This window comes from Saccopteryx bilineata, chromosome 1 (genome assembly GCF_036850765.1).
Source record: "Saccopteryx bilineata isolate mSacBil1 chromosome 1, mSacBil1_pri_phased_curated, whole genome shotgun sequence".
NCBI classification, from domain to species: Eukaryota; Metazoa; Chordata; class Mammalia; order Chiroptera; family Emballonuridae; genus Saccopteryx; species Saccopteryx bilineata.
In genome coordinates, this window is record NC_089490.1 from 231,077,639 (window position 1) to 231,149,727 (window position 72,089).

Sequence of the window (72,089 nt, forward strand, 5' to 3'; positions counted from 1 at the left end):
TAAAAAAGAAAATCCAACTATATGCTGCCTACAAGAAACACATCTAAGCAACAAGGATAAAAACAAATTCAAAGTGAAAGGCTGGAAAACAATACTCCAAGCAAACAACACCCAAAAAAAAGCAGGTGTAGCAATACTCATATCTAATAATGCTGACTACAAGACAGAAAAAGTACTCAGAGACAAAAATGGTCATTTCATAATGATTAAGGGGAAGTTGAATCAAGAAGACATAACAATCCTTAATATATATGCACCAAACCAAGGAGCACCAAAATATATAAGACAGCTACTTATTGACCTTAAAACAAAAACTAACAAAAATACAATCATACTTGGAGACCTCAATACACCGCTGACGGCTCTAGATCGGTCATCCAAACAGAGAATCAATAAAGATATAGTGGCCTTAAACGAAATACTAGAACACCTGGATATGATAGACATCTACAGGACACTTCATCCCAAAGCGACAGAGTATACATTTTTCTCTAGTGTACATGGAACATTCTCAAGAATTGACCATATGTTGGGCCACAAAGACAATATCAGCAAATTTAGAAAAATTGAAATTGTACCAAGCATATTTTCTGATCATAAAGCCTTGAAACTAGAATTCAACTGCAAAAAAGAGGGGGGAAAACCCACAAAAATGTGGAAACTGAACAACATACTTCTAAAAAATGAATGGGTCAAAGAAGAAATAAGTGCAGAAATCAAAAGATATATACAGACAAATGAAAATGAAAATACGACATATCAGAATCTCTGGGATGCAGCAAAAGCAGTAATAAGAGGAAAGTTCATATCACTTCAGGCCTATATGAACAAACAAGAGAGAGCCGAAGTAAACCACTTAACTTCACACCTTAAGGAACTAGAAAAAGAAGAACAAAGACAACCCAAAACCAGCCAAAGAAAGGAGATAATAAAAATCAGAGCAGAAATAAATGAAATAGAGAACAGAAAAACTATAGAAAAAATCAATAAAACAAGGAGCTGGTTCTTTGAAAAGATCAACAAAATTGACAAACCCTTAGCAAGACTCACCAAGGAAAAAAGACACAGGACTCAAATAAATAAAATCCAAAATGAAAGAGGAGAGATCACCACAGACATCATAGAAATACAAAGAATTATTGTAGAATACTATGAAAAATTATATGCCACCAAATACAACAATCTAGAAGAAATGGATAAATTCCTAGAACAATACAACCTTCCTAGACTGAGTCATGAAGAAGCAGAAAGCCTAAACAGACCAATCAGTAGGGAGGAAATAGAAAAAACTATTAAAAACCTCCCCAAAAATAAAAGTCCAGGCCCAGACAGTTATACTAGTGAATTCTATCAAACATTCAAAGAAGACTTGGTTCCTATTCTACTCAAAGTCTTCCAAAAAATTGAAGAAGAAGCAATACTTCCAAACACATTTTATGAGGCCAACATAACCCTCATACCAAAACCTGGCAAGGATGGCACAAAGAAAGAAAACTACAGACCAATATCTCTAATGAATACAGATGCTAAAATACTAAACAAAATACTGGCAAACCGAATACAACAACATATTAAAAAAATAATACATCATGATCAAGTGGGATTCATCCCAGAATCTCAAGGATGGTTCAACATACGCAAAACGGTTAATGTAATACACCATATCAACAAAACAAAGAACAAAAACCACATGATCTTATCAATAGATGCAGAAAAGGCTTTTGATAAAATACAACACAATTTTATGTTTAAGACTCTCAACAAAATGGGTATAGAAGGAAAATATCTCAACATGATAAAGGCCATATATGATAAGCCATCAGCCAACATCCTATTAAACGGCATAAAACTGAGGACTTTCTACCTTAAATCAGGAACAAGACAGGGTTGTCCACTCTCTCCACTCTTATTCAACGTGGTGCTAGAAGTTCTGGCCAGAGCAATCAGACAAGACAAAGAAATAAAAGGCATCCATATCGGAAAAGAAGAAGTAAAGCTATCACTTTTTGCTGATGATATGATCCTATACATCGAAAACCCGAAGGACTCCACAAAAAGATTATTAGAAACAATAAACCAATACAGTAAGGTCGGAGGATACAAAATTAACATACAAAAGTCCATAGCCTTTCTATATGCCAACAATGAAATATTAGAAAACGAACTCAAAAAAATAATCCCCTTCACGATTGCAACAAAAAAAAATAAAATACCTAGGAATAAACATAACAAAGAACGTAAAGGACCTATATAATGAAAATTACAAAGCATTGTTAAGGGAAATCGAAAAAGATACAATGAGATGGAAAAATATTCCTTGTTCCTGGATAGGAAGAATAAATATAATCAAAATGGCCATATTACCCAAAGCAATATACAAATTTAATGCAATTCCCATAAAAATCCCTATGAGATTTTTTAAAGAAATGGAACAAAAAATCATCAGATTTATATGGAACTATAAAAAACCCCGAATAGCCAAAACAATCCTAAGGAAAAAGAATGAAGCTGGGGGCATTACAATACCTGACTTTAAACTATATTATAGGGCCACGATAATCAAAACAGCATGGTATTGGCAAAAAAATAGACACTCAGACCAATGGAACAGAATAGAAAGCCCAGAAATAAAACCACATATATATGGTCAAATAATCTTTGATAAAGGGGCCAACAACACACAATGGAGAAAAGAAAGCCTCTTCAACAAATGGTGTTGGGAAAACTGGAAAGCCACATGCAAAAGAATGAAACTCGACTACAGCCTGTCCCCGTGTACTAAAATTAATTCAAAATGGATCAAAGACCTAAATATAAGACCTGAAACAATAAAGTACATAGAAGAAGACATAGGTACTAAAATCATGGACCTGGGTTTTAAAGAACATTTTATGAATTTGACTCCAATGGCAAGAGAAGTGAAGGCAAAGATAAATGAATGGGACTACATCAGAATTAAAAGTTTTTGCTCAGCAAGAGAAACTGATATAAAAATAAACAGACAGCCAACTATATGGGAACTGATATTTTCAAACGACAGCTCAGATAAGGGCCTAATATCCAAAATTTACAAAGAACTCATAAAACTCAACAACAAACAAACAAACAATCCAATAAAAAAATGGGAAGAGGACATGAACAGACACTTCTCCCAGGAAGAGATACAAATGGCCAACAGATATATGAAAAGATGCTCAGCTTCATTAGTTATTAGAGAAATGCAAATCAAAACTACAATGAGATACCACCTCACTCCTGTTAGATTAGCTATTATCAACAAGACGGGTAATAGCAAATGTTGGAGAGGCTGTGGAGAAAAAGGAACCCTCATTCACTGTTGGTGGGACTGTAAAGTAGTACAACCATTATGGAGGAAAGTATGGTGGTTCCTCAAAAAACTGAAAATAGAACTACCTTATGACCCAGCAATCCCTCTACTGGGTATATACCCCAAAACCTCAGAGACATTGATACGTGAAGACACATGTAGCCCCATGTTCATTGCAGCACTGTTCACAGTGGCCAAGACATGGAAACAACCAAAAAGCCCTTCAATAGAAGACTGGATAAAGAAGATGTGGCACATATACACTATGGAATACTACTCAGCCATAAGAAATGATGACATCAGATCATTTACAGCAAAATGGTGGGATCTTGATAACATTATAAGGAGTGAAATAAGCAAATCAGAAAAAAACAAGAACTACATGATTCCATACATTGGTGGAACATAAAAATGAGACTAAGAGACATGGACAAGAGTGTGGTGGTTACCAAGTGTGGGGGGGGAGGGAGGACATGGGAGGGAGGGAGGGAGAGAGTTAGGGGGAGGGGGAGGGGCACAGAGAACTAGATAGAGGGTGGCGGAGGACAATCTGACTTTGGGCGAGGGGTTTGCAACATAATTTGATGACAAAATAACCTAGACATGTTTTCTTTGAATATATGTACCCTGATTTATTAATGTCATCCCATTACCATTAATAAAAATTTATTAAAAAAAAAAAAAAAAAAAAAAAAAAGCGCTTAGCTAAATAAAAAAAAAAATAAATAAAAAAAAAAAAGAAAACTATGGTGGCCTTTCTACAATCTTCAAGTGACTTGTAAATAAGTGGGAATCATTTAATGAGATCTTTACTTAGTTCTGAAGAAAAGCACACACCCATCATATTTTTAGCAAGTCGTAGTGTTTTAAATATTCTTCAAGCGAAAGCTTTTGTAGGAGCAGATTTTATTTACATTCAACATGCAGCAAATACTGAAAGTCTTCCTGTCTTTGTGTTGGCCCCACTACTGCAAAATGGTGGACTTCTACCAGAGAGGAAGTAGATACTAAGAATTGGTTCTGTTTGGGCAGAATAATGCACACACCTCTGGAAATGTATTTCACTCATGGCCCTTCAGAAATTGTTTTGTCTGTTCAGGGATATCTTTAGTTCCAGAGTCAAGGTCATCGTGTTTAGAATAACTAGTTATTGCTTAGCCATGGGCCAGCCATTTTTTTTTCCTGGAAAAGACCAGCTAGTAAATATTTTAGGCTTTGGGGAGTATACGGTTTATGTGGTAACTACTCAATTTTGCCCTTATATTGAAGATGTAGTCAATACATGGACATGCCAGCTTTTCAATAACACATTATAAAAATAGGCAGAAAGCCAGATCCAGGGTCACAGATTGCCAATCCCTGAATTACACTAACTATTTCCTAATGTTCTATGAATCTATATGGAAGCAATATTCCTCTCTAGATTCTGAGCTAGGTTCAATAATTACTTCAGCTTTCCTTGTTGAATAGACTGGTTTAAGTGGTTGCCTATCCTAAAGTCATCAAAATAAATTGCTCTCTGATTATCACTCCTGGAAATTATAAAATGTTCCTAGAGGTGAATGGCTGCTTTTTCCTTTGCCTTTTAAACAAATGTCAAAGTTTCCCTACAATGTCTTAACATTGAATAGGATCCAATCTGAGGCAGGCTGATCTTGGACATCATTCAAAGCAAGTTAGGAAGCAGAGAGCCAACAAAACCTCATTATAAGGTGGTGTTACTTATCAGGCATGGATTGCAAGGGTGTCTTTTGAACAACAATGTGCCTAATGTAAAGGGCTATATTCTCAGAGGGATAAACCTTGAGGAACACATAACTATTTCCCTTCCAATGTCATTGAGTAGAAAAAGCCATGGACTATATTGGATTTCTGGATCTGGTTCCCACGTGCTTGGATTCTACCCTCACAGGTAATAGAGCGCTTTCTTCTGCACCCTGTAGCTGGGTGGTCACCTCATTTTTATTCTGCCCTTAGGATGGGACTCACCCTGCCCATTAACCTTCTCAACTCCCTCCAGATGCTTCTAGGAGATCAGTAGCTCACCTGGCATCCCTAGTGTGATCCCTGAAGCAGGTGCCTTTACCTTGACTGCCTGCTACCCCTAAAGTCTCATTTACTGTTAGAGGCAGGCTTCCCGAGGGAGGAGCATAGCTCTGTTGAAAGCAATGGAAAAAGGCAGGTGGTTTTTTCTCTCTCTCTTTCTTTCCCCTTCTCTTCTCATGACTCTCAAGGGCCTGATAATGTAGGGTCATTCCACACCATGAATCACTTTTTCATTTCCAATGGAGAAACTATTACGTGAAATAGACACAGAGCACAGCCCCAGATTCTTTGTTGAGCTGTAAGTCTTTATTAGGATTTCAGTTTGGAACTTGAACTCCAGAGGCTTTCTCAGTTCCTTTGAAGTGAACATCATGAGATGGAGGCCACTTGGAATCCCTATTTTAGAAGGCAGAACGAGCTGCTGGCTGAGGCTCGCTCAGGGTTTCCCAAGCGGATGGCGTTGGCTGTCTTGCTGCCAATGGCTGCCATCTTTGTTGGGAAAGGTGCCTCATGTCTTTATACAAAGAGAATTCACTGTATTTCTCATATCTTCCCTCAAGGCCATGTGCCAAAAGCATCAAGGATTTGTTTTTGCCCCAGATGAGGACCTTCTAATAACGCTCATATTTTCCCATTTGCTCTCTCTGTTTCAAACCTAATGAAGACACCACATTTCCTGTTGAGAAAAGAAAAGGAGTCACTTGGAGAAATAAGATCAGATCTGGGGGTGCTGGAGGGTTGGATTATATATATATTTTTGACAGAGACAGAGAGAGAGAGAGAGTCAGAGAAAGGCAAGCTAGGGACAGACAGACAGGAAGGGAGAGAGATGAGAGGCATCAATTCTTCATTGTGGGATCTTAGTTGTTGATTGCTTGTTCACTGATTGCTTTCTCATATGTGCCTTGACCAAGGGACTACAGCAGAGTGAGTGATCCCTTGCTCAAGCCAGCAACTTTGGGCTCAAGCCAGCGACCATGGGGTCATGTCTATGATCCCACACTCAAGCCAGTGACCTCATACTCATGCTGGTGAGCCTGTACTCAAGCTGGTGACCTTGGGGTATAAAACCTGGGTTCTCCATGTCCCAGTCCAATGCTCTATCCACTGAGCCACTGCCTGGTCAGGTGAGCACTGGAACATTTTAAGATGTGCTGGGTTGGGACAGTAAAAAGTGCAAGTGATTATTGGTTAACAAGTGTTTATTATGGGCTTGCCATGTACAGAGAGCTCATGAAAATGGGTATCATTTTTATGGAATGCCAAAGGCTGAAAGGAACACAGAAAATTACTTGAGTTCTTTTTTAAAAAAATATTTATTATTATTTTAAAAATTTCCCCATTGATTTGAGAGAAAGAGAGAGGGGAAGGGGAAGAAAGAGAGAAAGAGAGAGAGAGGCATCAACTCATTGTTCCATTTAGTTCCATTTCATTATGCGCTCATTGATTGCTTCTCCTGCGTGCCCTGACCAGGGATCAAACCTGCGACCTAGGTTTGCTGGAATGATGCTTTATCCACTTTTATGGAATTGAAAACTGGGGCCAGGGAAGGAATGGTCTTGCCCAAGTTCCAATGGAGAGTAAAAGCTAGAATACATTTCTTTACCCTCTGGTCTAGTGCTTCTTATGTCTCTTGGCAAGAAGAGTCTTGTGATCCATTGTTATGGGAAAAGTAGTTGACATGTTAATTAAGACATTTAAAGTAGAGAAATATTAAAAATGATAGTATATATATTTCAACATCAATATTTTGTTTTATCTTAAAAACACATAAGTGAACACATAATGAATGACTGAAAAACCAATTTATGGCCAAGGCTGTTATATTTTTCTGAGTATGAGTCCAGGGATTAGGGCTCATGTTGTCTTTTTTACATAACCATGCTTTCCAGTTGGATGTCTATGTAGAGACACTAAAGGTAAACAGTAGAACACTAAAATTAAAATGTGAAAATTCTATAAAAACATGCAGCTGCTATAAAGTGTTCCCATTTAGAAACAAGACAAGCCACCTAAACTAATGTGGTCAGCTGCTTGTGGGTATTGGTCAGCGTGCTTTGCAGGACGCAGGAGAGTGTGGGCCAATCTGGGAAGTCACTTCAGGGGAATATTAGCTCAGAAATGTATTCAGGTTTCCACACGTTGCCCCATCACCTGCATGAAGCCTTTCCCAGTTCATAGGTGTGTCCTTATCATCTCTGATTTCTTTAGCACTTATTCATTCCGTCACATTGTCATTTGACAAAAGCTCTCTCACTCTACTTCTTTAATATGAACATGCCTCATTTTTACCTAACACATTTTAGTGACTTGAGGCAGGTAACAGGACTTACATTTTTATTGTGCACCTGCCCAGCACTAAGCTTAGAGCTGGGCAAGGAGGAGTTGCTGAAAAGGTACCTATCTGAGAGCAGTTGAATTTGATGCTGATCCCCTTGAGATCCTCCCAAAGAGTATGAGTCTTTCTCCCACTGACAGGAGAGTCATGGAGGTTCCTTTGAAAGGCCATCTTATTCATGGCCCTATGACGGACCCATGAGAGAACCACTTGGATGGAACACCACTATACCAGGGTGCAAGCTGGCACCTCCTCAGCAAGGGAATCAAGGACCACTCCAGGGCATCGCATGTCCTCACTCATGTGCAGGTAGATCTGAACTTTACTTATGGACTCTGAGCCTGCAAAGAGGAACACTGACAGGGAGGGTTGCTAAGTGTTAGGACTGAACCACAGGAGGTCTGGGCATACGTTCCCATGGGGTGGGTTCATCTCTGCCTGGCGTTTATTCGGCCACAAACCCCAAATTCTGCATTTTAGCCACAGTTCTTTGTTTAAACCATCTAAGACCAAGGGCCAGCTTTTCTCTTATGGATACTCTGCAGGGAGATAGGCTCTGTAACCTCCCAGATGAGATCATTTTGATACTTTATCATGTAAACCCTACAAAGACCTTCTTCTGTCCAAGGACAAACTTTCTGCGTATAACTGAAGTGTTTTTACTTCTGTTGGTTCTCTGTGGACATGGAGGAGTTTGTTTGTTTATTTATGTATTCCCTTTATAAAACAAATCTTTTTTTTATAATAATTTTATTTTTTTAATGAGGTGACATCAATAAATCAGGATACATATATTCAAAGATAACAAGTCCAGGTTATCTTGTCGTTCAATTATGTTGCATACCCATCACCCAAAGTCAGATTGTCCTCTGTCACCTTCTATCTTGTTTTCTTTGTGCCCCTCCCCCTCCCCCTTTCCCTCTCCCTTTCCCCCCTCCCCCCGTAACCACCACACTCTTATCAATGTCTCTTAGTTTCACTTTTATGTCCCACCTACGTATGGAATAATGCAGTTCCTGGTTTTTTCTGATTTACTTATTTCGCTTCATATCATGTTATCAAGATCCCACCATTTTGCTGTAAATGTTTCGATGTCATCATTTCTTATGGCTGAGTAGTATTCCATATGGTATATGTGCCACATCTTCCTTTTTTTTTTTTTTTTTTTTTAAATAATTTTATTTTTTTAATGGGGTGACATCAATAAATCAGGATACATATATTCAAAGATAACAAGACCAGGGTATCTTGCCGTTCAATTATGATGCATACCCGTCACCCAAAGTCAGATTGTCCTCTGTCACCTTCTATCTTGTTTTCTTTGTGCCCCTCCTCCTCCCCCTTTCCCTCTCCCATTCCCCCCTCCCCCCCGTAACCACCACACTCTTATCAATGTCTCTTAGTTTCACTTTTATGTCCCACCTACGTATGGAATAATGCAGTTCCTGGTTTTTTCTGATTTACTTATTTCGCTTCATATCATGTTATCTAGATCCCACCATTTTGCTGTAAATGTTCCGATGTCATCATTTCTTATGGTTGAGTAGTATTCCATAGTGTATATGTGCCACATCTTCTTTATCCAGTCATCTATTGACGGGCTTTTTGGTTGTTTCCATGTCCTAGCCACTGTGAACAATGCTGCAATAAACATGGGGCTGCATGTGTCTTTACGTATCAATGTTTCTGAGGTTTTGGGGTATATACCCAGTAGAGGGATTGCTGGGTCATAAGGTAGTTCTATTTTCAGTTTTTTGAGGAACCACCATACTTTCTTCCATAATGGTTGTACTACTTTACATTTCCACCAACAGTGGATGAGGGTTCCTTTTTCTCCACAGCCTCTCCAACATTTGCTATTACCTGTCTTGCTAATAATAGCTAATCGAACAGGTGTGAGGTGGTATCTCATTGCCATTTTGATTTGCATTTCTCTAATAGCTAAAGAAGATGAGCATCTTTTCATATATCTGTTGGCCATTTGTATTTCTTCCTGGGAGAAGTGTCTGTTCATATCCTCTTCCCATTTTTTTTATTGGATTGTTTGTTTGTTTGTTGTTGAGTTTTATGAGTTCTTTGTATATTTTGGATATTAGGCCCTTATCTGAGCTGTTGTTTGAAAATATCATTTCCCATTTAGTTGGCTTTCTGTTTATTTTGTTATCAGTTTCTCTTGCTGAGCAAAAACTTCTTAGTCTGATGTAGTCCCATTCATTAATTTTTGCCTTCACTTCTCTTGCCTGTGGAGTCAAATTCATAAAATGCTCTTTAAAACCCAGGTCCATGAGTTGAGTACCTATGTCTTCTTCTATGTACTTGTTTCAGGTCTTATGTTTAGATCTTTGATCCATTTTGAGTTAATTTATAAAACAAATCTTAATGAACTAAAGAACTATGCTCAAGCCACTGTTTCTCTTCTATAGTAGAACACATCTGATTCTTTTAACCTTGCCTGGCAAGAACTCTTTCTCATCCTTTAATCACATGGACTGCTCTTCTCTTTCCAGAAGGGGGTGTGGGAGGCAACAGATTAATTCCTGCTGGGGCCTGAGGAGTCCCTCTTGGTAGGTGTGTTGTGCACGTGACACTGAGCAATCTGAATTCGCAGACAGCAGGCACTCTCAGAACATGCAGAGTGCAGCGGGAGGTGAGACAGAGGAGAGACACAGCAGGGCATGACACTTAGGAGATGCCCCACAAAAGATGATTTCAAAGGCTTTAGAAGACATCATCCTGGCAGCTTAAACACGGCGTTTTTAAAAAATAGATCAAATGGTTTAAATGATACTGTTTCTCTACTTTGTGAATGCTCAGCCTTTCCTCTTGAGTCTAAAGGTTTCCAGCACTGACCACGGTATCATAAAAATGTAGTTTGTGAGAAAGCATGCTGCCACTGTAAAAATGAATGGTTTTCTTGAGAGTGGAGTCTTTTCGGTTCTCACAGTGATAAAGTGCAGAGAAAAATGGAATTCTTTTTTCCTTTCTTTTGTAAAGTTAATTGACTTGCTTGTCTTAGTTTTCCCCAAATGAAATGTTTTGGATGGGTCCACAATGATTGCTCACCACCAGGCACTCTCTGAGCTTGTCATTCAAATGCCCTGTCTTGTGTTCTGGAACTCTTCAGGTCACAACTGCTAATGGTTATGTGAGGGGAAAAAAGTGGTGGCCAAAGACTCACCCTTTAGAATAGTTCCACAGAGTTTATCCCATTTTCCCGTTTTCTTAAATGTCCCAAGAATTAATAACTGTTTCGTCCTTCCATCGTTGAATACGTTTTGCCACTTCTCGCTTTACAATTCAGTAACTAAGAGTCCTAAAAGGGGAGAGGGGATTGGTTCTTGGACATTTCTTAAAAAGAATTGGGGAATGTACCCCTATCAAAGGGAGCTGATGGCAATCTGATGAAATACCTCGAGTTCGGGCATGGATTTTATTACATCTTTTCATTTTAGAGAGGGTCTCTTTTTTTTAAAAAAAATAATTTTATTTTTTTAATGGGGCAACATCAATAAATCAGGATACATATATTCAAAGATAACAAGTCCAGGTTATCTTGTCGTTCAGTTATGTTGCATACCCATCACCCAAAGTCAGATTGTCCTCTGTCACCTTCTATCTAGTTTTCTTTGTGCCCCTCCCCCTCCCCCTCCCCCTTTCAAGAGGGTCTCTTTTTAGATAAGCTCAAGAAAACACAAAACAAGTGAAAAGTTAATTGTGAAATCCAGTGTTGTTGTGGAAGTTGGAGACTTGACATTGGAGCTCTCCAAACCAGTTGTTAGTATTTTTCAGTGTTTAAGCTAACTGAGGCCCTTGGAAGGAGGAGAGCTGGATAGTCCCTGGTGGGGAAAGCACGAACTCCCAGATCTGGAAGGGTTTTGTGGGTTATCTAGCTAATTGGTTTCTGTATGCCTGTGACTATAAAATGTATTGGTGGTTGCTTCTCTGTCTTCTCATTTACTCCAAGAGTGGTCTTATCCTCCCAAAGTCTTCACATCTTCAGGCTCAATGGTCCCAATCCCTAAATGATCAAAGTATGGGATTCTCTCTCATCCCGATTTCTCTCCTCTGGAAACCATTGAGGTTCCTTTAAACTGTGACTTCTTAAAAAATTCCTCCCTTGCGCATTTACATATCTCTATATACATATTTTATACCTATGAATAGTATGGAGGTACTATCCTTAAAATTTTCCCTTACAGCTCATTCTAGTATTAGAACCAGCTATTTCTGTTATCTAGTCAATTAGCCTGTCCTCTTTTCTTGATGTTATCTTTATGAGCAGCTGAGCTATCATCATTCAAGTCATTGGTAACAATATTAAATAACCTAGGTGTCCATTGATGGATGAATGGATAAGGAAATTGTGGTATGTATATACAGTGGAATATTACTCAACCATAAAAAGGATGAAGTCTTGCCATCTATACCAACATGAATGTACCAAGAAGGTATTGTGCTAAGTGAAATAAGTCTGACAGAGAAAGACAAATACTGTATGATTTTACTTATATGAGGAATCTAAAAAAAAAAACCCACTCCAAAACAAGTGAACAAATGAAAAAACAGAAACAGGTATATAGATACAGGGAACAAACTGATAGTTGCCAGAGAGAAGGGAGTGGGGGATAGGTGAAAAATATAAAGGGAATAAAAGGTACAAACCTTGAGTCATAAATTTAAAAAAAGGTTTCAGGATGTACTATAGTAAATATTTTCATAAGTTTATGTGGTTACAGAGGGTTACTAGATTTATCTGGTGTTCACATTGTAAGGAATATAAATGTCAAATCACTGTGTTGTATGCCTTAAACTAATATAGTATTTTATGTCAACTATATACAGCAAAAAATAGTGTTGAATAGAACACAGCCTGAATACAAACTAAACATGAAATATACTTCATTGAGGAGAGGGGGGAATAAAGGCAAGGGAGGAAGGAAGAGGGAGCAAGATCACCATGGAAACACAAGGGAAACAGGGACAGGAGCCCTACCTGTGGGAAAGGTCAGCTTCTTATAACACCTGTGGGAAAGCAACCCACCCACCTGAGCAAGCACTGTCATTTCTTTGTGGGGTTGGGAAACTGAGTGTGACCCAGTGAAAACCTACTAACATAACATGGTCTTCACAATTTGAAGAGAATCTGACTTTTTTCCTTCGCGATTGTGTCTGTTGATGGTCAGCAATTGTGGCTTCCTGTTTTGATGGGGAAAACGGATTGCAGATCTCTCTGAAAAGATGCAGAAGATCTTTGTGGACACTAAATGGCTCCTGGAAGACAGTATTTTGATGAGTCAAGTGTAAACGATCAGGGTCCCATGGGTTGGATTCCTGCTCAAGTGCACATGGTTTCAGTGTGAATGGAAAAGAGCTTACACCTCGTAAGTTGTATAGTTTTCTCTCTTTCAGACTCTGTCAGCCTCTCCCCTTACATCTGTGAAGGACAAGAGAGATTCTGAGAGCTTCACCAAATCTCCAGGATACCTGGTTTTCTTCTCGCCACCACTGAAGCCATTATGGATGGATTTTTATTACCTAAATACATGTCACTGTGGAAAACTAATAAACATTCCTGGCTTCACCAGGTGGGGCTGATGTCAGAAGAGGACAGTGTGAGGGTTTTCTCTAATTCATCTCTGTTTCTCTATTTGTCCAGCTTCCAGATGTTCCTGGACATTTTTTAAAAAAACTCAATGTCCTCACATACTCCCAAGTATAATGAAATCAACTCTGCTCTATCCTTTTATAAGTGACCACTCTGCAAGAGTACTTTCTTATTAGCTGATAATGGAGCAGGAAAAAACTCAGTAAATTTAATGATCTCTCTTGCACCCAGGGAGGGGGAAGGGTAGCAGATAGAAGTTGTTGCTGGGTCCTGGACCCTGTGTCTCTTAATCTTTATAGCTGGGTTGTAACACTCTTCTGTATATGCATGCATCAGACCATTCCTTTCCTATGACCTTTACCTGCAAAATTGGACTTTTCCTAATGATTTCATGTTGATTTGGAAGGCACAATAATAGAAACTAGGGTGTTGGAAGACAGTACACCATGCATAGGGTGCAAATAGCACTTGATATTATTATTACTTTTTATCACTGTCCCTTTAAACCAAATCGTGGATTCGATTTTTCCTTTCTTTTTTGGTTGGAATCTTGACCAGGTTTCGAACTATTCAGACACCTTTAAATAAAAAGTCACTTTTAGCCCCAAGATACATAGTTAAAACATGCTGTCCAGTTTAATAGTTAGCAGCCAGTATCAAAACCTAGTATGGCTTTAGTGTTAGGAGAGTCTGCAGGGGTAGGTGAGGTTTAATGTGGTAGATTTCCCCTTTCAGATTAAGTTATCTCCCCCCAACCCCGGACAAATAGCAAGCTCTCTGTTTGGTCTACTCTTTGTAGAACTGAGATGCAGGAGAAATGATTTTACCTTGCCCCACCCCCCATATAAATGCTTTCTAGAGGAAAATCTCTCTTCTCTTCCTTTCAAACCTTTTATACCCTTGTGGTGGGTTGGTGGGCCAAAGCTGACCTAGCCAGGTTTCAAACCACATAGGTGGGCTAATCTCTCACTGGGCGATGTTGGGTTACTTGGCATCTAATGTTCTATTCCTGGTCTTTCCGCCTTGGTAAGAACTGAGTGAGAAAGAGTCATGTGTAAGATTCTGTGAGCAGGTTACTTTTGGCCAGTGCTCTATTCACTGCCAAGTGTTTTCATTTATATTAATTTCATTTGGTTTGTAGCAATTCCATGAAATAGAAAGGATAAAAATAAGCGACACCCAGATAGGTTAACTGGTACGTATGTGGCCAGAAAGATAGTAATGGCTGACCTTGGATCAAAACCCAAGTCTTATGGTCTAGGCTAGGGCTTAGCCTGGTAGAGTGGAAACATGGTGAGTTTTAAAATGGGTCTAAATCTGGCTTTACTAATTAATAAAGTGTGACTTTTATGTAACTATCTGATCCTTGAACTCATATAAATAGAAACAGTGTCATATACATCTACGATTTGGGTGAATATGGAATGATATAAACCAAGGTTGAAGATCTTATTAAAATGCAAGCAAGGATGGTGCCTGAGATTCTGAATTTCTAACAAGGTCCCAGGTGAAGCTACTGCTGTTGGTTTGAAGGCCAACCGTGGATAGTAAAGGCATAATGCATGTCAGATACTTGGATCACAGCAGACATTCTATAAATATCAATTTCCTTCTCCTTTCTGAATAGTCCATGTAGTTTGTTCTTCATTCAATTTTAGGATCCTTTATAAATTTACTCAAGTTGTTATTTTGCCTAGAGTCAGAGATAACATAGCATTAAAAGGACACACTTGCGCAAACCCCTCATATACTCTTTTTTTTTTTTTTTTTTTTTTTTTTTATATAAATAAATTTTTATTTTAATGGGGTGACATCAATAAATCAGGGTACATACATTCAAAGAAAACATTTCCAGGTTATCTTGTCATTTAGTTATGTTGCATACCCATCACCCAAAGAGAGATCGTCCTCTGCCACCCTCCATCCAGTTCTCTCTGTACCCCTCCCCCTCCCCTCCCCCTCTCCCTCCTTCCCTCCCCCCACCCCCCATAGCCACCACACTCCTGTTCATGCCTCTCAGTCTCGCTTTTATGTCCCACTAATGTATGGAATCCTGCAGTTCCTGTTTTTTTCTGATTCGCTTATTTCACTCCGCACAATGCTAACAAGACTCCACCATTCCGCTATAAGTGATCCAATGTCACCATTTCTCCTAGCTGAATAATATACCATGGTGTATATGTGCCCCATCTTCTTCATCTAGTCCTCTATTTTTTTTTACAGTGATTAAAAGCCTTTAAGCAAACTCTTGGCCAATACAGCAAGAATCCATAAATGAGTAGTGTCCTTAACATGTTCCCCAAGTCCAAGTTGGCCCCCTCACCATGCCAAATCCCTGAAAAATGCAACCCAACCACAGTTCAGTCTGTTAGGAGCTGTCACAGGGAGCATGAGTCCAGGAACGTTCCCCACAGGAAAAGTCCGTATGGCACTGGAATTGTTGTCACCATTCTATACTTTGCAGCTCATGTCCAAGTCCCAATGACCGCTGCTTCTAGCTGGTAATGATTCAGGTAGACTGGAAAAAGCCATTTGCAGCATGCGTGGATATGGAGCTTCTGTTCTCCTCTGCCTGGAGAGTTGAGACCAGGTTGCTTTTCCCTGGAGCTCTGTGACTGTGGCCTGGTAAAGAGAACCTTGGGATACACTAAGCTGGGTGGCAAAGGTAAATTCATAATACAAGTTGGCAAAAGGAGGAAAGAGAGCTCTAAATTAAGAGTAGGTCTCAGCCTGAAATATGAGTGGGGCATTGAGGTAGGAGGAATAAAGGAAACACTATATATTAAGCAAAGCAGCAGAAAATAGGACTATCAACACCCACAACAGAGATCTTTGAGGGAAGAATAAAGAACCTGACTATTCAGGCAAAACATAGTTAAGTGGCCCTTGTGCAAATGAGATCAGTTTACCTGCTTCTTGGAAGAAATACCCTAGGCTCGTCCACAGTGTCGTAGATGGGGTCGACGGCCCTGGGCACCTTCAGCCTTCAGTGGCAAACCCCAGCATTCTGGGCAAGGTTAGGTCATAGGTGGCTGGAGCAGGCCTGGAAGAGACTGAACCCTCCCTTAGAGGAGCGAGGGGGAAGCCCACCTTCCAGTGTCCCTGTTTCCTCACAGTAGAGGTGTGTAAGCCTGGCAGGCTTTAGCTCAATGACCTTCCATTCCACTATTGAAGCAGGACCCAGATGGCATCCTATGAGACCCCTTTGTGGTGCTGGAGCCTTTAAGGGTGTATCCTAAAAGCTGGTAGTTCCCCCTGATCTCTATTGGGCTTTTTCTGCCTCTAGGTATCTTAAAAGCCATTCTCAGAAGATCTCGCTGAGGGGTTTGAGGATCCCCATCCGCCTATATAAATCTTTTCCATATATCTGGAGCTATTTGGAAAAAAGACAGAACAGTGTTATTAGCTAGATCTAATAAAGAAGGTAGATTTGGTGTCTCCTGTTCATCAGCTTTCAAAAGAAATGTAAATTTTTTTTTTTTTTTAAGTAAAAAGCATGATATGGTAGACCCATCGGAGTCATTGGCCTGGTGTGCAGGATTCCCGGGTTCGATTCCCAGCCAGAGCACACAGGAGAAGCGCCCATCTACCTCTCCACCCCTCCCCTTCTCCCCCCTCCCGGTCCCTCTCCTCCCGCCCACAGCCAAGGCTCCACCGGAGCAAATCCACCCTGGGCACTAAGGATGGCCCCATGGCCTCCGCCCCAGTTGCTAGAATGACTCCGGTTGTAACAGAGCAACATCCCAGATGGGCAGAGCATTCCCCCCGGTAGGCATGCCAGGTGGATCCCAGTCAGGCACATGCAGGAGTCTGTCTGCTTGCCTCCCCATCCCCATCCTCAGAAATATACAAAAAAAATAAATAAATAAAAGAAAAAATACAAAAAAAAAAAAAGGGGGGGGGGCATTCCCTTGTGCTAAAGCACCAGGAAGCATGGAGTGAGCTTGGGTATGTCCTATGAAACATGGAGCTCTATGTTTACATATAAGTCTTTGAAGAAGGAGGAACTGCTGAAATAGTTTGTCAGCATTTGTCCCTAAGACAGCAGTCTTTATAGTGGGAACACCATACGTAAATATTTGCTGTCTGTCTATAGATTAAGGGGGGAATATGGCCAATGCTGACAAGCCATGATCTTTGTGCCCCTCCCCTCCCCCAACCCCCTCCCTCTCCTCCCCCCACCCTGTAACCCCAACACTGTTGTTCATGTCTCTGAGTCTCATCTTTATGTCCCACCTATGTGTGGAAACATATAGTTCTTAGTTTTTTCTGATTTACTTCTTTCACTCAGTATAATGTTATCAAGGCCCATCCATGTTGTTGTAAAAGATCCTATGTCATCATTTCTTATGGCTGAGTAGTATTCCATAGTATATATATACCAAAGCTTTTTAATCCACTCATCCTCTGATGGACACTTGGGCTGTTTCCAAATCTTTGCTATTGTGAACAATGCTGCCATAAACATGGGGGTGCATTTCTTCTTTTCAAACAGTGCTATGGTGTTCTTGGGGTATATTCCTAACAGTGGTATAGCTGGGTCAAAAGGCAGTTCAATTTTTAATTTCTTGAGGTATCTCCATACTGTTTTCCACAGTGGCTGCACCAGTCTGCATTCCCACCAGCAGTGCAGGAGGGTTCCCTTTTCTCCACATCCTCGCCAGCACTTATTCTGTGTTGTTTTATTGATGAGCGCCATTCTGACTGGTGTGAGGTGATATCTCATTGTGGTTTTAATTTGCATTTCTCTAATCATTAATGATGTTGAACATTTTTTCATATGCCTATTGGCCATCTGTGTGTCCTCTTTGGAGAAATGTCTATTCATTTCTTTTGCCCATTTTTGGATTGGATTGTTTGTCTTCCTGGTATTAAGTTTTACAAGTTCTTTATAAATTTTGGTTATTAACCCCTTATCAGACGCTATGTCAAATATATTCTCCCATTGTGTAGTTTGTCTTTTTATTCTGTTCTTATTGTCTTTAGCTGTGCAGAAGCTTTTTAGTTTGATAAAGTCCCATTTGTTTATCCTGTCTTTTATTTCACTTGCCTGTGGAGACAAATCAGCAAATATATTGCTGCGACAGATGTCAGAGAGCTTACTGCCTATGTTTTCTTCTAAAATGCTTATGGTTTCATGGCTTACATTCAAGTCTTTTATCCATTTTGAGTTTATTTTTGTGAGTGGTGTAAGTTGGTGGTCTAGTTTCATTTTTTTGCAGGTAGCTGTCCAGTTTTCCCAACACCATTTGTTGAAGAGGCTGTCTTTACTCCATTGTATTGTCTTACCTCCTTTGTCAAATATCAGTTGTCCATAGAGCTGTGGGTTTATTTCTGAGTTCTCTGTTCTGTTCCATTGATCTATGTGCCTGTTCTTATGCCAGTACCATGCTGTTTTGAGTACAATGGCCTTATAATATAACTTGATATCTGGAAGTGTGATACCTCCCGCTTTTTTCTTCCTTTTCAGGATTGCTGAGGCTATTCGTGTTCTTTTTTGGTTCCATATAAATTTTTGGAATATGTGTTCTATGTCTTTGAAGTAAGTCATTGGTATTTTCATTGGTATTGCATTGAATTTATAAATTGCTTTGGGTAATATAGACATTTTAATGATGTTTATTCTTCCTAACCATGAGCACGGTATATGCCTCCACTTATTCGTATCTTCCCTGATTTCTTTTATCAATGTTTTATAATTTTCTGAGTACAAGTCTTTAATCTCCTTGGTTAGATTTATTCCTAGGTACTTTATTTTTTTGGTTGCAATGGTAAAGGGGATTGATTCCCTGATTTCTCTTTCTGACAGTTCATTATTAGTGTATAAAAATGCCTCTGATTTCTGAGTATTGATTTTATATCCTGCCACCTTGCCAAATTCTTTTATCAGGTCTAGTAGTTTTTTGACTGAAACTTTAGGGTTTTCTATATACAATATCATGTCATCTGCAAATAATGATAGTTTTACTTCTTCTTTTCCAATTTGGATGCCTTTTATTTCTTTTTCTTGTCTGATTGCTGTGGCGAGGACTTCCAGAACTATGTTGAATAAGAGTGGTGAAAGGGGGCAACCCTGCCTTGTTCCTGATCTTAAGGGGATAGCTTTTAATTTTTGCCCATTGAGTATTATGTTGGCTATGGGTTTGTCATATATGGCCTTTATCATGTTGAGGTATGTTCCCTGTATTCCCACTTTGCTGAGAGTTTTGATCATGAATGGGTGCTGGACTTTATCAAATGCTTTTTCTGCATCTATTGAAATTATCATGTGGTTTTTCTCCTTTCTTTTGTTTATGTGATGAATCACATTTATTGATTTGCGAATATTGTACCAGCCTTGCCTCCCAAGAATAAATCCTACTTGATCATGGTGTATGATTTTTTCCATATATTGCTGGATCCGGTTCGCTAATATTTTATTGAGGATTTTTGCATCTAAGTTCATCAGGGATATTGGCCTATAATTTTCTTTTTTTGTGTTGTCTTTGCCTGGTTTTGGAATCAGAATTATGCTCGCCTCATAAAAGGAGTTTGGAAGTCTTCCTTCCTCTTGAATTTTTTGAAATAGCTTGAGAAGGATAGGAGTTAGTTCTTCTTTGAATATTTGGTAGAATTCACTTGTGAAGCCATCAGGCCCAGGACTTTTCTTTTTTGGGAGTTTTTTGATAGCTGTTTCAATCTCATTTGTTGTAATTGGTCTGTTTAGGTTTTCTGTTTCTTCCAGATTGATTTTTGGAAGATTATATGATTCAAGGAATTTGTCCATTTCATCTAGGTTGTCTAGTTTTTTGGCGTACAGTTCTTCATTGTATTTTCTTACAATATTTTGTATTTCTGTTGTGTCAGTTGTTATTTCTCCACTCACGTTTCTAATTTTATTTATTTGAGTCCTCTCTCTTTTTTTCTTGGTGAGTCTTGTTAAAGGTTCATCGATCTTGTTTACCTTTTCAAAGAACCAGCTCCTGGTTTCATTGATCCTCTGTATTGTTTCTTTAGCCTCTATGTCACTTATTTCTGCTCTGATCTTTATTATTTCCTTCCTTCTACTAGCTCTGGGCTTTACTTGCTGTTCTTTTTCTAGTTCTTTTAGATGCAGGGTTAAGTTGTTAATTTGAGCTTTTTCTAGCTTCTTGAGGTATGCCTGTAATGCTATAAACTTCCCTCTCAGGACTGCTTTTGCTGTGTCCCATAAATTTTGAGTTGATGTATGCTCATTATCGTTTGTTTCTAGGAATTTTTTAATTTCTTCTTTGATCTCAATGTTAACCCATTCATTGTTTAATAACGTGCTATTTAGTTTCCAAGTGTTTGAATGTTTTTCAATTTTTCTATTGTGGTTGATTTCTAGTTTAATGCCATTGTGATCAGAGAAAGTGTTCGATATGATTTCAATCTTCTTAAATTTGTTGAGCCCGCTTTTGTGCCCTAACATGTGGTCTATTCTAGAGAATGTCCCATGAGCGCTTGAAAAGAATGTATATTCTGCTCTTTTAGGGTGAAAGGTTCTGAAGATATCTATTAAATCGAGTTCATCTAATATGTCCTTTAAGTCTGTTGTTTCTTTGTTAATTTTCTTTCTTGAGGACCTATCTAATGATGTTAATGGGGTATTGAAATCTCCTACTATTATAGTATTGCTGTTGATCTCGCCCTTTAAGTCTATCAAAGTCTGCTTTATATATTTAGGTGCTCCTATATTAGGTGCGTAGATATTTATAATGGTTATATCTTCCTTTTGTATTGCTCCCTTTATCATTATGTAGTGACCTTCTTTATCTCTAACTATGGTCTTTGTTCTAAAGTCCATTTTGTCTGATATAAGTATTGCTACCCCAGCTTTTTTTTCATTTCCATTTGCGTGAAATATTTTTTTCCATCCTTTTATCTTCAGTCTGTGTGCATCTTTTGATTTAAGGTGTGTCTCTTGTAGACAGCATATGTATGGGTCCTGTTTTCTTATCCACGCAGCTACCCTATGTCTCTTGATCGGATCATTTAATCCATTAACATTTAAGGTTATTACTGATATGTAACTGTTTATTGCCATTTTTTTTCTTTAAAACTGTTTTTCTCTTTTGCTATATTCTTTTTTTCCTTTGATCTGTTTACAAGAGGTCCCTTAGCATTTCTTGCAGCCTTGGTTTGGTTGTAGTGAAATCCTTTAGTTTTTTTTTGTCTGTAAAGCTTTTTATTTCTCCTTCAATTTTAAATGATAGCCTTGCTGGATAAAGTAGTCTTGGTTGTAGGTTCTTGTTCTGCATTACTTTGAATATTTCTTGCCATTCCCTTCTGGCCTCAAGTGTTTCTGTTGAGAAGTCAGAAGTCATCCTTATGGGGGCTCCTTTGTAGGTGATTGTCTTTTTTTCTCTAGCAGCTTTTAATATTTTCTCTTTATCATTAAGCTTTGGTAATTTAATTATGATGTGTCTTGGTGTTGGTTTCTTTGGATTTCTCCTTAATGGAGTTCTCTGTGCTTCCTGAACATGTGAAATATTTTCCTGCCTTAATTGGGGGAAGTTTTCCGCTATAATATGTTTGAACAAAGTCTCTATCCCTTGTTCTTTCTCTTCTTCTTCAGGAACCCCTATGATGCGGATGTTATTTCTCTTCATGTTGTCACAGAGCCCTCTTAGAGTTTCCTCAGACTTTTTGAGTCTCTTTTCTTTTTTCTGCTCTGCTTCCGTGCCTTTATTTATTGTGTCCTCTAACTCACTGATTCGATTCTCTGCTTCATCCAACCTGCTTTTAATTCCTTCCATTGTATTCTTTATTTCAGATATTGTATTTGTCATTTCTGTCTGATTCTTTTTTATTATTTCAATGTCCTTTTTTATATTTGTTATCTCTTTATTTAGGTTTTCGTAATGGCCATCTATGGTGGTTCTAATATCTTTGAGCATCCTAACAATCATTATTTTAAACTCTGCATCTGGTAATTTGGTTATATCTGATTCACTTAGGTCCTTTTCTGGGGATTTCTCTTGGTTTATTTGTGTTGTATTTCTCTGCCTCCGCATTTTCTCTTCACGAGAGTGGCTTTGATCACGTGCTCGGGTGCACAAGGGTTGGTGGCCTTGGCCTTTGCCCCGCCCCCGTGTGTGATGTTATGCTCGGTCCTGAGGGCACTGGCGAGCACCTTTGCTCAGCTGCGGGTCTCCGCCTGTTTCCGAGCTTTCGCCCTGCCTTTGCAGGATGATCCCACTCAAGGAACAGCTGCTAGCCTTGGCTCTACCACCAGGAAAGGCTGCGTGCCCAAGCTCAGCTTCGTAGCGGAACTCTGCCTCTTCTGGGCTTTTGGCTCCACCCCCGCGGGAGGAGCCTGCTACCAACTCAGACCGCAAGCCTGGGTTGCACGGGTGGGGCAGGGCTGTGCTCCTCTGCCCTTGCTCCGGGGCTGGTTTCTACCCTTTCTGGGTTTCCCGCCCTTCTCCCGGAGGCTGGATTACAGGCTGCCGGCAGCTGAGCTTAGCCGCTTTTGCACGCCCCCTTCTCCCTAGCCGGGCAAGATTGAGCTCACACCTGAGCCCACTGGTGGCCAGCCGGCTTCCGCCCCTGCCAGCAGAACCGCGCTTTTGTCTCCCGCTGCCGCCCGCTCTCCGGTGCGCCCTCAGCCGTGTGGGTGGGGGCGTTGCAGCTCGGACCCTAAGACTCACTACCGTAGACCCGAAAGCTCCCTCCTTCTATGCGACTCTGCTCTGAATGCCGCAGGGGGGCTTGTTTGGCTGCTCTCCTGCTTCCCTTTGCTGGTATTGCTGTTTCCGGGGGAAATATTCACTTCAGCTTTGGGGAGTGACTCGTCCCAGGGGTTAGAGTGGCTATCTCCCAAAAATGTTTCTCCCTATGCCTCCTAGATTGCACTCTCTTCCTGATACTGTGGTTCTCTCCCCTCTCCCTCCGTCTCCAGGAGCCCCGGGTGAGTGTTTGTGAGAGAGATGTTCCGCGTGGTCCCTTTAAGAAGGATCCTGGGTCTGAGAAATCAGACTCTCTCACAAACAGTATCCTGACTTGTTTCCAGCTAAATACTGTCCTTACGCTTCTTCTGGGCTCTGGGGCTGCAGGCTGGGGCTTTGTTCCTGGGGCTCAGGGCCCTTTCCCCTCTGCTAAACTCACTTCCTGCCACGCGAGTCTCTCCCTGCTGCCGTTTGCTCCGAGAAGCTGGGCAGCCCTCTCCGCGTTTCCGCTTTTCCTACCAGTCTCTGGGTGGCTTCTTCAGTGTTCCTGGGTTGAAGAGTCCTTTAGTTTAGTCCAAAGTTGGTTTTTCCAGTTGATAGTTCATAAAATTAGTTTGTAATCCACATTGGTTCTGGGAGGTAGATGCTGGTACGTTCGCCTACTCCAGCGCCATCTTGTCTCCTCCGTCATATACTCTTGAATAGAATTGAGGGTAGAATGTTCTCGTGGCTAAATCTTGGCTCTCAGTAATATGGCACCGACAGCTTTAATGTGAGAAAAATTATCCAGATCTAAGGGCATACCTGATTCCAGGTTCCCAGATGACTACTTTATCTTCACTGAGCTCAGACATAAGTACGGGGTTTGCTGAAAATGTTTAAAAGTATTTATTTATTTTTTTTTTTTTTGAGAGTTATCTTAAAGAAGCAGGATGGTTGTACCAAGCATGGAGATGACTCATGACCACGCCAATCAGCTTTCTAAAGCCATAAACCAGCTATACTTTTGGCAACAGTTTTTCCATTATGATCTACTGAGAAGGGAAGGACAAGAATATTTTCAGACCCATATGTTTGAATTCTGGCGGGGCAGCACATTGGCATTTGTTTAAGCTTATTAATCTGTAAGAAAAGTGTAAAAGAGATCATGGAAAACCTTTCTTGTTAGCCAAGGACGGCAAATTATGCCTTCACTGTTCCGTGCCTTTGTGTATCATTAAGTACCATCTTAAATTGTTGCCAGTTTCAAAGATAACCCTTGTCTGGCAAGGGAAGGCATGTAATTGCATGCAGTTTTTAAACTGTATTCCCTAAGCTTGAGAGGCTCAATCTTTCCTCCTGCATCAAGACACCTCATCCGCTAACATCCTGAGTGTATTAGCTACTGAACTAGCATGGGGAGAATGAGAGGAACCTCCTTCCCTAGGTGGACAGGAGACTCCCTCCGCCTCCCCCGGATAGCCATGCGTGGTTTGTGGCTTGCAGTGTGTAGGAGGGAACATTAAGGTATTGGACGCATACAGTGGAAAAAGGAACCAACAGGGATAAAATTGTGGTATAGGAAGGCACATTTTGTTTATTAATAGAAAAGGCCAGGATATGCAGCAATTTTCTTGCAAAAGTAACAGAAATTTATAGAAGCTAGAAAAAGAAAACAGAATAATTTGTTGTCCCTGAAACTTTTTTCATTACCAATAAATGCCGACCATAATGACATGTTTCCCCTTTTTCTCTCACTGCAAAAGTGATACTTATAAAACAATATTGGGAAATATAGAAAGTTAGTGAAAAGATATCCATATTTTTGGCAGTGAAAGGCAACCAGGTTAAACATTTTGTAATGTTCTTTCTTGACTCTTCTCTGAAAAAATTTTTTTGTTGTTGTTGGTTTCTGAAAATGTTTTTGACCAGAATGTGTGGGTTAATGATCTCAGATCCATCAAGAAATGAGGTAATTGGCCCCTTTGTAATAAGGTACTGCTACATGCCTGTAGTTACCAAGAATGGTAAAATATCAACAAAGAGATTCTTAATGTCTTATGCCCTTTGTTAAACAGTGGACCCCTTTTATAGGCTCTTTGTGGTTTATGGACCCATACTCTGAGCTCTCTCCAGGGTGTGTTATTGGTGCCCTTTCTAAAATAGCCTTCCTAAAGTTTCTTTCTTGGGATGACCAGGTTGGCTTTCTTGGGATGACTCCCCCCCCCCCCCCCCGTGGAGTATCCTGAGATCTCCCCTCTGTACCTGACTTCAGAAGTACCTCCTCCCCTCCTGACCACACACACACAAATTCTTGCAAGGGTCTTAATTTGAACTCTTGAGTGGAAGCTAACCTGTAATTTTCATGAATTAAAGAACTGGTAATCCCCAGCCTCTGCCTGATGAGCCTTCCTCCTCCCTTCCTGCAACATGAATTTCATAAACAACCAGGTCACCTTAAAAATTCTGAGTTTGTGGTCTTATTTACGACAGAAAAGGTAAGATGGCATACTGAAGAGTCAGCTGTCGCATATGCTTAAAAATGATCACTAGCTGCTCTGATATGTGGATATTACAGAATTTCATTGACCTTGTGACCAAAATATATTGGTAGGTACTGTGTATATATTTGTTGAATGCATTGGGTTTTATTTTTCATTAACCTCATCGAGATAAAATTTACATACAAAATGTGTTTTGGTTGGCTGAGTTTTGACAAGTGTCTTCTCTTGTATAATCAGTGCCACCACAATTCAGTTACAATTCCCATCACCCAAATTTCCCTCAGGTCCCTGCCTTGATCCCACCTTAACTCTAGGCAATCACTGATCTTCCTTCTGTCACTATAGATTAGTTTCGTGTAATCTAGAATTTTATATCAATAGGAATATCCAGTATAGACTCTTTTGTGTATGGCTTCATTAGCTTGACACAATGTTCATCCACGTCAAGATTCATCCACGTTGTTGTGCCTTGTGATATGTTCTTGTGTTGTTATTTTTTATTGCTGAATAATGTTCTATCGTGTGACTGTAGTACAATTTATTTGTTCATTCATCTGTTTGAGGACATTTGGATTACTTCTAGTTTGCTTATTATGGTTAGAGCTGCTATGGATATTTGTGTGCAAGCCTTTGAGTGGTTTGATATCATGATAACATTAGTTTCATAACCTATGAATTAGAAAGTATTTCCTTTTCTTCTGTTTTCTGAAAGGGATTGTAATCCTTCTTTAGGCATTAGGTAGCATTCCCAGCAAAACTCACTGGGTCTGGAAATTTTTAGAGGGAGGTAGTTGTTAAATTACAAATTTAATTTCCTTAAGAGTTATGTGACTATTCAAATTATTTCATATTGGGTGAGTAGTAGTAGTTTGTTTTTCAAGGAATTGGTCCATTTCATCTAAGTCGTCAAGTTTAGGTGAGCAGAGTCTTTTTCATAGTAATTCCTTTATTATTCTTTTGATGTCCTCAGTGTCTGTAGTGATAGCCTTTTCTTTCCTTTCTGTTATTGGTAATTTATCTCTTGTCTCTTTATCTTTTCAGTCTTGCTAAAGGTTTGGCAATTTTATTGATTTTTTTTCAATGATCCATCTTTTTGTTTCTCTCTCTCTTTGTCTCTCTTTCTCTCTATGTATTCTATTTCTAACCTCATTATGTTCATATTTGCTCTACAATCATTGTGCATTATTGTAATAGCTGTTCTAAAGTCCTTATCTGCTGATCCCATTGTCTCTGTCATTGTGTGTCTGTTTTTCTTTTGGGTATGGCTCATATTTTACTGCATCTTTGCCTTTTAAATGAATTTTTATTAGGGTTTTAGGTATTGTAAAATGCTCTATTGTTGAAAGTCTGGATTTAGTAGTTTCCTTTAGGAAGCTGAATTTGGTTTTGGCGGGGAGTTGAGTGACTTGCAGTTCAACATGATTCTCATGAGGCTGTTTTTAAGCTTTTTTAGGTTGAGTCTAGAGTCTGTTTAAATTTAAGGCTAATTTAATTTTACCCTTAAAATCTTTTGTGCCTCTAGTAACTAAATATCCAGGGTGTTCAGCAAGATGTCTCCATTCTAGCTGGTCACAACCCAACTCCTGGCTCACAGATTCCAGCAGTTGTTCTATGCCTGGTCTTCCAGAGTTTCACTCAATGCATGCTTACTAGTCAACACAGGACTCAAGATTGCTTCTGTGTTTATTTTTGGAGCTCTTTCTCTTTGCCCCCAGATGGCCCACTAGCGGTGGTTGATGGAGGTAGGGGTGCAAAGGCTCAGCCATTTTGGCTCTGAGTGGGATGATTCTGGCAGGCTCTGGAGCTCCCTTTGGGATTGCCTAAGGCTCTCTGGTCTCTACCACAACTACGTCTCCTTCTGCCCAATCCTGTCTCCCTTCCTCCTTCCTATTGGTGCTGATCCCAGGGGAACTCCCTTATCTAGTGAGCACTAAGCTCTGTTACAGGTCTGTTTCTGTACAGCCCACCCTACAACAATGTTCTAGGAACCAGGGGCACATTTGTGGGGCGAAGACTGGTGAAGAGTCTGGAAGCCTGGGAATTTTTATTCTATTTTTAGCAGAGGCAGTATTCTCAGAAAGGGATTAACATGATGAAAAATGGCGGCCAAGAAATCTGATTCTTGTTGTCGTGTTGGAAGACCTGGATGTGTAAGAGACTAAATATGAAACAGACTGGGAATCTGTTTCAGGAATCTGGGAATGAAATCTACAGGCTCATGGAGGGTTGCTGTTGGAAGGGGAAAAATACACTTAAGTCTTTTTCAAAAGAGAACTAGAAAGATTTGGTGTCAACCTGGATGGGAGGGTGAGGACAAGCCAGCTGGAATGAATTTCGGTCCCCAAGTTGGGAGCAGAGGTGTCTTAGAACACCCTTGATGGGAGCAGACAAGGCAGGAAAGGGATTCATGGAGACAGCGATGGCCTTGAGTTTAACATCTCTTACTTCACATGTTGAGGTGCTGTTCAACGGAAACTTCCTCATATCAGGAGCCATCTCAGTGACAGAGCCACATGGGGGGACTTCCTACCCTGTAGTGCAGGCTAGCACCAGCACGGGGCATCATGCCCTCAGGGGAACAGAGGCTGGGACCCAGCCTGAATGGGGTTGCCTCTGATGGAAGCAAGGGTCCCTTTTCTGACATGTGCAGACGTGTTGTGTGAGCTAGTCAGGGCCCTGGCTGTTGTCTTGAAATCAGAGAGAGATACGAGGTGATGCCTAGTGAGATGCGTGAATTTGATTTCAATTAGAGGTGAGAAGTTAATGAAGGAAAAAATGGCTTACATCAGCTGGAGTTCTTTAGGGCCAGCACTCAGTGTTGGATAGCATAAGTGTGGTCCAGGAGTTAGGCTGTATTGGTGGAGATAGAGACATAATGAATAAATAACAAGACCTAAAGTAACTCACTGAACACGTATATGTCAGACACTGCCTATGATCTTTTGTATGTAACCAGGTGTATTCCTGGTCATATAGCAGGAATACACCTAAGTGACCAGCCGGTGTACAAAGTCCAGGCTGAGGCTCTGTGTTGGGGTCACTGGTGCTGAGGTGTCCCCAAGACATGTCAATCATTCTTAGTTCAAGAAAGAAGCATGTCCTAGGACAGCCCTCAAAGAGAGAAAGTGTTTTCGCATCAAACCTCAGAGAGTTTGAAACAGTGACACACCCCAGCTTTGAGATGAAAGAAATCAAGCCTGTCTTTGAGAGACGCAGGAAGAAACACTGAGCACAGTGGATTAGTTCCTCTTCTGTAGTGGGTGTTGGTGATACTTTCAAGAGGCACACCCCCATGGTGGGTAAGTGGAGGTACACTGGCATAGATGTGAGCCCTAGATGCCTAGTCCTAGGACCAAGGTGGGATCCAGGGGAATTCACACAACTTCAGAGGCAATAATGGTAGCATCATAGATGCTTCTGTCTCTGTTGCCATTTCCCTTCCCCCCCATCCCTATGTCCTCTTCCACTCCTCTTCTTTTTCTGCCCCCTCCTTCCCTTTCTTCTCTTCCTCTTCCTCCTTTTTTTTTTTTTTTTCAGAGACAGAGAGTCAGAGAGAGGGACAGACAGGGACAGACAGGAACGGAGAGATGAGAAGCATCAATCATTAGTTTTTTGTTGTGACACCTTAGTTGTTCATTGATTGCTTTCTCATATGTGCCTTGATCGCGGGCCTTCAGCAGACCAAGTAACCCCCTGCTCGAGCCAGCAACCTTGGGTCCAAGCTGGTGAGCTTTGCTCAAACCAGATGAGTCTGCGCTCAAGCTAGCGACCTCGGGGTCTCAAACCTGAGTTCTTCGCATCCCAGTTCAACGCTTTATCCACTGCGCCACCTCCTGGTCAGGCTTTCCTCCTCCTTTTTCAAGTAGGTGTGAGCTTTGTTGTCTGGGCCTTAGGCTGTATTGGTGGGGATAGAGACTAATGAATAAATAACAATACCTACAATAACTCATTGAACACATGCATGTCACACTGCATCTGATCTTTCTTGTGTCTCGTTTAATCATTATTTCATGTCCTTTAAGATCTTTGTGTTGAATTGAGAGAAAGAGGCTGGAGAGGAAAAATAACTTGAGTAAGGCCTGCCTGCTCCCCAGTGATGGGGTCGGGATGGGAACCCCGGTCTGTGTGGCTCCAGGACACTGTACTAAGGTCACGCAGATGCAATGCGGGGAGGAGGTGCGTATTCCTTACTGGTTGACTGGACAGGGTGGGGGGAGGCCAGGGGCTGTGATGAGAAGTAGCAGAATAATTGAGTCCTTGCCAGGTTTCTGATTTGGGTGGTCTGTTACACGGGGAGTGCTGCCTTGTCCTGGAAAGGGACACCCTGACTTCTAGAAACAGTTTCAGCCACTAATTAGCATCAAGATCATTTTTTAGGTTAAATGAGATTTTGGCCTGAGTTACAGGAATTCTTGTTTCAGACCTTCACTCGGTCTTGCCTGCGATAGACTAGCTACATTGTGAATAAGAGACCTCCTGTTAATTTGAAACTGTCTTGAACTCAAAATAGCCGAACTATTAAACTAATGAACGAGCAGCATTCCCGTTACCTCCACATTCATTCCCCCCTGAGCCTGTTCCCCCGATGGTCACCAGGTATCATGTTATGGCAGCAAAAAGCTATTAGGGAGAGGTTACAGAAAGTCTGAAAAGTAAAAAACTCAAGCTCGCTGGAGGAGCCGTGGCCTATTAACGGGAGAGAAGTCTGGTTCTGATTACTGCTAATTATAGATAAGCTGGAGCCGACAGTCATTTTCTGACCACAAACTCAAATCAATCAATTAAAAGCTGCATGTAGCTGCCCCACAGTTAATCAGTTCCAGGCGCTTGAGGATGATCCATTATGTCCTACTTCTGCCGTGTCATGGCTGCTGGGTTCCATCTGCTACTACGACAGTCCATCAAATACACACCTCATTTTCTACCCTCCAACTAATCACGCATGCTGTTAACAGTGTTCGCCTTCCCTCCACACACTGAAGTCAGCCGCCTTGTACCAGAAGCTTGAGTTATCACTCCCTTCTCTGAACCCGGGCCCTGCAAACCTAAGAAAAATATATAGTTACAAGCATGGGGAAGCTGCCGCTGCAGAAGCATTTTGCTCCTTGTGTTGTCCACTGGTACACACAGATAAGGGAGGAGCTTCCAGAGGTCAGTGGCTGTGACCGTGTGGGACAGGGAAGCCGTGTGGTGGGCATAGCTGTGAAAGGTGCGTTGGTGAGGTGATCTCAGAAAGACGAGATCGTGGGGGAAAGGAGGTCCAACTTCAAAATAAGGCATCTGGAAGAGAGAGAGAGTCTGTTTTGGTCCCTCCAGATACATGGGTTCCTAAAGAAGCAGATTTCGATGCAGTCTAAGGAAGAAGCTGTTTATTGTGAGCTTGCAAACTGGTAGCCGCTAAGTTGAGACCCGCTAGCAGATGTGAGTTGTTGGTGCCAGAGAGTGTTTAAAACAAAATTCGAAATAGTTGCCAACATTGACGGATCAAGAAATTGTACAGAGTTTTAGATGGGTGGCTTTTTGTGTTGTCGTTCAGAAATTTGAAAGATTTGGCAACACAGCCCAAACTGCTATCCCCTGTCCAACCCCTCTCACCCCCCACCACCTGGCTGGAGGCTGTTTCCTTTGAGAGGACTTGTGGCTTCCCAGCTCACCACGCCCCCACACCTTTCTCTGGACCTACGTCAGCCTCCTCCACTCACATCTGTTCCTTCTTGGCTCCTGCATCTTCATTGAGTGTGGGACCCTGACCAAGTATTGAAGCACCCTATGAAGTGATGATCACTCTGCCTTTTGAAGGGTTCAAGTGCAGGCAGATGAACACTTCCCACATATGGAACAGAGAGCAGACCCTGGGATGAAAGCATCTCAGCCCCTAGTTTGGTACCCGTTTTTTAAAGGGCCCTCCTCCAGCCATCCTCCACCTTTGGGAAGAAGGCTCCATTCTTCCTGAGGGTCAGTTCCTCTCAGACATCCAGACATTCATTCACTGCTCACTCCAGACAGCCAAGGCCACCAGACACACCCCCGTTTTTGTCCTCCTGAGGAGGGGCTATGCTGGTGGACATACACCGAGGAGTGCGAAGTAAGCAAGGGGAGGCTGTTTGGCAGGAAGGATGTATCCAGTTCTGAGATGTTGGTTTGTGCTCACAGACATATGTAGAAGACCCCTTGCAGTGCAGTCTAGGACTCGGGGACCGAAAAGAAGGTGAACGGGTGACCTCCATGTTCCTTTCCAGGGCTCTTCTTGAGCTTGTATTTTAAGATGCCATGTCCCTAAATTTCTTGTACATTCCAGTGGTGCTGTGGATACTGTGTTTTGGAAAACACTGGCTAGAGGGTGGTGTCAAGAAGGACAAGTACATACCACTTAAAAATCTGATAGCTTTCCTTGGCTAGAAGAAATGACAGAAGAAACACTGCATCTGAGAGCATCTCCAAGCCACTGGGGTTAGTCCTTTTCCTATTTGTGAAGAATGACGTAATAGGATGTGGGGTTGTCCCAGCTATTTTGAAGCATGTGGCCTTGAATCCCAGAGAGCATGGTATTCCATCTCTTTGAGTGTGATGGCTCAATTCTCATGGGTTTCCTCTGCTTGATCTGGTCATTGGCACTTAGGCTGAGCCTGTTTTCATGGTTAGTCTAATTCCTTTTGCTGGGACCCCCTACTGTTACGATCAAGAGCTTTTTTTTTGTTTTAGGTCGTAGTAGAATCATTTGCCAAAGCAGCCTGGGGTTACATGGTTCCTGTTGCTTTCTGTCTTTTAACAAGTTAGTCCCATGACTTTCCGACCTTTGCCAGATATGTATGGATTTGTCCTCTGAAGACCATCACAATGCAGTCACCTTAGTGAGTGACTTCCCCATGACAATACTCCATTTTGATGACTTGCGATCATCCCTCAGGTTATAAGAAACACATTATTCTTCAAGTGAAAAAATAAAGAGACTGATCAGTTGGGTGAAGAGGTTTGATAAAACTCATTTTCACCCAGTTGAACCTCAAGCAAAGGATGGGACAAAGGAATTGCCCAGTTCTTAATTCAGTCAAGTCCTGTCAAACGGGTTGGGTTTATAAACAGCCTTGGGCGGTCAAGGTTACACCATCGGGTACCACTGCCAAAAGAGGAGAGCTAAACTCCTTGGGTTTCAAAAATGCCCCATTTCAACACTTTTCCTTTATCTCTGATCATTTCTGGCTGTGCTTAAAATCACCACACCATCAAGTAAACTTCCATATTTGGCCACAAATCACAGAGTTGTAGAGATGTTAATAGCAAATGGACTATCATCACTTTTCATAATTAGAGTAATAGGAAACAGATATTTCAAAGTCATGTCTTGGATTGCCAACTTATCCTTGCCATCTAACTCGACATCAGGAAGAAAATTTAATTCTGCCTATGGCAATACTGGTGTATTCCTGTGTTAAAGGACTGAAACCACTTATAAACACACAATTTGTATTTGGGGGTTTACCACAAGCCACTCCCAAAAGAGACTACTCCCCCTCACCCCCACTCAAAATTTAAAGAAAAAAAAGATATTTTGCTCTTATTTTCCTTGTTCATTAATATTCCGATAAAGGATGTATTTAGAAAATATGGTAGAAATCACTCCAAGTATCTTTGTGTTATTTGGCAGAGGCAAGAAATTGCTCTAAAAAGATTAAAGTAACATGTCCACTTCCTTGAGTTTGTTTGCAACTTGGGCTGGATGTTGGAATCATCTGGGAAGTTCTTTGTTTGTTTTTTAAAAAATAGACTTACCTTATGACCCAGCAATCCCTCTACTGGGTATATATCCCCAAAACTCAGAAACATTGATACGTAAAGACACATGCAGCCCCATGTTTATTGCAGCATTGTTCACAGTGGCCAGGACATGGAAACAACCAAAAAGCCCATCAATAGATGACTGGATAAAGAAGATGTGGCACATATACACTATGGAATACTACTCAGCCATAAGAAATGATGACATCGGAACATTTACAGCAAAATGGTGGGATCTTGATAACATGATACGAAGCGAAATAAGTAAATCAGAAAAAAACAGGAACTGTATTATTCCATATGTAGGTGGGACATAATAGTGAAACTAAGAGACATTGATAAGAGTGTGGTGGTTACGGGGGGGAGGGGGGAATGGGAGAGGGATAGGGGGTGGGAGGGGCACAAAGGAAACAAGATAGAAGGTGACAGAGGACAATCTGACTTTGGGTGGTGGGTATGCAACATAATTGAACGACAAGATAACCTGGACTTGTTATCTTTGAATATATGTATCCTGATTTATTGATGTCACCCCATTAAAAAAATAAAATTATAGAATTAAAAAAAATAAAAATAAAAAAAAATAAAAAATAGACTTATCTCTGGGTTTCCAATCCTGGAAGTCTGATTTTATGGGTCTGGGTGTGGTGTGAGTATTAGCAGTTTTAAGAGATCCCCAGGTGATTTTTTTAAGTTCAGCAGCATTTGAGAACCACTGATTGAGGGAAGCCTGGTGATCCTCAGATGTCAGTGGACACAGCGATCTCCTGGAGAGCTTGTTAAAACATGATCACTGGTCTGCACTTAGAGATGAGTTGCTGGTTCTCCAGGTCTGGGGTGCGGCTCAGGAATCTGCTTTTCCCATCAATTTCCATCAGTGGAGACTGACAAAGGTCACACTTCGCGTAGCACTGATGTCCCTTATTTACCTCTTTTGCCCACATACAGAGTAGCAGAGACTATGGAGGACAAGCGAACTATCAGCTGTGCCCACCAGAGTCTTTCAAAGGACAATCCAAGTCTTACAAGGCAATCCATCAGAAACATTAGATTGTCTTGGAGGAGGCACCAAGCCAGTAAACAAACTTTTGAAGTCTGAGAGGCTTGTTTTAATAACGAGAATATCAACACAGAGCTTAATTTATGCAGGAAGCAAATTGGGGATGAGCAAAAGAGAACATCAGATTGTACAGACTCTAAATTTTCAAAATGCTTTCTAACCCAATGACAGCCAGAAACAGAAGGCGGCAACGAGACAGGATTGTGGGAGACATCAAGGGAGGATAATTATTACTATATAAACACATGTGACTTCATTCTAGGTGTATGCACACTTGGATTTTGGATCTAGAAAGGCTTAGGCTTGATTTTTGTTCTGAGACAGTTAGTTTTGTGTGCCGGTGGGGTGACTAACCATCTCAGTTTGTGCAGGACTTGCCTGGTTGTAGCACTAAAAATCTTGGTTTCAGAAAACCCCCCAGTCTCTTGCATAGTGAGGTGGTTGGTCAGCCCTAAAAATGAGTACACCATTCGATCCCTTTGGTGCACATTGCTTTGACTACAAAATGTGGATGACAATGCTTTTATCTCAACCAATTGTTGAGAGGATTCAAAGCAATAAAGTAGAGAGTAGGCAGCACATACCTGGTTCATAGAAAAATCTTGGCTTCAAGCTGTAACTTTTTCTTGGTCGAGACTTTGAAATGGGATGTTCCTTAGACCAAAAACTGTGCCGGCTGCTTAAGGAAGTACCTCTTGTGGGCTGACGGACTGTTTGGTGGCGACAAGGAAAAACAGTTTTCTAGACCAAAGCAAAGTTCTGAGCATTTGCTAATAAATTTTCCAAGTCTTCTAGAGATATATTGTGCATCTTTATTGATTAAGAAATGCTGTGAACCTAAATTTTAACTGTATAAGAGTTCTCTGATAAAGCTATGTACACAGCTGCTTACTTTAGGAAAACACAATAAGAGGATTTTGACTTTAAGTAGATGGATTTGGGGCATGTTTATACACATTATGAGATTCCCTTCCTTTTGTTCTTCAGGGAGTTCCTTCCTGGTAGGCACATCTAAAAATCATTCTGATTTTAGCATTGGTGAGGAATGGGGAGAGTAACTTATTGTCAGAAAAATCTTTTGTTCTCTGGAGAGTATTTGGGCTACCATGATTCAGCTCATAAATATTTAGTCTTTGTCTACAATGAACAGTCACTTAAAGGGTACATAAAATAAACTCTCTGTTCTTTCATTATTTATAACCTGGGTGGGGAAGGAAGTAAACAAGACAACTCACATGACCCAAGGCAGAAAGAAATAAAAGCTCAATATATACACAGACAATATGGAGTGGGCCATAGAGTGAGGAAGCTCTTCTTTCATAGGGATGTGGGCAAGGTCAATGGCATTTGGCCATTCTGGCCTAAAAGATGAATCTGGTGCCTTCAACCAAGCAAGGATTTGGAGGCTTGCCACAACCATTTGGTTTAAAGGCATAAACCTTTGTGTACAGTAGGTGCTTTTCATTTATTGTCTTGCTGGAACAATTCACATTTTCTCTTTCTAGAGGAGAACTAGAACCCTAACATCTCCTTTCTCACATGGCTCACTTCTTGCACCATTCATAGTCCTAGCCCGTTTTCGATGATTAAAACTTAGTCTGTCTCTCCCTTCCCAAATGCTTCCCTTCTAGAAGGGCATTCTAGGTGAGGGAACGAGGTAAGAAAAGCTGGGGAGATAGGAGTGATGATTTTCCCATGTACTCATTATGATGCAATTTCACTCAGCACAACAATTTTGCGGACCCGCGGTGCAGGCTATAATGGGATTCTACCTGCATTTGATCTTGCAGCCCCAACTCAGCCTCTAATTAGACTGTGTATTTATCTTTTTCTTCTCCTAAGTACCTATTAACACTCAAATGCCCACACACACAAAACCTATGCAAACAACTCCTTCCAAGGCTCCTGTACCTTCTGGTGCCTTTCCAGACCTCCCTCACACAACTTTCTTAATTATATCTTCCACCTCCCCAGCTGTGCCACTGGAGCAGCTGCCACTAATCCTAAATAAATATTTCCTGTCCTCCTTAGAAACAATTAAACGCAGCGTTTACCAAACCTTTGGCATCCGAGACTCCCATGGATGGCGGTTCAACAGTTGCTGTTTTTCCCTGTAAATTGAGCAGAGACTAATTCTAGTCCATCCCACTAAAGGCCTTTGTCTTGAAACAGAATAGCCTCAGCTGGTATGTCTCTACTTTGTGGTCACGCATCGTGAAATTGTGGCTCTTAGATCATCGCTCCAGAGAGCATTCTGCCCTCCGGGCAGTGGGGAAACAGGTGGGCTCTGAGCCAGCAGCTGTGTGTCAGTGTTGGGGTTGGGGGCAGCAACTGACGTGCTTGCTTTCAGGGCCCTGGAGACACTGAGGCCCACACCCCCCCTTTCTAGCAGACTCTAGCGATCTGGAAGGCTGGTCTGCAAACTCAGCTTCTCATAGGCATCACCTGGAGAGATTCACAAAATGCTGATGCCTGGCCCACCCCGGGAGATCTGACTTAATTGGTCATGGAGGATGACCACAGGCTATAGGATGTTTAGAAAGTCTTTTGGTGACTCTGATGGTGACAAAATGTGAGCTCTGCTGGCCTAAATGAACTCCCCTCTCGTGCTTTCTGGGTGCATTTCCCTCCTCCTGTTCCTTCTGGTTGTCAGCAGGATAAAAGCAGGGCACCAGGCTCCAGACCTCTTGTGTTGGCCTGCTTCTAACTACAGAGCCAGCCCAAAGAAAGGGCATATCTAGAGGGTGTACCCTGTCCCCAAGCCTGCCCTTTGCTTTGACTACTCAGACACATATTTGTGCAGCTTCCAGCATTTAATCCCAGCGAGGTCACCAGGAGAGGGTGCTCTTTGGCAGATGGCATGGTATCGCTACAGGTGCGCTGAGCTGGGGGCACTACCAGCAGGGCCGAGAACCCTTTGTGTGACCTTCATGTGCTTCATGTGACACCCCCCACCCCCACCCCATCCCTTCTCTCTGACCTCATCTTCAAACAGCTTACCTGTCAGGGGTGCTCAACTCTTTCCCTTTATACATTATAGAGATGGTGTACCCAGTGAGGTACAGAGCGTGGACTGGGTCTAAGCTCAGACCCAGGTTTCAGGTGGCTCTCAGTGCAGACCCTGCCCCGCCACGCCTTGCAGATCAACACACAGCCCTAGAGGGAAAGACAGGCCAAATGACCACAGAGTGGCAGCTCCCTGAGTCAGCTCATCCATCATTTCGACTTCGTTCATTTACAATAAGCACATTCAATTTCTACTTGATCCAGGGAGCAGGAAGCGCATGATGGGGCAGAAACCCAGCCAGTGTGAGTCCTGGGTAAAATCTGTGTGTCCTTGACAAGAGCAGCAGCTCGAGTGTTTGGTTTTCCTGGTGTCCTTGTGGGTGGAATAAGGCTACAGTTTTGGGAATCACAGGTATAACTCTTAAACCTGACAGTTTGTTCGCCACTGCCAGTGGCGTCTCAGCTATTTGGCAAGTCAACAACATTTATTAAATTCCCACTTATTCCTAAGCTGTGGAAAGTGTCAACGTCAGTGACGCATGCATTAGGGGGCACCGCCATGCCTACGAGCCGTGCGAGTGGGGTTAGGGATGAGTGTGCCCCTTTACCCACTGATGGGGCGATAGGAGCTTCTTGCATCCATTTACTGAGTGAATGGCTTTTGCACCTTTGCTAGTGCAAGTCATGGCGAGGTTTTTGAAAGAAGTGCAGAAACGTACAAGAAAGTCTTTATATCCACAGACCTTCCCTGACAGAAAAATGGGGAAGGCAAGGAAAATTCACTGAAAGCTTCATGTTGACCATGAAACGTTCTGGGCACTTGACATTCTTTTCGTCCATTGAGATCTCACAGTAACCCTTTGAAGTGGATGGTTTCCGAGCACCCCCTTCTTCCAGGGAAGGGGTTGAGGAGTTTGAACCTGAATTGAGTAATTCAAGGAGACACAGCTCAGAAGTGGGGGACATATCTCTGACCTCCCCTCTGCTATTAGTGCTTTGCTCGGAGCATCTGAGAAAGGCAGAGAAAAAGCATTGCCTCTGTCTGCAGGAATTACGGAGGATGTTGCTGTAGACCAGGGGTCCCCAAACTTTTTACACAGGGGGCCAGTTCACTGTCCCTCAGACCATTGGAGGGCCGGACTATAAAAAAAAAACTATGAACAAATCCCTATGCACACTGCACATATCTTATTTTAAAGTAAAAAAACAAAACGGGAACAAATATAACATTTAAAATAAAGAACAAGTAAATTTAAATCAACAAACTGACCAGTATTTCAATGGGAACTATGCTCCTCTCACTGACCACCAATGAAAGAGGTGCCCCTTCCGGAAGTGCAGTGGGGGCTGGATAAATGGCCTCAGGGGGCCGCATGCGGCCCGCGGGGCCGTAGTTTGGGGACCCCGCTGTAGACCAATGATGCCGGCCTCCTTTTAACTCTTGTCCATCATGGACAAGGGAGCCCTGGAAAAATGCCTGATATAAAGCAAGAGGAATCTTACAAAGGGGAGAGGAAAACTTGAAGCCAGAGGTGAGGGAGAGGGAGCCTGAGACATCTGAGCTGGTGGGAACAGCCACCTGTTTGCGGAGCTGCTCCCCTGTCTGAAAAATTACTTAGCACTCCCAAGTGGATTCTCCCCCTTACCCATGAGCACTGCTCTTAATCTTTACATCAGTTTACCAAACACTCTAATGATAAGGCTGATACTGGAGCCTCTTTCCTGAGTGCCCTGGAGGAGCTGGGGAGAGTGGGAATGTTTTTAGAGCGGGAATGTTTTGGGTGCTGCTCCTTTTCAGATCTTTGAAAACAGCACCTAGGAATTCCCCATGGGAGGCTCCCCACCCTGCCTTCAGGAACTGATGGAAAGAGCCCAGGCTAGAAGAGGACCTGGGGCCCCTAAGAGGAATGCTGTGTTAGAAACCAGAGACCTCCTTCCTGGTGGTGTTCTTTGGTTTGTCTTGAAGTCAAAATGCGTTTTTCAGGACCCTTTGTACAAATTATTAATACATTTCTTCATTTATTTTGAATGGAAGTTTTCATTTATACTAAACCAAGAGGAGCTAAACCCTCGCGTGTTCTTCCCCTGTCATTTCTTAGAGCAAAGTCAGCGCCTTCACCAGGGCTACCTGCTCCACGTGATTTAGATTTGCAGGTCCTTCCCATGTCCTTGCAGCGCTGCGCTGTTACCTTTGATGCTGTTCGCTTTGCTCCCTGTGATCTGGTCACATTGGCCCCTTTTCTGTTCTGTGCATAGGCCAGGCATGCTTATGCCGCAGGGCCTCTGCACTGGACATTCCCTCCCTTGACTGCTTCTGTTTCAAATTTCTATGTAGTATTCAGTCACCTTACCTTCCTCAGTGGAGGCCTTACCTGATTATTCTATTGAAAATAGAAACTTCCCACTCTCTTATTCCCCTCTGGGCTTTAGTTTTCAGGAGTACTCATCACTTTCCAATTAAACTTTTTTTTTTTTAATTAAACTCTAGTAAAACATCAGCTTTGAAAAAACCATGGGTGTCTTGGCCATGATAGCCAATATAGTTCCAGACATATAGTGAATATTCAGGCAATATTTTAAAAATTATTTAACATATTTAAAAATAGAGTAGTCAGTCACTCCACTAGCAATGAACATATCTAACACCCAGAGCTTGGTTTCTACCATCACCCTCTGATAGAAAGAAGCAGGGCACTTTTGAGAAAGGCTGATTCTAGGATGGGTAGGAAATATACAAGATGAGCAGGGAGTATCTTGTAGTGGGAGAAAATAAGGAAGTACCTGAAAAAAATACCCAAAAAGCCAACCCAACAAACAAATAAACACATACCCTGCTTGGACAGGGCTATGTCAAAGGGACACAGATGCCAGATTATAGCTCTCCTTATGGCCAACATTGGAAGAATTTGATCAACAAAATAAATAAAGTAGTATTGAATTACAACACAAAGTATAAAATAAATAACCCCGAGTCTGTACTGCTGATGAAAGTAAATGGTTGAATAAATAAAGAAATAGCAGAGAAAAGACAGATCTCCCTGGCAGAAGAATTTCCAATAATTTATATAAGATCTTTTGCCCTCGAGGAGGGAGAACATAACTTCCTTCTCCTTAAATGTGGGCTGTCAGTGGTTCCCTTCCAGAGGGCAGCATGGAAAGAGAGAAGGAAAGTTGTCACTTCACAGTAGAGAAAGCTGGCAGACACGCCCTCAGCCTGGTGGTCAAGGTCACCCTCCACAGTGCCCAATCATGGTGATCGTGCAGGTGCCCTTGAGAGGAAGTGGTCAGAGTGGCACTTTCTCTCTCTAGCCTTCCTCCCCCAAACCCATAACCTGGTCTGATCATGAGAAAAACAAATCCCAATTGAGGGACATTCTATGAAATCCTCAGCCAGTCCTCAAACTTTTCAAGGTCATCAAAAATAAGGGAAGTCAGTGAAACTGTCATAGCCAAGAGGAGCCTAAGCAGAAATGATAACAAAATGTCCCATGTCCTGAGTGGGATCCTGGAACAGAAAAACTAAGGAAATATGAATAAATTATGGGCTTCAGTTAATAATACCCCATCAACATTGGTTCACACCTTGGGAGGTATTACCAATGGGGGACACTGGGTGAAGGCCGTATATGTAAACTGTTTGTATATCTTTGTAATTTTTCTGTAAATCTAAAACTGTCCTAAAATATGAAGTCTTTTGGAAAACATTAGAGCCAAGTCCAAATTAGTTAGAAAGCCAGAAAACTAGTATTATATCTTGACTATGTCAGTTCTAGTGGGAACCGTGCCAGCTTTTCTGAGTCCGATTACCAACAGCTTATTAATCTCCTGATACTGGCAATCAGCAGACTCCTTTGAAATTTAGCAATGAAGTAAATGGTCATTCTTCCTCCCGTCACCTCTTCCTTTGCTCTGGACATGACAGCCTGGAGGAAGTCTTTTATAGCACACCTGCTTTCCAAAGAATGCAATAATTAACAATTCTGCATCTATTAATTACCTTCCTCTGATCATTTATTTTAACTATAATTTATTCTAAAACATTTTTTTCCCTATTGGGCATAAATTAGAAATTAGGGTTGTTTATCATGTAACCCAGAATCTGTATCTGTACATAATTTTTTTTACATTAAATTTATTGGGGAGGCAATGATTAATAAGATTATGCCTGTATATGATTTTAACCTAACGTGTTTGAAGTACATTGTCCATCGTCTCTCCCTAGCTGAAATTTGTTCTTTTAGAGAATATAATAATACAATAAACTGATGTTTTGTATTTTTGTTACAGTGCACATTTTCTTCCAGGACAAAATCCCCCCATCAATAAAATTGAACTGATTACAAAGGAATAATTAGTTTGTTACAATTTAGATACTGAACAAAGTTCCATCCCCAAAATGTCTTTGACTCTGGTTCCTCACCATGTGACTGTGACTCAGTTGTTCTCCTTTGATCTCCTATACCCTCAGGACTTTGTTTCTCTGAAAAATAAAAAACAAAAACAAAGTGGGTAACAATATTGGCTTCAGTCGGTTTGAGTCTCTCTCTAAGCATCTATTCTAAAGGCTCTTCCAAGGTGTGTAAGCATTACAAACTAAAAAGACTGAAATCCAAGTGCAGAACCCCACGCCCTGCGCTCTTGAACCGTGTCACCCTGGTCAGGGTGAATCACGGCTCCAGACCCTGGTCCTTAACATGCAGAATGGTGACTGCACCCTCTTTTTTGCTTGTCTTCCATGTTTGGTTGGGAGAAACAAATAAGAGTCATAAAATTTCATAAAATCCACATTGCACAAAATCAAGGTGGATGATTAATAATTAATCAGAAATATTTTCGGTTGCCCACATGTTACCATTTCTTACCTTTTTTTTTTAAAAGATAACTTTTGAAGAATTTTTAGAATTCTTTTCTTTCTTTCTTTCTTTCTTTCTTTCTTTCTTTCTTTCTTTCTTTCTTTCTTTCTTTCTTTCTTTCTTTCTTTATTATTTTTTTGTATTTCTCTGAAGCTGGAAACAGGGAGGCAGTCAGACAGACTCCCGCATGCGCCCGATTGGGATCCACCTGGCATGCCCACCAGGGAGCGATGCTCTGCCCATCTGGGGCATTGCTCTGTTGCAACCAGAGCCATTCTAGTGCCTGAGGCAGAGGCCATGGAGCCATCCTCAGTGCCCGGGCCCACTTTGCTCCAATGGCTGCGGGAGGGGAAGAGAAAGACAGAGAGGAAGGAGAGGGGGAGGGGTGGAGAAGCAGATGGGCACTTCTCCTGTGTGCCCTGGCTGGGAAACGAACCCGGGTCTCCTGCATGCCAGGCCAATGCTCTACCACTGAGCCAACCAGCCAGGGCCTTCTTTTCCTTTTTTTAAAACACTGGTTTAGAAGACTCAGATATGCTGTGCCCAGGTCTTTGCTTCAGCTTTGCCCTGACGGCCAGCCCTTCTCAGATCTCTACTTTGCCTAAATCTTTCGTGCCCATCCATCCCTTCTATTCAGCAGATGCAGTTAGAAAATTTCTTTCTGGTTTAGATACTGATTTTATACTTATCACAAAAATCAGGGGATATTTTATAGCTTCCTGTTCATTTTGAAATATCCCCTGATTTTTGTGAGCAGTATATCTCTCTCTGAGTTTCAGCTTCCTCATCCATCGAATGAAGATAATAATAACGGCCATCCCATTGGGTTGTTTGGGGGACTAATTGAGATGACACAGCTGAGGTGACAGCCTCATGGGAACTTCAATAAGAACTCGACAAATATTTGTGTAATAAAGCTGTGTTTTTTGCCTGCCGGTCCGCAGACTGGTCCACCAGAAATTTCGTGGTCAGTCCGCGAAAGAGTTAACCACTTCGATGTTGTATGAAGATTGTAGACCCAATGATCTTAGTTGAATGTGCTTACTTAAGCTCAGGGTGATTTCTGCCTTTGCGGTCCCTGAAGTAATTCTCCTATTTTCAATGTTCCAGTGAAAACCACTAGAATTAGTGATGGGAACTCCTTCGGTGGGTTTCAGGTGCGCTGTGCCATCTGGCATGCTTGTCGGCCTGGTTCTGACTGTGAACCCAATTTTTTCCACGTCTGAAGGGCTGTGATGTGGGCCCACACCATCTTGTACCACCACGCCATTTTGATGATGATGAGAACATTAATTGTATCCTCCAGATCAATTCTTGACCACATTTGTTCCTTTTTCTCCAGGCTTGGATTGACTCAGTCAGAAAGAACATATTGTGAAAGACAGTGGACTCAAAGGAGGGAATTGTCCATGTGACCCCTCGCTTGGTCATGTAACTCGGTACTGCCCATGACCTTGAGTGGGCAGGAGGGGACTCAGGCTGCTGGGCTCTGCCTGTCCCTGTGAATGTAGTGTGGCTTTCAGTGCCTCTTGGCATCGTCCAGAGGAGGGCTGACCTCTCAGGGACGTTGCTGTTAATGTCAGTGCCTCCTGAGAGTAATTCTCAGACCTTTCAGTAACTGTCCATCTAAGTGAGGCCTATGTACGGCAGCCAGGCCCAGAGGTACACAGGTGGGTCAGAAAGCCACTGTGACTAGAAGGAGAAAAGGGGAAGAAGTAACAGCAGAACATTTTCAGAGTGTGTGATGTGTGCCTAACATGGGACCCCACCCTCCTAACCCGTTTCTCTGTGGCCTGTCCTCAGCCTTCCAGCACTCAGTCCCATCTGTCTGCATTGCTTCTTTGATGTTGACATGGAGTACGTCTGACCACCTGTCTCCGGGAATGCAGGGACAGGTCTGTCTGGCTGCTGGCATTCTGTTCTCCCTGGAGCACTTCATGGGGACAAAGCACATGGACCTGTCATGGGGACTTATAACCCCCCCGAGGGCACGATGGAGGAAACACACAGTCACTAAGGTGGAATCCAGGGCTGTGACCTATGGAGGCCCCCTGTGCTCTCTCTTGGGCAGTGAGACTTCAGCATGCTACGGCTTCCTTTTAAGAATCCTTTAATGGTGGTGGAACTCTCTGGAGTTTCTGGGAAATGCTTCTGGAAGGAAGACTTTGTCAGTATTATCTCTGCCAGTCTGGGGTGGGAATAAGAACTCTCATTCACTGTGGTCTTTTGAAGTTCTCATTCTCTCCAGAGAATGTGGCTGGGTGGACCCATGCATGTCCTTGGTCAAGGCCTAGCTTTCAACAGCTTTTTCTTTTTACCACAATTAAATGTGGCTCTTTTTAGATTTTCTCAAGGTAGGGAGCCTCTGTGACAGGCATCAATATCTACATGTCATTGTGTTACCTGTATATTTAATTTATGTCTCTGGAAAACTTCATGCTTATCCAACCAGCTACCACAAGTCTCTTCCAAAACAGCATAGCTTGGGTTAAATCTAGGGCTAGTAGATTAAGGACTGCATTAGAGCAATCAGACTCAGGATTTATTCCTTCAGTGTCACCCCAGCCAGGAATGTATGGTGATTTAAAAAGCCTTTTCCATATTCTCCTGTTTTTCTTGGTATATCTTTGGTAATCTGGAAAGTTGTAAGAAGCAATGCTAGCTAATATCAACTTTTTTGGGCAATTCCTAAATGGGAAGAACACGAGGACGTCTGAGAAGGCTCATTCCAAGTAGAATGAGACCCAGAGATACCTGGGAAAGAACTTTTAGAAATATTTCTGAATTGAATCATACAGCCCGATAGTCACTAAGACAAAAATTTTCACCTGGGTCATGTTCATACACCCAACAACCAAAAGGTGGCGCCCCTCACCCACTAGTCACTTCCTCCCAACAGCAGGCCATTTCCACGTGTTTTTCTGTTCCTTCTGTGAGTTGTTTCATAATAAAATATTATACCTTCATCCTCTCCTGGTAAAACACAGCCATAAAATAGACCTTAGTCTTTGGGTTGATCTGTGTTTTGATATATGCCAGTCCTTATCCCTCTGGGTAGACAATGCATAGAGTCAACTCTTTGTATTTTCAGTAGGACTTGGCTTGTAACTCTTTCTGTGTCTCTGGACCATCCCATAGAACTGAGCACCTTTGCTATAAAATCATCTCTGTCCAGATCCAAGAGTTTCATTTGTCTCCAGGGTTTGCCTCTCTCGCTTTCACAAACCGTGAAAACACAGCTGGAGTGACTTAGAGACCGAGGAATCGCTCTGGAGTCTTTCTGCTGAAGTTCCCATTCAGGGATCACGCTTTGTTATTTCCTGTCTCGTTGTTTGTTGAGCTGGCTAATGGGCAGTGGGCTGTTTCAGATTTGCCTGGCCCCGCCATACGGTGGCATGTACCTCTCTGGTTCAGGCACAGCATGCATTGGGTACAAGTGAGACAGCAAAAACCATGCTGATTTGAACGGACACACATCACTGAGAATGATATCAGAACAACAATTTGGAAAGAGTGAGGTTTGTATTCTTTGAGTTGTAGGATTGTGATGCCTGAGGCTTTCTTGTCTTGTTCTTTTTTTTTTCTTCCAAATATTCCTCTGCTATAACTTCCCACCAACCTGAGATACTTTTGAGACATAAGCACTGTGCTAGTCTGGACGGAGTAAGGGAGACATTTTTTAGACTCCGGACTTGTGGCTCATTAGAAGCAAGGCTGTAAAACATAATGGAGAGCTGCCTGCCAGCCCTGAGTAAAGGTGTAAAGTGAGATGATGGACTGACTCCAGCACGTGCCCCACTGACCTAGAACTTGGAATTCTAGAAGCCCTGGTCATTTAGGACACAGGCACAAAGTCACACATGAGGTTAAAAGGATATCAGAGCAGCATAGAAAATCGTTATCATAAAGGGTGAGTGTTTTTCTCATTTGGTGAAGCTTCCTAGGAATTTGAGGACTTTTCATGCCTGATGTCGTACAAGGTCAGTGCTCAGCCCACCCTTATGGAATGATAGTGGGCTACGTGGAGAGAGGCAGGAGGCAGGACTTTGAGGGAAGCAGGCTTACTGAGCCTCCTGCATGTAAGAATGTTCTGAAGGGACCATCCTCAGCTGTATCTAAGGACCCCCCCCCCCATAGCACAAGTAAACTATTGAAGCTTTCAACATAAACATGATTTGTTGACAACACATGGAATTCTATTGAGGATGCCCCATTCATTAAGATTGAAATGCATGTGATTAAAAGAGTTGGGATTAAAAAACAACTCATGCTATTGAAAGGACAAGCTTGAATTATTTATTTGCAACTTCTACTGCTGCCCAAGAATGAACTTGATCTAGAATATAGTGGTAAACACGCCATCTGAAGTGTTCACTCAGGTTGCGTATTTTACACCTTTATGTTGGAAAAAACAAAACAAAACAAAACAAAACAAAACATGAGACATTATATTTTATTGTATGCAAGTTGGGCTTGAGCCCAACTGATTCAGAACACTGACAGTTTTAGTTCAAGTCCCCTGTGAAGCAGTGATCAGGGAAAATATTATCCTACTAAAATCAAGTCAGTGAAATTTGCAAAATGTCGAGAGTCCCTGCCCCTCATTTTTCTTCCCAGACAGAACTGCATTATTAAAATCAGGTGAATTTTTCAGTTAGATCATGGGCCCACCAAATATTGTGACTTCCGGTACTCTCCAGACAATTTCATGCAACTGAGAATGAGGTGCCATTGTTCGGAGTAAAGAAGAGTGATGATTTTAGGCCCCTTCACCCAAAATGTTTTCTCGCCAAGCTCCAGGAAATGTTTGGGGAAAGGTTTGTCTGTAAGTTTGAACTGAAGTTGAGTCATTTGTTTCACCTTTTTAAAAATGTAGTAACAAGACTTCAACTAATGTCCCTATTTCTTCTTCAACACGCCGAGCCATCAATCTCCCTGGGAATCATAGCAAGACTCATAACCACATTTGCAGTGTTCTTTATGACTTCCATTGAATTTTAGAGGCCAAGTTAGATTGTAGCTCAAAGGGTTTGCATGTTGACTGATGGGCCACATGGAATCCCTGAGTGGTCCAGGGACAATGTGAATCTTTAGATCTTCCAGTGCTTGTGTCCAACCCTTCCGAGATTCTGAGGAGTCTACACATTTGCTCATAGAAGACGCTCTTGAACACACTGGGTTGGTTTTTTAAATGTAGATTTTTATTTTCATCTTTAAAGTCCAATGTTGAGGTTCCAGGACATTCTTTAAGTAGAAAAGTTTGGGCTTTTCCAAAATCTGCTTGTTCTAGTGTTAATGGAAACCGAAGCACCAATTGCTTGTCTGAATTTCTCACTTTCTGGTCAGATATTGTGGTGATTTTAGGAATTAGACTAATCTCAGGACAAATATTATAGATAAGAGATTAGTGTTGCTCTTGCATTGTAGTTCTAGGTCACGCTTCATTTCCAACCATTCCAGCTTAGTGAGAAACAAGAGAAAAATGCCTCTCTTCCTGCCACCAAGCTAAATTCCTGAGTATATGACTCATTTTCTCTCTATAAAGTGTTTTATTTTCTCATTGACAACACTAGGTTCAACAAACACCAAGGTCACTCTGACTTCAATTTGGAATTTAATTATTAAAAAAAAAATTATTGCCCTGGCCGGTTGGCTCAGTGGTAGAGTGTTGGCCTGGTGTGCAGGAGTCCCGGGTTCGATTCCTGGCCAGGGCACACAGGAGAAGCGCCCATCTGCTTCTCCACCCCTCACCCTCTCCTTCCTCTCTGTCTCTCTCTTTCCCTCCCGCAGCCAAGGCTCCATTGGAGCAAAGATGGCCTGGGCGCTGAGGATGGCTCCATGGCCTCTGCCTCAGGCACTAGAATGGCTCTGGTTGCAGCAGAGCAATGCCCCAGATGGGCAGAGCATCGCTCCCTGGTGGGCATGCCGGTGGATCCCAGTCGGGCACATGCAGGAGTCTGTCTGACTGCCTCCTCGTTTCCAACTTCAGAAAAATACAAAAAAAAATTATTGATTTTTTGTAAAGAGAGAGGATTGCATGCTGCCCCAAAGACTAATGACATGTGAAAGTCAAGTGACTCTTAAGCCAAATACAGTTAAGTAAGTCGACTTCCAAAAACTTTACATATCATTTTGAAAACCTAAATAGAACCTTATTTCTGGATTATTCCTTCTGTGAGCTGGATTTTATCGGTGGCCATGATTAAGAGTTAACTATATGTATATTTGGCAGCCACTAATCAATCCACCCACACTATCCAGGTTGTTTGAAAACTATGGAAATTTCCACCAAGGTTGCATTTTCCTTGTTTATTTCCACCAATGTTTCTCTGCCTAAATAGTTTCTTTTGTGGTTCACTTTCTCCATCCTTTTAATATGGAGGGCTGAACCCATCTGCGTAATTGTGCATGGTTATATACTGACAACCCACATAAACAAACACCAACACACGGCCCTTTGATAGGGTGATGTCATCACAATGGGAAATTTCAAAAGCAAATCCAAGTGGGCAGCTTGGCCACCTGTGTCGGCTCCTCTGCATCCTCCCTCCCCTCGCCCTAGATGATGAAAGAATTATCCATGGTGAAGGTGGAATACTCTGTTGACACCAGCTCCCCGCTTCCAACCTCTGGCAGATCAATTTCATGTCAACTTGTTTAGATGGATATGGAGACCACCTGGGCCTCAGCAGCTGTCAAGAAACCTAGTGCTTTCTTTAAACATCAGACAGCTATCAAAATAGCAGAGGGAGGAAGGGAGGGAGGGAGAGATGGAGAGAGCGAGAGAGCACAAAGAGAGTGAGAGGGAGAGGGAGACACTATCAGACCGAATATTGGCACACATTAGAGGGCCGGAGAACTCTCTCAGGTCTGCTAATGTTGCCGTTCCCGTTTGTCAGGTGGGCCATCGGCGTGGGGAAGAGGGATAATGGGGCCTTTGTAGGCTCCTGAGTCAACACTCCAAACAATTTGACCACTGTTCACAGGTTAGAGCCGTACCCCCCGACCCTTCTCCCCTCTCTTCTCGCCCACCCCTCCGCCCACCTCCCGCGAGCACTGTATCAAGCGATTCATTCACTTGTCCTCTCTATGACAGCTGCTTAAGTGACACTCTGAGGTTCCCTCCTTAATAGCTTCTGCACAGAAACAGCTGTGGGAATGGTTTTGTGTGTTGTGCAACCTTATTTCAAACATCAGAGGATTTTGAGTTTGGATTTGGGGCCGACTTGGAAGGGCCATCCTCTTTCATTTGAAATTTAATAGAAAACGTGAACGCTATTTTTGGTTTAAAAAAGAAAAAAAATAAGGAGGAGGGGGGAGAGGAGAATTTGCTTTCAAGGTTTAGAAAATAATCTTTTTAAATCATTTTTATCCTAGCATTGAAAATGGCATGTGCCTCATGCGCCTCCACCTTCAGCGCTCAGAGAACAGTGTGAACCCAGTTGTGACGCTCTGACTGCTCCAACTCTATTCCGTCCCATTTTCTCCCCTGGCTCCAAGTTCCTCTTTTTCTGATTCTCTCAAGCCCCTTCCATCCTTTCAAAACCATCAAGAATTCTAGAACTCCCCTAAAGGGATGTGTTATCCCTCTTTGTTAGCACAGGGAAGAAAATGGAAGCAGCTGAACCAGCAGCCTCAAATAAAACAAATAGATGTCTACCCTTTTCCTCCCTCTGCTCCAAAGATTCTCACCTGGGGAAGTCCAGGATGCGATGATCGATTTCCAAAGATTAAAAAGGATCAGAAAGAACACTGGGCTGACACGTGGGCAATAGACACCCAGACCGTGGCCTTTGGTTCTTCTGGAAGTAGCCGAGAAGTTTCCAGAGCCCTCAAACACTTACTTGAGTGGAAAATAAATGTAATATGGTGGAAGTTTTTCCAACACCAAGAAGCAGAGATGGCTTCCTGGCCAGGCGTTATTTCCAGAACACACTTATCTTTGCCTCCTTTTGGGCTGACACTCCTGTCTCCTTTGCCAAGGGGACTGGTCACTCAAGAGAGGAAAACGGGGTGGACATTTTTAACAGCATCACCTCACCTCCTCAGAACTTTCCTTAGTGTTTGGGACACTTAAAAAAAGGAAGGGTTATGAAAGTCTTTCCTTGCCCATTCAGACATCATTTACCAACAAATAATCATCTTGAGCTGTGCCTCATTTGCTTAAACTCACATTATGACACAAATGGTATGTATTGAGGGGAACAAGGAACACGTGGAGGTGCTGGTCCCCATAGGCTGTTCTGTGTATATGTGTGGCTTTTGCCTGAACCCAGTGCTGGGTTGATGTGTGTGACAAATACTCATAGTGAAATATTCTTTGGGGAGGAGGTTCTAATAAATGCATCATGAAAGGATACTTTGGGCTCAGCTCTGGGAGGAAGCTCAAAGCAATCTATCTCCATTGGAGAACAGTTCAGCCCACCCATTAACAGTTATGACAACCACAGATTTAAACTTATTCCCATAAGGTTAGGTCCATTTAGCCAGTTCAGTCCCTTTAGTGCAGACACTTGTTAAATGTGTGAATTAGCAACCTGATGCTGAACCTGGGATTAAGATGTGTAAAGCAACCCAATCTTCAATGTATCCACAGATTCATTCCATGGATGCTGTTGTTGAATGTTGACCATATTTAACAATGGGAAAAAGGACTTGTAACCTAGAGATTGATTTTTTCTTTTTTGGTCTTACAGTAAGCTCCTAGGTTTTTGGTATGGGATGTATGAAATTTGATTTTTTTAAAGGCATTAGTTGCCTCATGAGAAAGAGGGCCCTGGAAGATACAGCTCACCATTCTTCAATGCATGTATGAGGAGAGGAGGGGAAGGGAGAGGGAAACGGATTCATTATTCAGATCTCCAGGAGTCTCTCGGTGGTTTATTTGCTGTTAGGAGCCAGAAAACAATCTATTCTTAACTTTCTCCTTTCTGGCAGATTGTTCAAAGCTGAGGTTTCTCTGCTGACCATGCATGTCCTTTTATCATGTGTTTGGCTTTTCCATATCAAGCCCTTGCACAAAGAAGGGAGCCCGCACTTCCAATTAATAAACCACCCTGCAGTTACCCTTTGTCCGTAACCACGTGACTGCTTCTGTGTGTGCAGACATGGGCTTACACATGGAACAGGTCCCTCCATCAGCTTCCCCGTGCTGTCTCTTCCCCATGCCGAGGTTACACCCACTTCCGAGCAGGTCTGCCGAGAGTCAGCCCTATGACCACGAGCACAAGGAATTTCAGGTGTATTTACAAACTGAGAATAAAGATCTTTTTGTTTTTTCCAGTGCCTTGTAAGGATTTTCAACTCTGACATTTGTAAATCAGGTGACTTATATTTTACTAATCCTGATGGCTTTCTCTTTGTATTGAATATAAAGTATACTTATGCTTTGAAAAGTGGCATCGGCCCTGGCCGGTTGGCTCAGCGGTAGAGCGTCGGCCTAGCGTGCGGAGGACCCGGGTTTGATTCCCGGCCAGGGCACACTGGAGAAGCACCCATTTGCTTCTCCACCCCTCTGCCGCGCTTTCCTCTCTGTCTCTCTCTTCCCCTCCCGCAGCCAAGGCTCCATTGAAGCAAAGATGGCCCGGGCGCTGGGGATGGCTCCTTGGCCTCTGCCTCAGGCGCTAGAGTGGCTCTGGTCGCAATATGGCGACGCCCAGGATGGGCAGAGCATTGCCCCCTGGTGGGCAGAGCGTCGCCCCTGGTGGGCGTGCTGGGTGGATCCCGGTCGGGCGCATGCGGGAGTCTGTCTGACTGTCTCTCCCTGTTTCCAGCTTCAGAAAAAAAAAAAAAAAAAAAAAAGTGGCATCTACTGACTGGTGAAATGAGTGTGTTTTTTTTTTTTTTTTTTTTAAGAGTTGGGTCTCTGGCTAGTTGGCTGTGTCAGTGTGTGTTTGGAGTTTCAAGAGTAGACGCAGAATGAATTGTAAGCTCCTCAAGGGGAGCAGTAGATCTTTCTCATATTTGTTTTGTCATAATTGAAAACAGTTGAGAACGTCACAGGCTATGATGTGATGTACAGCCAGGTGTGGCTCAGAACAGGGGACCCTATTGAAGCTAGGCTGGAGAGACTGTGTAGGCTCTTCACTCTCCCTTTGTCTGTTTCCTGTGCTTCTTTCCATCCATTCTAAACCAGCAGGTCACGACACAACTTTCCTTCCTTCCTAGTGTCCTGGGGAGATTGGTGAAAAACCTGCAGTAATAGGAAAACCCACATGAAAATCAACCTTGATGCTGACCACAAGCAAGACTCAGACTCTGAAATAATTCTGTCAATATGAATAGAGTGGGGGCGACTTGTCTGTTTAATACTAAAAATTCTTCCAGGTTGTTCAGAGTTCCTCTCTCCAAAATGCTCGTTTGTGGGGGATAGAAAATTTCCCAGAAGAAGCTTTCCAACAAGATCCCTTCAAGAAATAATTCATGGTTATAGAAAGTTTAGCAAATAGAGAAAAAGGTTTTTGTTTTTTAAAATTGATTTTAAGAGAGAAAAACATCGATTTGTTGTTCTGCATATTCATGCATTCATTGGTTGATTCTTGTGTGGGCCCTGAGTGAGGATCGAGCCCACAACATTGGCATATCGGGACAACACTCTAACCAACTAAGCAACCCGGCCAGGGCTCAAATAATGACGGTTTTTATATTTATTACAATAATTTTAAGGCAGATGGCAGTATACTGTGAGAACATTTCAACAGATAGAAATAAAGTGTCTTGAGTAAGGAAATCCTTTTCCAAATTGACCATGTACCTGGTCATTCTCCAAACTCAAATCCTCTTGTCCTCTTCTTATATTATTTAGTCCAAATATCAAAATATGGATATTCTCTAGGTCAACTGACATTTTTTAGTGGAGGCATCAGATGTCTTACACAATTAATAATGAAGAAGTTGACAGGTATAATAGGGTATGGTAGATACTGACAATATTTCAAACAACCACATAGATGAAATCATTGGAATTTAAATTTTTGCCATATAATTCAGTTGACTATTTCTGTACTTATATTCATGGCAGAGGAGGCATTGCCACTTCCTAAAACACTTTCTAAACCCTCAAAGAAAGATTAAATTGTCTTTAGGATGGTTGTAGTGTTGAACATTTTTTCCCACATTTCTGGAAACTGCTTAATCTATTACCTGTATGATAACTATTATAATAAATTGAATTATATAGAGATAGAGGCCTTTCAAGCTCTCAGAACATCTTCCCATAATCTTGGTGTTCAATGAGAAATTGCAGCATTGTGAGATGGGAATTGACAGTTTCCCAATTTTCCTGTGTAGGAAGGGGTGGCTGAGAGAGAACAGGTGTCTTGCCCCAGACCCTGTGGCCATTAAGCTACAGAGTCAGGGAGGGCCCTCTGTGGCTTTTGACTGGCCTCACACTGCATTGGAAAGTAGGATCCCTGAGAACCTACCATTCTCTGCCCCTCATTGTGCATTATTCTGGATACATGTTTGACTTTATTCCTCCTCGTTTCTCAGATAGATGCTGTAAGAATATATTTGTCCTCATGCTTCACGCCAGTCTCCTTCCCTACCCCCCCCCCCCCACACATACACACGAAAGGCTAAATGAGTCTACCTATGCTTTCAGCTATTTAAATACAATGAGTGGCATAATAGACTATTGATTGACATTAATGAATAACATCCCTTTGCCCTTTGAATGTTTCTGTTGCACATCTGTTCTGGGCGAGGCCAAATTTATAGTTAAGGAGCTTACAGCGCTGAGCCCTGTTACTGTTTACAATGCTTTTTTTCATTGTCATTCAAAAACAGTTTCTCATGGTCAGATTGGAGGTCACACCTTTTGTTAAAGGAGCCACATGCTATCAGCTTCCCTGCTGGGGTGGGGAAGGGGGAATGTAGTATAGACTCAAACCATTGCTTTGAGGTTTGATGAAATGAACCTTTCAGATGTCAGTGGCTTCCTAACACTCACCATCACCACCACCATCACCACCACTACCACCACCACCACCATCACCACCATCACCACCACCACCACCATCACCACCACTACCACCACCACCACCATCACCACTATCACCATCACCACCACCACCATCACCACCATCACCACCACCACCATCACCACCATCACCACCATCACCACCATCACCACCACCACCATCACCACCATCATCACCACCATCATCACCACCATCACCACCACCACCACCATCACCACCACCACCACCATCACCACCAACATCACCACCACCACCACCACCACCAACAACAACTACTACCACCCAAAAGCAAAGTATTCCTCCTGTTGAATGAGATCCGGAGCCGGTGGGTCCTTCTGTGAGGGACTGGTAGGTTAATTCCCTGCATTTACTTGTGTTTGAGCATTCTGGGCTAAGAAATAATTAAGCTGATCAGGGTGCACACAGCGGACTGTGGAGGTCTGCAAGGAATAATGAATTGATTAGCTATTTTCAACCACTACCATTGTCCTCTCTTCCTCAGAAATGTGCAGACTCCTCATCTTGGCCTTTATAAGCTCCACAGCTGGGGCTGCTCTGTCCAGCTCTCGGAGCGGCTGAATAGAACAATAAGGTGGTGTAATAACTGGGACCGTCCTTGCCTCTGTCAGGGGGACAATATAGCTATAGAAAGCCCTTTTCATCTTTTAGCAAGGGCCCATTATTCCCATGTATCTCTCTCCCATGCTTTATGAAAAGGTTTGCACAGTAAATAATGAGTGACTATGTAGTAGTCCTTTCTTCTCCTGCCAAGCTCTTTTTAGCTTTGGCAGTGACTCTGTTTTCGCTGTCATCATCTAATGTCTATTTATTTTACATTGCTACAAAGCTAGCGAAATTCCCTTATAAATCCCAGGTCATGAAGACGAAACTGCAACCCGAGGCCTTTTATTCAATGTCTCCAGTGTCCTCTGCTTTTTCTAATTGGGTTCAAAGCGGTCAGTGGCTTGAAAAGGCACTGGGCAGAAATCAGATGTGTTTGAACAATGTGTTTCTGGAGGTGGGGCCTACTGGATGTTTTGCATTGAATTAGACAGGTATCAAACCTCTGATACTCTCTGGACACATTGGAGGTCGGCACCAGGAGCTCAGCTCCTACCCAGGCAATCTGAGCAGAGGCCTCCCCTCCTTCCCACGAGCATAGACAATGCCATATTCAGAGCCCGGGGCCATTACTCACCCTGGTTTCCCAGGGCCACACTTTCCTTTTTTTCTGGTGCCTGAGCGCAGCATGAAGGTGAGAACAAGGGGCTCCAAGACAGAAGGGGAAAAGATAAAAGGAAAAATGTGCAGAAGAAAAGAGGCTCTTTAACTGTTGCGGCAGCCCCATTTTCCTCTCTCCGCTGCGGGTGTGTTCTGAAGATGGATGGGCACAGGTACACCCGGTGCCAGAGAACAGCTGAGATTCCCATCTGGGTACCATTTAGCAGCAGATAGATGTGTTTTTTTTCAGGCCCAAGTCTCCTCCAATTGTTGTGGTTAGAGAGGGAAAGTGAGGGCCCTCAGTTTTCTCCCACTTCAAATGCTCTTGTTCCAAGCTCGCGCCTGTCCCTGTGCTGGCTGCTTATCAAAGCGAGGGGGCTGGTGTGATTGCGGAGTGAGTGGGTGGAGGAGGGGGCCGATGAGAGCGGGTGGGACTCAGACACAAAGCCCGTCCTGGAACACATTAACCATCTGCTCTGCCCAAGGCATGCTTCTCATATCATCTGTCATTACCCTCCTTCCAAACGAGGGGCCGGGCCGGAAAGATGGCGCTCTTCTGAGGAGTGATGACCATGTGTGTGTTTCTCTGCATAGAGTTAAAACCATGGGTTGAAATGGGCAGAATTCACTGCACTGGCTACAGCTCTCTTCTGGTTGGGCTGAGAAGCCTGTTTGTACCATTTCTCTTGATTTCTAGCACAGAGTCGACACGTGATCCCCAGCTTGACCAGCGCAACCAGCTCAACCTGCTCAACCAATAAGGTTCCCCCAGATGGAAACTTTGAAGAAATAGTGCATATCTGAAAAAGTTTTGTTAAAAAGATTCTTTGATTAAAAAATGTTTTCACAATCTAATTTACTAATATTTTGAAATTGAACATTGGTGGTGTTAAGGTAGTTGCATCAGTGTGGCGTGGGCATTGAATGAGTTGCATGATCATTTTTGGAATGTATTTGTTCTCTACTCTGCTGTTATGTAACTTTTCCATCCACATGTCAGGGGCCTCTGCAAGAGTCAGGCTAGATGCTGTGTTAATGCTCTGGGATATTTTGAGGGCTAGAAGTTGGAGATTGTGCGTGAAGCGCAATCCTTCTTTTTAGAGGCGCTACCTGTGGCGTGCTCATGGGCTGCCTTTCATTACCTTCCTCAGATTTAGGACCAGAGATATTTCACAAACATTCCCAAGAGTTAGCAGATCTGATCCAGGGAGAGATTGCGATATCTTTTCTGGCCAACCCAGCTCCTTTTTTCTTGCCCACATGGACACTTGCCAGAGTTGGCCCAGTCTCCTTGGCTTTCCTAATGGACTCAAGGTTAGTGTGTCTGTCCCTCAGGGGAAGCCCCTGTTGATAGCACGAGCCAAGTCAGTTCTATGTTGTCCCTTAGTTTATTGCCCTTTTACATTAAAAAACCCAGAATAAACCTAAGAACATGTTGGTATGTATGATGACGGTATACCCAATCATCGCCTTGGGTTTGGAAGGAAAATTAGGGGAATGGGGTGGGGTGGGGAGGTGTTGGCAGGGTGAGTTATGTGGAGGGGTAGCACATACATGCATGAACCATCTGGAGTCATGGCTCCAGATGGAGCCACGATGCTGCCAGGCATCGTGGTAGCAATAATATACATTCTAGCTAGCCTTCATGACCACCTGTGAGGGGACAATTATTTTAATTTTACAGAAGGATGAGGTGAGATGACTATAAAATGTATTGTTCAAATTAGAACCCTTTGGTATAATAAGGTAGCATTTACTAATCACCTGAGGACAACTGGTATACCCTAGGACTGCCCTGGGCAAGGTGGGATGAACAACCAATGTGGATAGAGCAACAGGGTAGGTTAAATTAACTAATTAGCTCTAGATCACAAAGCTAATAAGTGGCAGTGTGTTCTAATATTTAAAGCCACATCTGTTTGCCTTGAAAGCCTATGTCTGGAATGTGCTTCTGGTATTCCCTCTAGAATCCTCCCTTGATAGTTTGGTTAACCATTGTAAGTTGGAAGCATGGGTCTCGAAATCTGTTGGCAGGGTGGTTCTCTGTCAAGCAAAAAAAAAAAAAAAAAAAAAAGACCCATCTCTGTTCTTAGAAAGTCCCTTCCAAGGAAGCAGAACATGCATGGAGACTGACTCTACACCTGCCCCATTAGCAGAAGTGAGAGCCATCTGTGCTTATTTGGTGGTAGGTAGGGGCAGGGAGGATTCCAGGTCTCTAGTAGTTTTCTTTGCAACACTCTGGTTTAGGAAGCTGCTTTCCTTGTCGGGAAACCTACCATTGGGCTCTGTTTACAGACACGTAAGAAGGCCGGAAGTGAATGTAGAGTGTGGAAACATTGCACTTTCTCTGGCTTCTTTGAGATCCCAGAAAAGAGGAACCCTGTCTCCAACATGGGTTCTCTGATTGATCCTTAATCATTGTTTCTACCCTGAGATGAGCTTGTCCTCAGAAATGTACGTATTTCCCCCTTGAAGTGATACCTTAGCTAATGATGGCTGCAGAAAATCAGAACATGGCAAGAGAAAGGTCTGGAAATATTATCTTTATTTTATAGACAAGGGAAGTGGCTCAGAGAGGTTTGGTAACTTGTTCAAAGACCACAGCTTGCTACTACACCAGAACTTGGTCTTGAACTTCAGTTTGGCTAATTTTGAAACACTCACTCTACACTAAATTAAAATGAAACCCATCCTTGTTACTAAGGGCGTTATTTGGAAATAATTATTGTACATTTGCCTTCTTGTTCAACTAAATCCCTGTTGTTCTGAGATTCCCTGAAAAGTCTATTATTAACAAATTAAATGAGAAAGGAGATTTTTTTTTTGATGTGTTCTTGTGTTTCCTGTAATGGCTCAAGCTCTTTGGTGGATATTTGTGGGAGTATTTTGGGCATTATAGCTGGAAGTATACTTGAAGACAAGATTAGTTCCCTGTCTTTCTGTGTCTACTTTTCAATTGTGTTTCTCCTTGAAAATATTAGAGGTTCGTAAGCAGTGCCATTTTTTCTCATTTGCATCCCTAGTTCAATGGTAGTCAACCTGGTCCCTACCGCCCACTAGTGGGCGCTCCAGCTTTCATGGTGGGCGGTAGTGGAGCAACCAAAGTATAAATAAAAAGATAGATTTAACCATAGTAAGTTGTTTTATAAAGATTTATTCTGCCAAACTTAGCAAAAATCCAACATAAAGTACTTGGTAAGTAATTGTTATTATATGCTTTAACTTGCTGTAACTCTGCTTTATAAATTTTATAAAGTAAAGTTACTTCCCTACTTTATAAATCATCATTACTGTGTAACTGGTGGGCGGTTAGACAATTTTACTACTAACATATACAAAAGTGGGTGGTAGGTTTAAAAAGGTTGACTACCCCTGCTCTAGTCAATGAAGTACATCATCTAAGTTGTAAGATGGTAGATGTTTGCCATAGAACTCAATAAGCTGTTATCAAGTGGAATAAAACAATGTGGCTCAAAGTTTGTTATTCTTTATGAATTTCTCCTGAACTCGGAGTGGGAGGGGAAGGTTGAACACACAATACAGGGTACAGAGATGTGTTGTAGAATTGGGCACCTGAAACCTGTCTAATTATGTTAACCAGTCTCACCCCACTACATTGAATTAAATTTTTTTCTTCTGAATTGGCTCTCCTACCACAGGGGGATGACCAGGGAAAGCTGAATACTGGAGTGTGCTGTCTCTCTTTTTGTCCCAGGATAACACCTGATGGGCCCTCTGAGGCGCACAAAAGAGATTTGAGCAGAATGTTATTCACCAGTGTTATTATTTATATTGGACATATTTTAGAACTGCCTGTGACTTTCATGTGCATGGTTTGGTATCAAGTTTTATATTCTAATTAACATATTTCTAAAAGAACACTGGCCTTTCCCTAAGGCTGAAAGAGCCAAGATCTTATCTGTTCTTCATGTTAATTGTTGATAATGAGCACAAGACACATAATGGCAGACACAAACTCTGAGATCATCCCAAGATAGAAAGGGCTGGGTCTTCATTGGACTTCAAAATAGCAGATGAAGCCCATTCACAGCAGCATCTCACAGTGTGTTTCTAAGTTATATTTTGAAACAGCACACAGTGGGTCTGCAAGATGTTATTACCACCCCCCCCCCCAAAGAAATGATATAATCTTCCCTCTGTTCCATCTTTGTAGCAACCCAAGGGCTGGGGTAAAAAAGAAAATAAAAATTACATTTACAGACCTGGAAAAAAAATAGGGAAGGATTATTTCCCTCATAAAACCAACTTCTAAACCTGAAGTTGTATTTCTTCCAGGCTGATATGTTACTTTATCTTTGATTGGTATGAATTATTCTTTTTTCTTTTTAAAGCCCTGGTTTGAGAAAGGGGTTGGCAGCCTGTTCCACCGGAGCTTAAATGAGCTTAAATAGACTTATTTATTGAAAAATACTTAGAAGTTAAAAATTCGAAAGTGCTTCTCATTACACTAATCTGAGTCCCCCAAGTCCGCTGTGTGTAACTATTTGTATGGAATTATGAGCAGAGTCAGATAACCACCTCTGGCTTCAGACTTGACTTTCCATGTCTTCAAGTGCCAGTACTTTTGCTTACTCAGATTTTCGCTTGAATCATATCTTTCTTTCTTTCTTCTTCTTCTTTTTTTCTTTGGCTGATTCCAATTTGTGATATAGTTGAGAAACTTTAAAAGGAGGGATCTAAGAAAAGGCCCCGAGTGGTGGAGGGGTGGGTAGCCAGGTCTTGAGGCCTTTTAGGTATGGAGAGATGATCTTCCTATAGTGGAATTACTGGACAGCTCAGCGGAAAACATCTTTTAAAAATAGGAATTCATGGGTGTGTTATCATTGGTAAAGGTGAGCCATTTCAGCAATAGGAAAATACTTTTGAAGTCCATTAGGGTTCTGATGGGCTCTTGTAAATGTGGCAACTCTTCCTGGAGACCAGAGTCATGATGGGTAACATCATTTCCCCATTTTTCTTGTAAGGGGGAAAGAGGCACTGGATTGAGACTCTGGAGCAGGAAGCTTGGTGATGCATTTTGATAGTAGGAACAATGCTCACGAATACTAATAGTAAAGCACTCACTCACATCTAGTACTTGATGGTTTTCATTTTCTCATTTGTTATCTCATCTGAGATAGTGACTATTCTGTCACCACATGGCTGCCCCAGAGGAAACTTTCTATCCAGTCCTTTGCATCAAAGAAGGGGTTTTTTCCAGGTCCTGGGTGTGAACCCCAAGGGACAGCAGCCTGGTCCCCAGGAAGGCACAGGAGGAAAGAGGAGGGTATCAAAGCTGGAGTGGTGGACATGATGCCATTATGGAGAGGAGCTCTCTGTCTCCACCATGTGTGTATGTATGTGTGTGTGTGTGAATATATATATATATATTTTTTCTTTTTCCCTATTTTTTTCTGAAGTGAGAAGCAGGGAAGCAGAGAGACAGACTCCTGCATGCGCCTGACCAGGATCCACCTGGCATGCCCACCACGGGGTGATGCTCTGCCCATCTAGGGCATTGCTCCATTGCAACTGGAGCCATTCTAGCACCTGAGGCAGAGGCCATGGAGCCATCCTCAGTGCCTGGGCCAACTTTGCTCCCATGAAGCCTTGGCTGTGGGAGGAGAATAGAGAGACAGAGAAAAAGGAGAAGGTGAGGGTGGAGAAGCAGATGGGCACTTCTCCTGTGTGCCCTGGTTGGAATTGAACCTGAAACTTCTACATGCTGGGCCAAAGCTCTACTGCTGAGCCAGCCGGCCAGGGCCTCCACCATATACTTTTTAACTAAGCCCTTGGGACTTGGGGGTAGGGTTGTATGATCACACACCCCTTGATTGCTCTATTGTGTTTAAAACAAAGATGCTCCACCAAACGTTCATATCGTGGAATGTCAAGTTTGGGGGCGCACATCATTGCTGTCAGATGAGGTTAGGTAAGCTGAAATTCCCCGCATGGCCTCCCCTTGTCTATACTGGAGGAAAGGTCCAGAGAGGAAAGCCCAAGTCACCCGAAGCCAGACTGTGCTCAGTTTCCAAAGCTGGAAAAACCACCTGAAAGAGAAACATTGGAAAGAAATGACTGAATCCTAGAAAACCTACTAGGATATGTGGCAAGTTGAGATGTTTTTGGAGCATCAGGAACTGCGGGGGAGTGAATGATCACACATCACAGGAGGTCCAGGTGGGGAATAGTCAAACCATTATGTGTCTCACAGACAAAACATCACTTGATTAATTGCATTCTTCTTTCTGACCTCCCCTGCCCCACCCCAAAGTCATTCAGCTGTTCTCTGAATAAATAAATCTCCTAGGTGAAGCTTTGGTAGTGAATTAGGGAATGGAACAAGTGATGTAGAATCCCAAACTAAAGAAAATCGGGCTGTGATTTCAGGGGCGAGCATCTGCTGGCTGGCTTATGTTGAGTTTAACGAAAACAGGATTAGAGTAACAGTGAGACACGTCACCAACTGCAATCTGTTTCCTCACCTGCAACCCCAAAATGAAATCCTAGTTGCTCTTGGTTACAAGGTTCCCTATCTCTGTGGGCCAAGGTGATCTGGGAACCAGTATAAAAAAGCTGATCTGCGATAGATAATGCTCTTGAGTTGTAGTCACTCTTACTGTGGTTAACCACTTCCTCCAATCTGATTCTATATTGGGTCTGACTCTCCCAGATGCTAACCTAGCTGCTCATTGTCCTGTGTTCATTCTCACTTTTTGGCTGACCCACTTGATGGATCAATGCTACAGGGCTACCTCTTAGGTCCCATTCCCATGATCCCACACCCCCACTCCCAGGCTGCCCTGCTCCTATCTCTGGCCTTGACCCAGCTTATAGTCTCCTCATCAAGCTGAGTCCATTCCCTCTAACAGGAACTTGAACTGCACTTTTCCAAATCCGAGAAGATTTCTATTGCTATGTTCCCCTCCCTCCATTATAATGGAGAAGAAGAAGAAAAAAGAAGGCAACCATCAATTTCTAGATGACAGGCAAAGAAGAAAGTTATAGGAAAAATAAAAACACCTTCCGCTTACAGTTAAGTTGGTTCATTGTTTGAATAATAGTAAGCAATAGTTAGTTGATTAGACAAGATGGTAGGACCATATCATGTTTTGAGGACACTTAGTAAAAAATGATGTTAGGCTCAATCTAATAGAAAAGGGACCACATATTTATTCAAAAACCAGACATGGGGACAGATAAAATACACAAACCACAAAAAAAATATGGACAAAGCTTCGTGTTCATGCTGGTGGGTTGCAGCGTGCTTAGTAACATAATGAAGTCACACTCTGCAGCAGATGCCTGGCCTGAGATATGTTTTCAAAGCAGCGGTATGATTTGGCACATGCCTGGTCTGGTGCCCCATCTCAAATTCGATTCCATGTTCCTATGCCTTTTGCAGGGTGTTTGCGCTCACAGCAGTGTGGCGTATTTATTTTCAGGGAGGATTCCATGGAAAGGCAGGAGTAATTGAAACCATCACTTTGCTTGATGTGCTTCTGCAAGCTGATTTTTTTTTTAAACGTTGACTGTCCTTCGGGGCTGTCACCCCTATTCCTCCATTACTGTGAGAATAACTTCTGAAGACTAAAATTACTTTTGTTATCTGAGACACTTTATAGTTCCTTTCAAAAGCATGTGGTACATGCTGGCCTGAGCCATGGTTACTGTAGAGTAGACTCCTAAGCCAATAAGTGCCTGATTCTGCCTCCAAAATGCTCACAGTTCCCCTGTAGCAAGATGAGGACACACCTATCAAGAAATTGACTATGATGTATATTTGATTATGTGCCCAGCCAGTCACAGCATCAGAGACACATAAGAACTACTGCTTTGTTCTAATCTCAGAAAAGACTTTTATTGCCCAAACCACTCTTTTATGAGTGAGGAAAAATCCCTCAGTTATGTTTTGCCTCTGTGGAGCTGAGACGTCAATTGAGTGGCTACCTAAAGGCATAATTTCTTCCTCCTCCTTCCTGACAAGTGTTGGGAAGCCTGTGAAGTCCTTGTCCCACTCCTCTCCCTTCTAGAAGGAGGGGAGCTGGAGGACGATGCAGTTATTCTTGCTGGAAACCTTGATTCAACCATGACACCTTTCTCTCCCAGAATCCCCCTGGCTGCCTGCATCTTGCTTGTACTAGTTTCTCCTTATGCTCTCAAATCCACCCTTCTTTTCATCTGGGCTGACATTGTCTTTATATTTTCTCAAATCAGATCCTCAAATGCCTCTTCAAGGTGGATTCTTCCCTCTTTCCAATGCATTATCTATGCTGCTGCCCAAGTTTAAAATGCCAGTTTGCTTACAAGCCACCAGGACTCCTTGTCACTTTCAGGACAAATATCAAACTCTAGCAAAATGTGAAAGATCCTTCAGGGTCTGCTGTTTCCCCTACCTCTCAACTCTAATTTTGTCACCTACCTTCCTGTTTCCTTTCATAAAGCCAGATGGCACTGATATGATGTTCTTAAACCTCTGCGTATTTAGTCTAACTCTCCCATAAAATGCCTCTCCTCAGCTCCTTGCACATATCACCTGTTTAATTACCCCTAACTGTTCTTTATTCATCAACCCAAGCCTGCCTTCCTCTGGAGCACCTCCTTATACACCCCCGCGGCCAGTGGGGGCTCCTCTACTATCTGTACCTCTGTGTTCGCTGAGTGGTCTGCATGCCATCTAGGAAAATATTTTAACACTATTCATAAGGGCTCATCTCTTGTCTTCCCTGATACTTGAACTGGCTTCAAAAGAGATCCTGGGCCTTGTTTGCTCCTTTATCCGTCATGCCTACCTGGCACTTGGAATAAGTAGATTACTTGCAGGGCAAGGCTCCGCCAGTTTCCATGAGAGAGCATTTTCCTGTGTTTACGTGGTCTACTGAATGAACCCAAGCTTCCTTTGGCATTTGCTTTGGAGAACAGTCATGGGAACAGGAACTTGCCTAATCCCACCGTAGTTTGAAAACCTGAATCTGGAGTTTATGGTCCTGCCTTTAGCCGGTAATGACCTTTGAATTTCTAGAGACCTCAGAGATTTTTGGTGACTATTACCAATTACTTGATTGGTGCTTTACAGCTTTCAAAATAGCATCTTTCATAAATAATATCTCTTTTCATCCTCATCGCAAATGTACAAGAACAATTGAGCAACTGTGTCTGTACTTCGCATTTTTGAGGTGACAAAGCAGAGGCTCAGAAGACTTTTTTTTTTTAATTATAATTTTATTTTTTTAATGGGGCGACATCAATAAATCAGGATACATATATTCAAAGATCAACAAGTCCAGGTTATCTTGTCTTTCAATTATGTTGCATACCCATCACCCAAAGTCAGATTGTCCTCTGTCACCTTCTATCTAGTTTTCTTTGTGCCCCTCCCCCTCCCCCTTTCCCTCTCCCTTTCCCCCCTCCCCCCGTAACCACCACACTCTTATCAATGTCTCTTAGTTTCACTTTTATGTCCCACCTACGTATGGAATAATGCAGTTCCTGGTTTTTTCTGATTTACTTATTTCACTTCGTATAATGTTATCAAGATCCCACCATTTTGCTGTAAATGTTCCGATGTCATCATTTCTTATGGCTGAGTAGTATTCCATAGTGTATATGTGCCACATCTTCTTTATCCAGTCGTCTATTGACGGGCTTTTTGGTTGTTTCCATGTCCTGGCCACTGTGAACAATGCTGCAATGAACATGGGGCTGCATGTGTCTTTACGTATCAATGTTTCTGAGTTTTTGGGGTATATACCCAGTAGAGGGATTGCTGGGTCATAAGGTAGTTCTATTTTCAGTTTTTTGAGGAACCACCATACTTTCTTCCATAATGGTTGTACTACTTTACATTCCCACCAACAGTGTATGAGGGTTCCTTTTTCTCCACAACCTCTCCAACATTTGCTATTACCTGTCTTGTTAATAATAGCTAATCTAACAGGTGTGAGGTGGTATCTCATTGCAGTTTTGATTTGCATTTCTCTAATAACTAAAGAAGATGAGCATCTTTTCATATATCTGTTGGCCATTTGTACTTCCTCCTGGGAGAAGTGTCTGTTCATGTCCTCTTCCCATTTTTTTTATTGGATTGTTTGTTTGTTGTTGAGTTTTATGAGTTCTTTGTATATTTTGGATATTAGGCCCTTATCTGAGCTGTTGTTTGAAAATATCATTTCCCATTTAGTTGGCTTTCTGTTTATTTTGTCATCAGTTTCTCTTGCTGAGCAAAAACTTCAGAAGACTTTTTTAACCTGCTTGGGGTCACGCAGTTGGTGAATCAGGACACATACTATGCAGCTGGGGCTACGTATTAGTTTTCCATTGCGGTGGAATAAATTGCCACAAACTCAGCCGCCTAAATTGACATGTTTATTATGTCACAGTTTCCGAGGGTCAGGAGTCCAGGCATGATTTAACTGAGTCCTGCTCAGGGTTTCGCAAGGCTGAAGTCTAGTGACAACTGGGTTGTGGTCCCTCTGGACCTCAGAGTTCTTTTCCAATCTCATTGAATGATGTTGGTGGAATTTATTTTCCTATGGTTATAGGAAATGAGGACCCATTTTCTTGCTGGCTGTTGAGGTTGTTGTCAGTGACTAGAAGCCACACTCAGTCCTAGCCACATGGCCTTCTCACCACATAGCAATGGACTTTTTCAAAGCCAGCAGGAGAATCTCTCTCGAGTCTTACAGTGGAATCTCATAGTGTGTAATCTAATTAAGGGAGTGATTGGTCCATCATAGTCACACATCCTGTCTACGCTCAAGGGAAGGAAAGTATATAGGACATATATACGGAGGGGTGGGAACCCTGGGGAACTATCTGGGGACTCTGCCTACCATCCACTCCATTGCATCATTCCATTAAAATGCTGACTCTCCAGGGAGTGGCCAGTGTCCTGGTCATAGGATAAGCCACTACAAAGTCACCATCTGCTCTGTGGTTTCAGTTTGGATCATTTGTGCTGAAAGGAGTCTCATTATTGTATGTGCTGTGGGCAGAGTTTTTTGTTTGTTCTGGGTGAAATGGAATCCATGACCTTGTGAAGTGGAGGTGGCCAGAGACCATTTTAACTCTTCTGTATCCAGAAACATTTCAACTGGTTGTTCCAGACAGCTCCTAGAAATGAATGTCCAGGGACATCTGGGCTTTGGAACCTCATCTTCCCATTTTCTTTGTGCTGACTTTAGCTAAGGACATCCAGGTGGTCACTGCAATACAGGTCCCAGAATGGAGATCTCCGCTAGATTGCAAGTTAAGTGTGCCAATCCTAGGTTGAATGGTGTCATCCAATGTGTCTGAGCCAAGTTGAGTCCTTTAAGCATCTAAGCCTCCCAGTTCTTTAGTCTTGGGATCTGGATGGGAGCTGGGACCATTTACCCATTTGTGTACCTTTGTTTTGTAGGTAGGAAGTATCTATTGCTTGGTTTTCATAAGCCACTTTTTTTTTTTTTTTTGACTTTTCTGAAGCTGGAAACAGGGAGAGACAGTCAGACAGACTCCCGCATGCGCCCGACCGGGATCCACCCGGCACGCCCACCAGGGGCGACGCTCTGCCTACCAGGGGGCGATGCTCTGCCCATCCTGGGCGTCGCCATGTTGCGACCAGAGCCACTCTAGCGCCTGAGGAAGAGGCCACAGAGCCATCCCCAGCGCCCGGGCCATCTTTGCTCCAATGGAGCCTTGGCTGCGGGAGGGGAAGAGAGAGACAGAGAGGAAAGCGCGGCGGAGGGGTGGAGAAGCAAATGGGCGCTTCTCCTGTGTGCCCTTGCCGGGAATCGAACCCGGGTCCTCCGCACGCTAGGCCGACGCTCTACCACTGAGCCAACCGGCCAGGGCCATAAGCCACTTTTGAAGCATCTCTTTTAGTGGGTGTTGCTGTCTTTGTTCTGAGCCGGTGAAGGCAAGAGAAGTAATATGGGAGCTTTGGGGCCGCTCACCTTGGTCTGGGCTTTCAGGTCCATGAATGTGGGGTAGAGTAAGAGCTGCTTCTCTTTTTCGAGGTCAGCAAACCCATCTTTGCCTCTGAAAACCCAGAGCCATTATTGTTGAATTTCTTTCATTAGAGAACTCACCAAACGTTTGGCCCTAATTTCCTGAACTCCTCTGAGCCAGCTGGAAAACACTACAAGATGCAAGGAAATGCTAACCCACTAATTCAGCCACACACAAAAAAATCTATGTGCAGTGTTTCTTGACCCAGTTCTTTCTATTTACCCCCTTTATTCTACTTCAATCAGGTCTTGGTTACCTTAGAAAAATGGAGCCTTTTGAGTACTTGCTTTGAGACTCCTTTCTAAGTTTCTACCCAGTAGGTCATGCCAAGAGGCACCGAGACCAACATGCCATATGCATGAGTGTTGACTCTCTGCATGATACTGTGCTCACTGTGACAGGCTCTGCACTATGATTTGGACCAGACAGTGCATCTCTGGACATCTGGAATTGGCATACTTTTGCCCTGGTGTGGGATCTGCCTACAAGATCTATTAAGAAAAGGCTTAATGAGAAAATTGGTGGTAACTATAAGCAAGACAAAGAGCAAACATTTATTCATTACTAATTATGCTAGGCGATCTGCCCAGCACTTTTCACACGTTACTTAAACATCAATCCCCGTACGAGGTAGGGAATGCTATTTCCCCAGCTTTATGTTGAATGCTGCTATTTATATATTTATATAACCTAAGGAAATAAACTTTTCAAGTATGCTAATATGCTGTGGAAAGAAGTACATACTTGGTGTGATAATTTATAAGGCATTCTTATCTACTCATTGTGGAAGGTCTTTGAGGGTTTTATTAGTTACAGCTCACACCATGAGCTCAGAATCTCTCCATATCTTGTTGGGATGTCCTGACAATGGTTCCATGTTTAATCCCCATGTCAACCAGCTAGTTTGGTCCTTTTCAAGCCCATGTCATGTTCTTCTGTTCTCAACCAGCCATCAAAGGGCTTTCTACAGCCAGAGGCCTGGCGAGTCAGGAGGGCATCAAAGTCTCAGGTAGAGCCTTTCCCTGAGAAGTCTCTCCCAAGGGTATTCGAAGAGTTGTTCATCCGACCTTCATTGAAATAATATGGTGTAGTGGTTAGTCTATGTCATTAGAAGGTCCTCATTTGTCGTAAGCTGAAGTCTTGTTTTCTGTGTTAAGAGTCATCAATGTCTTTATTGTTCTTGGCCTGAACTATGAGTTTTGTGTTATTAAATCTACTAAGGATAGACACCATTATCCCCGATCGCCACTGTGCTACCCAGCCAATTGCGATGGCCTGAATCCATCCTTGTCACTAAGAAAAGGTTTCAAAGATCAGCTTCCTCTGGTGCTTCTCATAGGCACAGCAGTGTTCCTATGAAGGAGAACCCATTGCACCATGTGAGCACCCCTTAAGAGAATTTAGAATGGAGGTTTTTATTTTTAACTATCTCACTTTGGCCTTTTGCAGAAAGTTAGTGGGGTTTGTCTTTCAGTTGAGGGTGGGAACAAAGGGTGGAGCATGTGTGCAGGGCAAAGGGATCAGGGGGCAGAGGTGTATGGGGTGGGTGTTAGTGTCCCAGAGGTGAAGTGTTTGAAGGCTTTATGTATCTGTTACATGGCATGGAAGAAACCTACTGAATCTAAAAATTCTATCAAAACAAATGGCTAGTTCCTGGTCAGGGTTGACAACAGCAAGGCCATCTTAACAAATGAATCTGCTGGGACTGCCACCCGCCCCATGGCTCTCTTTCCTCCAGAGGGTGGGCTCATTCAGCAGGAGGCATGTTACACAATGACTTGGTAGATTCAAGCAGGAGAAACCTGGCAAATTCCATCAGGACTTTTCCAAAGGCCACATTCAGGCATATGTCGCAGCTGGGAATTTTGTGCAGTCATTGAGGGAGGGTTGGCTTTCCGTGTGAAAGCACTGGGCTGTCAACATAGAGTTCTTGCCAACCCAGCATATTTCACAAGCGTCCGGCAAGAAGACAAGCATGTGTGTGGCGGGGGTGGGGGTGGGCATGGAGTAGAGGATGAAGAGGAAGGCATACAAAATGATGGGAGATTTATACGGGCCTGCCTAAACTCTAGAAAGAAGTGTAGTGGAGATAAGAATGGGTTTAGGGCATATCCTGGTCTTCTACTGATTAGCTGAGAGATGTTTGGAGAAACCACTTAACTTCTCCAATTCGTAATTTCTTCATCTGTATAACGTGTGGGTTGAATTGGATGTCTCTAAAGTTCTTCCAGTGTGAGCAAGTTAGAGATCACAAGTTTGGGAAGTTAAGATTATTCATACAACTCATTCCTTCTGCTCCCCTCACCCAAAGCCAGGCCCGGGTAATAGAGCCAGATTCTAGGAACCTGGGAACTTTTGAACATTGGCAGTACTTTCTTATTTCTCACTTTTCTTAATTTTTTTGTTAATTCATTCTTCCCCCTTATTTCTTCTTGTTACTTTTAGAATCTACCTGTCTTACTTTTCAGTTTTGACTTTCTGAGACCCTGGTGTCAACATGTATGCGTGGCTTTCCTTGCATGGCCAAGGTTATTGGGCAAAAAGTCATTAGACAATTCATAAATCTCTCCCCTTTGCCTTGAGGTTTTTATGTTTTTCTTCTAACCTAAGCTGCTTCCCTTTAGGTAGATATTTATAGAGGCATAAGTCAGTGAGAAGTCATTCTGCCTTACCTTTTTGAATATCAAATGATTATATTAGAAGAAAAAAAATAAAATAAAGCATACTCAAGAGTAGCATGGCTTCCAAGAGTGACATCAATATCCCACCAAACAAAGCTATTTGGGTGACTATGTGCTTGTCAGTTTCTTTGGTTCACGTGTGGGTGAAAGTTGCACAGGCTTTTTACTGCAGTTATATATATTTAAATCTATCAAAATTTCACTGAACTAGTAAACTCAAAGCAGACATACTATAAGACATTTTTGAGGTAATGAACAACACTCTTTGAAAACTCTGTTCTGTTTTGCAGGCAGCCTGGTGGTCAAAAGTTGTCCCATGCTCGTGTGGGAGACGAGTGCTGTGGATGGACCAAACCTTGCTCAGGGGAGATCGCACCAGCTCATTGGATGTTTAATGTTCTTCCCCAAGAAGGAGAGAATTCTAACCCAAATGGATCAATTCATTAGTTGATGGATATAAGTGCAAAAGAGAGATGATCCTTTTGTCTGATAATATCAGGATTTGAAGTCCTCAAGGACTCCTAGGAAGTAAACAAAGAAAACTATGGACCCCAGAATGTTAGTAATTGTGTTTACTACACAAAGACTGTGTGGCTCTTATGCATCCTTTAAGGACTAATGAATCAGTATGAAAATCTGAAGGGTAGCAGGGAGGAGAGCCTGCAACATTTCCTAGTGGCTTCTGGTATAACTTCAGATAGTGGGCTTAGGTTTGCCTGACATGAGATCTCAATATAATGTCTCAGAGCTTTCTCCTCTATTCTCTATATATTGTCATATATTTTTAATTAATTGCTTGATATGCATGGATATTGCCTTCAATGAAAAGGCTACAAGTCACTTGAACATGAGTACCCGTTTTATTCTCCTAATTTCCTTGGTTGTAGTAGCTACTGACTTGGCTGGTCCTGTACACTGGGAGTGTGTGGGGGGGGGTCAGTGTCAGTAAGTTGGGATGCTGATGGTAGATAGCTTCCCAGACCTCTGAAGGGATCTGCTTGCTAGGGCCAAACACTATGAAAGATACTGCACATTTCCTAAGAACAAGAAAGATCAGGGCAAGATAAAGACTTCCCAGATAAGGTACCTTTATTTGAGTGGGTTCTGGATATTAAAAAAAAAAAAGAAGACAAGAAAAAAAAGGATAAAGGAAGGAAGGAGAGGGAGAGTAAAGAAGAAAAAGAGAGAAAGAAAAGGAGGAAGGAAGGGAGGGAGGGAGGGAGGGAGGGAAGGAAAGAAAAAGAATGAAAGAAAGGAAAGAAGAAAGCAGGAAAGATTTTTAATGATTGGGAAAGAGGTAATTCCTGGGCCATTTTCCACTCTTCTATTTTCCTGAGAAGCAGGAAGCATGTTTTCTTTTTGAAAACTATCTATCCCACTTGACCACCCCAGCTCCCCAGGACTTTTCAGTAGAGCATCTGTCCTGGAAAGTGATAAACACACTCCGGGAAGCCTGTGGGGCTGCTCGGAAGGCACCTCTGCTTAGGACCTTGTCTGCCAGCAAGTCAAATAGGATCTGAAACTCAATAATCTAAATACAGAACATACACCGGACACTTTTTTCTTTCTGAGAATAACATATATTTGGAACAGAATTCCAGGCCTAACTGTAAGCAGCACAGGAGCAATTAGATGCTGCCCCAGGAAAAAAAAACCCCAACATATTGGAAAGGAATGGCCTCTATGGACCTCACTGACCTCCTTCAGTTCCCTGTGTTTCTTACATTCGCATGAATAATGAGTGAATTTGAGACCACTATTCACCAGGGCATAGATCTTTCTGCTTTTTATGTTCTTCATTTGCTATGTCCATATGGTAGAGTAATTCTCCCAACATTTAGCCCTGGTATATTAACTGGCCATTCTGGGTGGGAAGGGAATGTTAGCCTTATAAAACTGACAATAAAAGATTCTTGCACTTTGCTTCAATGCAACGCGCTCTTCCTAGATTTGATAGAGGTGAATACGATTATCTTGGTGCTTGTCAACTTTAAGAGCAAAGCTGGTACAGCCACCAAAGTTGGTGCAGGAATTTGTAGATCCATGTGCTAG